This window comes from Pithys albifrons, chromosome 28 (genome assembly GCF_047495875.1).
Source record: "Pithys albifrons albifrons isolate INPA30051 chromosome 28, PitAlb_v1, whole genome shotgun sequence".
NCBI classification, from domain to species: domain Eukaryota; kingdom Metazoa; phylum Chordata; class Aves; order Passeriformes; family Thamnophilidae; genus Pithys; species Pithys albifrons.
The window spans coordinates 3,087,681-3,158,138 of record NC_092485.1 but is presented as its reverse complement, the minus strand read 5'-3'; the positions used below and the strand labels follow the sequence as shown (position 1 = coordinate 3,158,138).

Below are 70,458 nucleotides of genomic sequence, written 5' to 3'. Positions count from 1 at the left end.
AGAGAGCTGTGTCAGGGACATGCTTAACCATGGATGTGACCTTGCTATTGCTTGCCTTTTCCTTTGAGCTCCCCAATAAATCAGACACTTATCTCTGCTTATTGCTTATTTATGAGTTCATTGAGCCTGCAGAGCTGTGGGGATGGGGAGGGGGCCGTGGCTGCCCCTCACATGGGTGGCTCTGGGCTGGGCACACACATGAGCGTGTCTCTGCATCGCCAGGAAAAATAGCAAGTGCAGTAAATGGTAACAGAAAGGCCCTGCTGGGGACCTGCAGGCTCCAGCAGCAAATGTTGCTCAGCCATCTGTTCAGAGCTGCTGAACTTCTGTCCTTTGGTGCATTTGGAGCAGACTTCACACCCTCGTGGCAGTCCATGCCCTGCAGAGCAGGCACGGAGCTCACTCCCAAGGGCATGTTGTCCTCTCTGCTCCCAGGTCCTGGATGCAGCCCCAGCATGGCTGGGCTGGATCTGCAGCCTCCAGCACTGCATCCCATGGGGTTCATGCACAGGGAGGGGTTGCTGCTGCCTGAGGATGCCCATGGTGGCTGTGGGTGTTCCTGCAGCACGTGGTCCCACCACTGTCCTGCAGGACAGCCCCTTGTCACCACCCTGCACAGCCCCTGGGACACTGTTCTAAGCACTGAGTGTCATGCCACAGCTTTTCCTGGGATCAGAGAGCCTGGACTCTGGTGTGACTTGAAGTTGTGGCAGGGCAGGTTTAGGTTTGGTGTTAGACAAAGGTTCTTCCCCCAGAGGGTGGATGGGCACTGAACAGGCTCCCCAGGGCAGTGGTCAGAGCACCAAGGCTGGCAGAGCTCAAGAAGCATTTGGACAACAGTTTCAGGCACAGAGTGTGACTGTGTAGGACTGTGTAGGTCCTGTGGGGATGGTCCTGTGTGGGACTTGATAATCTTTGTGGGTCCCTTCCAACTCAGCATATCCTGTGATTCTGTGGCTCACCCTTGTGAGGCCGTCAGTTGATTCAGGACTGTGTATTCACAGTGTCACAGAATGAACTGGGTTGGAAGAGACCTCTGAGATCATCAAGTCCAACTCTTGATCCAACCCCACTGTGATTACCAGCCCATGGCACTGAGTGCCACATCCAGTCTCATCTTAAACACCTCAAGGGATGGAGAATCCCCCCCCTCTCTGGATGATCTCCTCCCTCAGCAGGCACAGCACAGGCACCTTCTGGATTTGGCCAGTGCACCAGGCTGGCAGTGCCCACCCTGCCCTCAGCATTTACTCTGAACCTGACTCCTCAGAACTCCATTTCTGACAGGACTCTCCCCCTTGCTCAGTGCTCTGGGTCTGTTTGGGGTTTTACCACAGAATTCCAGACTGATTTGCATTGGAAGGGACCTTAAACCTCATCCCATCCCACCCCCTGCCATGGGCAGGGACACCTCCCACCGTCCCAGGTTGCTCAGAGCCCCAATCCTCCAGATCAGAGATTTATCCAAACACCAGAGGGAAAAGGACAAGAAACCAAACTCTCATTTAAACCCTAAATCTTCACTTTTATCATCATCATTATTATAAACTCTCCTACCTGGTCCTTCATTCATTTCCATCCAGGATAATGAAGGTCACATTAACAGAAGGTGGTTTAATTACAGAGACTTTTGCAAAGCAAGGAGTCTTGTTTTCTTTAATCCAGAGAGGTAGCAATTCCCCATGTGCTTATGTTCATTTTAAGAATCAATAAAGCACAAACATGCCTAATTATCCTAAAACATTTTGCAAAATCAGAAGTCAGATTAGATTTTGCTCAAACATCAAATAGAAATTTTAATGTCCACCAGAACTGATATGTTACCCCTGGGTCCCAAGATTTTCACTTACATGCCTGATCATACATCATAGAGAAGGTCTGTTATAACATAAAAATCTTCCTGAGTGCATTTTCTGTATAATTTATTTTTTATCCCCAGTTTCTGTAGCACAGAGATTCAAATATCATTACTCAGAAAAATAATGCACAGCTGCTTTTCTCGTCCTGTTCTCTGCATTTACTTGCTGATGAACATAAACCTGAAATATTTTGATGATTTAATTAAGGTCCCGCTAAAAATACTTTGGCTGCATTGTAATTCTTCCAAAAAGGGGGAGAGCTGCATGGCTGCCCTTTCTGTTCTGCACAGGGAGTAAATCTGGGCAGGAATTATCTCCCTCTGCCCTTGGCAATGCTGTCAGCTGACCTCAGTTTCCAGCAAACACTGCAGTTCTCCAAGACCCTCCTCCCTTCCCAACCACCGGTGTCCCAGTGGGTGATGGGGTGACCATGGGGCACAGCCTGTGTGAGGGGAGGAGTGGGGCTGAGAGACATGATGGTGGCTTTGCCAAGCTGCTTCCCCACCCTCATCAGGCTCGGAAATCAATGCAAATGCTCTTTTTCCACACTTTTCTTTGCACCCAGGATGAACCACATCATGGGTGGACAGGAGAAGCAGCCAAGGATGGACTCTCGACTGAGTGAGCCTCATGTTGCGTGTTTCACCTTTCCCAGGGAGAGTCTCCCCAGCCCTTCTCCATCCCTTTCCCTGGACACCATCAGTGGGAAGGTCACAGAGACTTTCTGAGCCAAGCTGCTGTGCCAGGGGGTTGGCAGCAAACAGCCTCACTGATGTTTGCCAGCACCAGCCATTACCCTGATTACCCCACGTGCCTTGTTGGCCCTGGTGGGATTTCTCACTTTCTGTTTTCCCTACACAGATGAAGAGAGAAATAAAACTTCTTAGTTGGGCTCCTGAAGGTCAGACACTCAACATGGCAAGGGGCTCCTGGAGGCTCCCTGGGAAGCACCAGCACTCACTGTCTGCCCTCCCAGCTCTGGCTGAAGCAAAGCCATGCCCTGTAATTGTGCCAAAGCTGGAAATGAGGAGGAAAAACCCAGTGAAAGATGTAAACAGAGTAGTTGGAGTGCAAGGATCAAACCCACAGGGATCATAGGCTTGGCCAGAGAGTCCCTTCCTGAGAGGTTCCCAAGATGGGGATCTCACCCCACATGAGCAGCTGGGGGGTCCCCCAGACTCTGCCTGGATGCTCAGGTTGATTCACCTCACTAATTAAGGTGCAAGTTTCAAACATTTTGGTTAAATTTCTTTAAGCATCCCTTTGGATGGTGTTGCTTGGAATTAAAGCAAAGCCAACAAAATTGGGTTAGTCCACCCTAACTCTAAACAAAAGTGTTTTAAAAAGTATTTAATGCAATTGGACTAATCCATTTAAAAGTTAATTCAGATTATTTCCTGATCTCCTTGGGCACACAGGCCCTCATCATTAACTTCAGCAGAACTTGGAGAGGGGCCAAGCTCCTCCAGTGAACTCAGTCCAACCCAGGGCTGGTGGGAGGTGTCCCTGCCCTTGGCAGGGGATGGAACAAGATGAGATTTAAGGTCCCTTCCAATCCAAACCATGCTGGGATTTCTAGTCCTGTCCCCTCCACAGGACCAGGGTGTGTGGAGGTGCTGGGTGCTCCCTCACGCTGTGGAAGAGCTGCCCCTGCTCCTGCCATCCCTGGGATAACCAGAGGGATCTGTCGGTGTCAGCTCCTTAAAATAAATCCTGACTGCAATGCAGAATTGCAATTTGCCCCTTCTGTTTGAGTAGGGGAAGGCCTGAGAAGCTGCAGAGACTGGTGTGCCAAGTGTGCAGCAGCAAGCTATTATTCCTCCCAATTAAAAACCATATTAACATTTGTAGAGCACTGTCACTGAGCCTGTAACAATCTCTGCTGGCTCTGCTTTACGTGAGTGAGAACATAACAGTCCTTTGCAGACAGATGGAAAATGACTTTTCTTTCTTAACTACTGGGCTCAGAGATGTGGAAGCATTTAAAGCTTTAAGCCCCTTCTTAGAAACCTCCCTTGGTAAAGCCTCTGCATGCCACTGGTGGGACCAGTGGCATCAACTGCAGCTGTGGAAGAGGGAGGGGACTTTCTCCCAAAGCATAAATTCTCTGCCAAGTGTTCTAGTAAGTGATTTTGAGTCATAGAATCACAGAATGGTTTGGGTTAGAAAGGACCTTAGAGATTATCCACTTCCATCCCCCTGCCATGGGCAGGGACACCTCCCACCAGCCCAGGTTGCTCCAAGCCCTGTCCAACCTGGCCTTGGACACTGCCAGGGATGGAGCAGCCACAGTTTCTCTGGGCAACCTGTGCCAGGGCCTGCCCACCCTCACAGGGAAGGATTTCTTCCTAACATCTAATCCAAATCTACCCTCTTCCACCCTAAAACCGTTCCCCTCGTGCAGACCTTTGTGCTTCTCTGACCCTTGGCAGGAGAGGGTCATTTGGACTGTCCCACACGTGTCATTTGCTTCATCATCATGTCAGAAGCTGAATTGCTGGTGACCTTACTGAGGAACAGAGAGACAGTGGCTGTGTCTGTATGACTCTCCATCCCACCACCCACCTTCAGATCTGACCAAGTTTCAGAGCAGCAGTTCCCAGTCCTGGGAGGGGGGTTCTGACTGTCACCCCCACAGGTCCCCCTGCCCAGCACAATACCCAGCTCTGCTCAACCCACCCTGCTCCCACCTTAGACCTTGGACGAGTGGTGCCTTTGTGCTGAATTCTGGGGTCATGAGTCAGAGGGGATTCACAGCAGCTCCTGTTTGTTTGAGGACCAGGCACCATGTGAGGTCACAGGCTGTCCATGGGGACATTCTGGCTCCCTGGGAGCTCCAGCCATGGCAGCTCCCGGGCCCATCCCACCCCACCATATGTGCCCAGCTCCTTTCCATAGGGATAATGCTGCTTAAGGCATGTCAGAGCTCATTGCCTCTGCAACCTGCATGGTTTTTTTGCCTTGGATGCTCTGCCTGCTTCTGCCTGACATTATTAATCAGAGGACCATATGGCTCTGCCGAGCCCCAGCGATCCCTTCAGTGTCCCTGTGTGCAGCATGTGACATTAAGATGGTAATTATTTGAATTTGATACACTTGTTAATAAAAGGCCACTGAATTGATTTAACTCTTTCTTGGGGATGGTCCTGTCAGGGGCTGAGAATGACTGAGAGGGAGAGGAGCCTTCTGCTCCATCCACTGGTTTCAAGGCCATGGGAAAAGTTAGGGTTGGACAAGAGGCTGGATTTGAAAATATTTTAAATAATTGAACGTGTATTTTGGCTGAGTGGGTGAGGGCTGTCCCAGGCTTGACCAGAATCCCTCTTGGCCAGCTCTACAAAGGGTGTCTGAGATGCCAGATGTCTGTGCTCCACCTGCAAGGACAGTGCTGTGCAGTGCATGGAGGAGCATCCCGGTGCTCCCCACCCCTGTTTGCACTTGCAGGAGCCCAGGAGGAGGAAGTGGATGTGCAGAGAAGCCTTTCCTGCTGTCAGTCCCCCATCTTCCCCCTCAGCTGGGAGGCTCTGGCACTGCCTGCTGCCCTCCTCTGGGCCCATCCATCACTGCCACTGGCTCCGAAGTTTTCCAAGCATTACCGAGAACAAACTCGCAATCTGTTTTCTCCAAACAGCACAAATGAGCCTGACAAATTCCTCTCGTCACACACATCTCAAGGTGCTCTATTAATATTATGGAGTCTATGGGGGTGAGTCAAACCTGTGCAGTCACCTCTGCAACTGGGGAGTGGGAAGGCTGTGATTCAGCTCTCCTGAACTTCTTGTCTCCATAAATTCAGTGCAGCCCAATCATCTCCACACGAGCTGGAACTGGCTATTCCAGTCTAATGCACAAAACCAGGAACTTTCAGGGCTAAAGCTGCACTGACAAGTGATTCTGTCCTCACCCTGAGTATCATCACCAGGAAAATGAAAACAGTCATGTTAAGAGAGCCTTTGCCTTGCTGCCCTTGGATTTTCCAAGCCCTCACAGCTTAAGAGATAACTAAATGTTGGACTGGTTTTCTGTAAAATGCAAGTGACCCTCATTTCCACATCCCTCTTTCCCCTTAATTGCTTCATTCTCTTCCAACCTCTCAGCTTGTTAAACCCAATGGTTTTGCTCTGCACATCACAAGCTCTTCCTGTTCTTGAAAAGATTCAGTTAAACTCCTTTTTGCTGCTTTTGTATTGGAAATTTATGCAAAATTTATAAACAAAAAAGTCCCAGGCAGAAATCTCACTTTTTTTTCTTCTAAAAATATTCAGAATGGGACTTGTGGAACATCAGGAATAATGAGTCAATCCAGCCAGATTTCAGCAGCAAGGAATAAAAAGGAACCTCTTGAGGATGGCAGATTGAGAAATGACTACATTAAATATAAAAAAGAAAAAGAGTGTGTAAAACTTCCTAACTTATTAAAATTCCTTCCACTGATCTATCAAAGGGGATGTAAAGGAGCCACTGAGTCTGAATCAGACCCCTCCTCTCCAGTGAAGCCAATGGGAATGTGGCCATTCTGTCCCATGTCCCTGTGTGCTGGTGGAGGCTGCACAGGGATGGAGGGGACAGGTGGAGGTGACACACCTGCTGACCTGAGACACTCCCAGTTGAGCCCAGGCAAGGCTGAATCGCCCTGGGGTGGGGCATTTGGAACCAGCATTTGGTGTTCATCTCCTTGTTCCAGGCTGTGTGTCAGCAAAAGGACATCTTTGGAAGTGTCCAAGGCCAGGGTGGACAGGGCTTGGAGCAACCTGGGCTGGTGGAAGGTGTCCCTGCCCATGGCAGGGGGTGGGACTGGATGATCTTAAAGGTTCCTTCCAACCCAACCCATTCTGTGCTTCTGTGATTCTCTGATCTTCATCAGGAACCTGAGCAGTGCCATGAACAGATCCCGCCTGGAAAAGAGAAGAGGATTTGGGGGTTGCAGGATTTTTTTTTTTTTCCTTTATGGCAAAGTTTTATTTGGGGCCAGTTTTTCAGCATCAGGAGACTCAGACAGGCAGCTAATGGAGTTTTCACAAGTGCCTGGCTGCATTGATTTCATGCCTATCTGCACCTCTCAGGGCTTTAACACATCCCAGAATCTGGCCAGAGGATCTCTGTTGTCTCTGTTGCAGCCAATTCTGGCAGAGCTTTCACTCGAGACGTGGGGCCAAATCCTCAGCTCACATAAATCACTGACACAAGTGGCACTATGCTGATTTGCACCAGTCACAGAGTTCAAATTAAAAATTAATTGAAAACTTAAGCTGTCATTAATTTTCAATGAATGGCTTTTGCAAGAATGCAGCCAGATCTCCCCCAGTTCAGCCTCCTGCCTGGCCACCTCCAACAAAGGAACAAAGCAGTGCTGATTACCCCAGCCATGTCTGATGTATTCTGATGCTCTGCCTTTACCTTTCCTTCAGCTCTGTCTGCCAGCACAGCCTGTGTGATCCTTTGTATCAGGAGATAAGTTATTTCCATGCAAATCTCATTAGTTATCGTCACCCTCTCCTCCAGAGTAATTGGCTTTTGGGGTCTGGGCTCTATGGTGGCTTCCTCAGCTGAGGCTTCTATTATGTTGCAACTTCTATTAAGTGTTGCCCTAGAAATGAGAGCAAAAAGCAGGAATTTACAAGATAAGGTGTGTGTACGTGTGTGTGCATGTTGATGCAGGGACATCCACACACAAATAATGATGTACCCACCAGGATATTGGTTTTAATGGTGTAATTAATTGATTTTGACCTTGGACAAGGGATTCTCACATACTGCTTACAGTATTTCACTTGGATTTGGTTTGGAAGTAGGCTGCAATCCAAAAGAATTCCTGTGGAAAAGTCACAAAGAATCAAGGAGGATTGGGATTGTTCAGCCAGGAAAAGAGAAGCTTCAGGGTGATGTAATTGCAGCCTTTCAGTGGCTGGAGGGAACCTGCAAGAAAGATGGGGAGAAACATTTTACAAGGGCCTGGAGTGATTGGACCAGGGGAAATGGCTTCAAACTGACAGAGAATAGGTTTAGATTAGATTTTAGGATTAAATTCTTCCCTGTGAGGGTGGGCAGGCCCTGGCACAGGTGCCCAGAGAAGCTGTGACTGCTCCATCCCTGGAACAGTCCAAGGCCAGGTTGGACAGGGCTTGGAGCAACCTGGGCTGGTGGAAGGTGTCCCTGCCCATGGCAGGGGGATGGAACAGGATAATCTTTAAGGCTACACCTACTTGCCAGGCTGATCCACTGTAAAACCAGGTTACGTTGTGGGACTCTCTGGGTAAATACAGGATTCTTTCCTTCCAGAGACAGGGAATTTCCTGCTTTTTAAACTCTATCCCTGAGTGCTGTCCAAGCACTCCTTGAGCTCTGGCAGCCTTGGGGCTGTGCCCACTGCCCTGGAGAGCCTGTGCCCACTGCCCTGCTGCAGCCAAGCCTTCCAGAGCACGAGGTAACAGGGAGAGCAGATGACTGATGTAAGGAGTGATCTAATTTCCCGATCGGTTAATCCCAAATTAAAATCCTTGTGGAAAGATTTAGGTCTCTGTAGTGTGGAGTGGTTTGAAGCTCATAATGAAGTGCCTCCCATTAGCAGGGGCCCTCGTTAAGCAGCACCACTGCTCCTGAAAATGAAGAAAAATGCTTTAGACGGGACATAATCGGGCATGGAGAGGCACGGCCAAGGCGCCAAAGTTGAGAGGACTTCCAGGGCTGAGATTTCATGCAGCCTGCAGGAACTCTGCTGATGAGGCTTCAAAATAACAGAGGGAGAGATTTGTGCTGAAGCTCTCAGAGATGGGAAGTGTTTCTCACCCCTGAAGTCAGTGCAGGACTGAGCCCATGTTGGTATAAGCTTTAGAGAAAGTTGCTGAGAGGGAGAAGCGGTGGGGAAGAGCTTGGGAATAGGAGCTGAGAGGATGATTGAAGGAGGAGCAGGAGCTGCCAGCTGGCTGGGATGGGATGCTGTGGGCACAGGAGGGGTTTGCTTTGGCATTGCTGAGGGAAGCAGGAAGGAGAGGAGGCAGCCAGGATGTGCCCAGCCCACAAACAGGAGGGGCCTGGGATTAGAGGGAAATATGGAGATGAGGCTTCCCTATTTCGTGTGCTGAATGATTTAATAATTCATAATACAGCTGCATTCACAAACAGCAGGCTCAGCCTCTGTCCTAGAGTTTTGTCAGATGTGGTTTTAGCCCAGGGAGGCAGAATTTAAAGATGTCCTGGAACAATGTGGTGATGGGAGCTGGGGTGGAGGGGCTGTGGTTTGTAGGTAACCACCCTCCTGAGAGGCTCAGTGTCTACTGAGCTCCCACTCCAAACCTGCCCTGTGTGCTGCTTCAGGGAGGTTTTCCAATGTGCCATGCATGGAAGTGGACCCTCTGTATCAGCAGCTCACCCTGGGTTGTTCCAACAGTGTGGAGGCTTTTCCAGTGGGTTTGTTTTCAATTCCACGCCTGACTCTTTAAATCCATGGAGCAAACAAACTAGTAAGAGCAGCCAAGTATTAATTCTGCAGCTTGGCTGTGAACTTCAGCTCCTTGTCTTGTGACTTCCACCAGGAAAATGCCAAAGGGAGGGTAACCTTTTGCAAGCATTGGTTGTCTCAAAACACGACTCTGCTCCCCTTTTAGGAGAGCAAATGGCAACATGATGAGGGCAGGTGAAAGAGCAAACCTCTCATGCTTGTCCTGCTGAGTGGTGCCCTCCTGCCTGACCCTCCAGCACCAGGGGTTGGGCATCCCCAGGCCAGGAGCTGCTCAGCTTACCTTGGCAGTGGGGCCTGACACTGGCCTTGGATGTAATTAAATTAATTAAATTAAAAGGAGGAGGGTTTGACAGCAATGTGAGCAATGCAGTTTGGGGTGTGAGGGTGCAGTTTGGGCAGCCACTGGTCTTGTCACAGTCCCAGACATCACCAGGGGAGATGATCTGTGCCCTAAATAGTAAAAAAAAAGTCTACGTTAAAATTACACCAGGGCACCCTCTCTTCTTGTTCTCTTCTTTAGTACTAGATTTTTTTTCAAAAATAATCACTTCTAATGAGGCTTCTTCTGTTGCCAAATTTAGGTATCATTGGCCAGACTTGCTGTAGACTGTGCCTGGGCTGCTGTAATTGTGTGTTGATTTCCATCAGGAAAGGTTTGGCTAATTGTATTGTGATCTAAATCTTGCCCTTCCTCCCACTCTTTGCTTTCATTCCTGTCCCCATTGCCCTTCCCTGGGCAATCACTCCTCCCTCCACTGCACATCAGAAATGCCTGTGTGGGTTGTTCTGCTCTCCAGCACATCAGAGATTTTCTAGAGGCTTTGGTGTATGATTTTTCCTGTTCCTGGTGCAGAGAAACCATCAGCACCCAGTCAATGGGTGTCAGGACTCAGGTCCAGGTGGTGAAGTTCTGTTCTTGGCCTTTCAGAGTAGGTTTATTGCAAACAAGATCTGTAGCAAAGCTCAAACTCCCTCTGACTGTCTCCATACCCAGAAAATGTGGAAATGCAGAACAACAGCCCATCCTGCAGAGCTCTTTGTTTGCTGATGATGGGAGGTGTCTGCAGGCACCAATGTCAGATGGGCTGAGCCACCAGGGACTGTGTCACCCTGATTCATATCAAACACACCCTAATCCCACCCGAGCACAGCCTCAGACTCTGCTGTGTCACAAATGCTTTCAGACACATTTCCCTTGGATTCATTTTCACACACTGACAAGATCAGGCCGTTGGTGTGACAGCAGCAGTTGGAAGGCAGAAGGTGACATGCTGTGGCTGAGCAGCTCTTTCCAGAGGTTCTGCCTCTCCTGTGGCTGCAGCACCAACCCCAGAACCTCAACCACCATCCCCAGGCACATGAAGCTTTAGTCATGCTCTCCAGTGACTGCTTCTGTCTCCCCACTCATGGGGTTTTTTCCACTGGTTCCCACTCTGAGATCTCCATCATCAGAGACAAACTCTGTGCTGAAGTATTTACCCAAGAGGGTGAAAATTGCCTCTCCGATCATCATAAAAGAACTGAGCTCTGTTTCTAAACTGTCACTCCCTTCCCTGTGTTGCTTGAGAAATTCCCCTGGAATGCCTGGAGATGGGATCATGGATGTGGAAAGCCAGTGGCTTGGCTGCTTTGGATGCAGTAGTGGATTAGGACCCAGTAAATGAATGGCTATTTCTAAAACAACAGAAAAAGAGGGGAAATAGGGAATGAGGAAACATCTGTGTTCTCTGCAGATGCCAGGAGCATTGGCACTGGTGCTTGGCACAGTGGGAAGCTTGGTCTGGAGCAGCATGTGTTGAGTGCAAGGGATCTCTTCACCCTGTAAGAGCTCCAGGGCAAGGCCAGGCTCTGAGAAATCCCACTGCACAGAGGGAAAGTGGGAATCCCAGCTGACAACCTCCCAAAAGCACAGAGGGAAATGGGGAATGTGGAGCAGAGGCAGGAACAGTTCTCAGCATTTTGGGATCTGTGCAGCTTCCCAAGGCACCCCTGTTCTCCCTCTGCAAAACTCTGTGCACAGCCTCAGAGCTTCTAAACCCTCTGCACCACAACATTCAGGCTTCCTTCTCCTTCCTTTAATCCATGGAGGCGTTTCAGCTGGATTTGTAGTGATTTGACTGTCAGTTTTAATAAACAGCTTAAACAAACAGCACGTGCCAACCACTCCTGCAGCCTCTCTCTGGCTCCAACAGTTGGCAGATTTGAATGTTGGGCGATGGATTTAAGGGAGGTGTTTGTGCTGCAGTTGCTGCAGGAACAGCTCAGCTGGAGCAGCAGCCAGAGGGGATCCAGGGCTGCTGCAGCCTGGCTGGTGCTCTTGGGTGCTTTGTCCTTTCCCCTGTGCAGCTCAGGGTCTCCATCCCCTCACAGGACTGCTGAGGTTAGAAAAGACCTTTAAGTTGATCAAGTCAACCGTTCATCCAGCACTGGCAGGGCCACCACTGAACTGTACCCCTTCCTTTCAGTCTTCCAATTTAATTTTGGGTGGTCAGTTGCTGTCAGCAATGCAAACTTTTAGGGACCCTTGGTGATGGCTCCCTCATCCTCCACACAGACTGGGACTGGTTTTACTGGTTTGTGGGAAGCACTGTGCCCTCTGCTACAGCCCCACTGCAAACCTCCCCAAGGTCAGGGTTGCTGTTTGGGGAAGGGGGAATGCAGGGGAAGGGATCTGAGGTCACAGAGCCCACAGGGAGGTGGTATTTTGGCATTATGTGCAAATAGCTCAGGGATTTCATAGCTAGAATTATTAATGTTGGAAAAGACCTCCACAATCATCAAGACTTTGACTGAATCCCTCCATGCCCCCTAAACCATAGTGCAAACTGCCACATCTACTCACTCTTTAGACATTTCCAGGGATGGTGAATCCAGCACCTCCCTGGGCAGCCTGTTCAGTGCTTGGCCATCCTTTCAGTGAAGAAATTTTTTCCTAATATCCAACCTGAAAGTCCTCTGGTGCAAGTCGAGGTTCTTTCCCCTTGTTCTGTTTCACCTGAAGTGATGGAGCCTGAATTGCTCAATCTGTATCACCTGAGGTATTAAAAAGGCAGCAAACAGGAGTCCTGTGAGTCTGAGCTCCTTGCTCAAGCCTTTCCATGAGAGAGGTGACTGGGGGAACCGATCAGGATGGATCAGATGACAGCTGGATGTTGATGGGATAACACAGAACTGGGGCCACCTCCTCAGGACACTGGCAGCTTGTTTGCTTTGCAGTCAAAACAGGCCTTACAGTTCATCTTTGCCTTTGGCAGTATATTCATAAGTTGTAATCTGAGATTTCTTTTGAATAATTTATAGGGAACATAAACCACATTACACAGTGATCACCTGTGTGTTAGGAAATGGCAGAAGGAATGGGGGATACTGAGTTAACCAAGGCCATGGTTACAGCAGCTGCATTTTGGAGCCTGGGGGAGCCTTCCTGGGTGCTGTAAATGTGGAATTCTGGCCAAAGGCTCATTATCACTCCAGACACACCAGCCAAAACCTGCTGGAATTCCTTCAAATGGCCTGGAGAGCTCATTTAATAAATCAAGTGTCTAAAAACATAAGTTACATGTTCTTGGAGCACAGTGTGCTTGGGAGCTTCCCCTTAGCTGAGAGCAGACAAGTCTGCAATAACCTCCCAGCAATGTGAACAGTAACAGCTCTCCTGGGAAGGATTTTTTTTATGGCTTCTAAACTCTTGGTCCTTATATCCTTCTCCTGCTGCTGAGTAAGTGGGCTGATGCTGAAGGGTGCCCCAGAACCCCTCTGTTTCACAGCCAGTCAGGTGTTGTACACAGGTTATCTCTGAACTGGAGAGTTATAGAAGACTAGAATGCTTTGATTGGAAGGGACATTAAAGCTCATCTCGTTCCATCCCTGCCATGGGCAGGGACACCTTCCACCAGCCCAGGTTGCTCCAAGCCCTGTCCAACCTGACCTTGGACACTTCCAGGGATGGGGCAGCCACAGCTTATTTGGACAACCTGTGCCAGGGCCTGCCCCCCCTCACAGGGAGGAGTTTCTTCCTAATATCTCATCTAGATCTCCTCTCTGTCAGTTTAAAGCCATTTCTCATGTGCTGTCACTCCATGCTCTGCCTTTTCCCCCAGGTGTTTCTGCCCTGCTGGGACAGGAACTGCTCCTGTGCTGGGATGGGGATTTATTGCCATTTATTCCCAGCTTCCACACACATCCTGACCTGTTCAAGGCAGGATGGAGCCTCAGCCTGTTCAACATGCTTGTCTTGTGGGAACCCATTTAGAGCCAAAATTACACCCTCCCAGAGCGCAGCTGAAACAGCTTCTCCAGCATTTCCTTGGGTGCCACATTTATTTAGCAAGCTCAGAAAACACCCTGTCAGGCTGAGCCAGAAGTGCAGCTTTTCCTTCATGCTGGAGCTTTCAGGGAGCAGCACAAACAGGAAGAAACCCAAATCCCATGGCTTTCAGGGTAGAGTTTATTCTGTATTTCTCGTGGCCTCAGCACAGTCTGGTTATTCCCTGCAGCTTGTTAGGAGCAGCAGTGGTGGGGATGGATTGTTCTGTAAAGTCAAAGGCATTGATTTATAGCTTAAAATCAGTGTTAGCTTTGAAAACACTTTCCTAATTTGGTAATTTTGGGGCAGAAATGGATTAAACAGTTGGGAGAGACAAAGAAAAGCAGCAAATAAAATAGACAAGGATTAGAGTGGACCATTTAACTTTCCCTCCTGCTCCAAGAGCTGCTTTTAAGCAGGATCTTAAAGGCACATCCAGCTAATTCCTGCACTGGCAGGGATCCCACTGCTCCCCAACACCAGTTATTTGTGTTTAGTGGAGGAACAAGATCTGTGAGGTTGGCAAAGGTGACCCCAAAGGGTCCCACAGGTGAGACCACCCAGCACAGGGTGCTGCTGCCAATGCTCATTAGCAGGGAGGTCATGATTGCCCTCTCCTCAGTCACCAAATTCTTGCACAAACAACCTGATTGTATTTAAATTGCTCTAAAACCATTAGAGATGATCAATTTGCAATAAAGTGCTGCCATTCTGCAATCAATTTTCTCCTCTGTCTGCAGAGTTTTCCTGGTTTGAGGAAGTTCCCTGGAGCTGGAGGGTGGTTTTCAGGGTGGAAGAGATTGGTGGTGTTGGCCTCAGTTTCCCAGTAAGGATGAGCCCCAGGCAGCTGCCAGAGGATGGGTGAGGTGTGATGGAAATGATCACTGTTTGTCCAAAAGGAAACAAGGAAAAAAGGGTGAAATCAGCAGAGGATGGAAGTGGAAGGAGAAGCTGTTGTTCTCTCTATGTTTGCAAGAAGAAAAGAGAAAAGAACTAGTTTATCCAAGAGGGAGGTAGGGGTAGGAGGGGAAAAAAATCAAATTGATCAAAAAATTAAATATTCATAGGACATTATTCATCAAGATTCATCTTGCCAAGTGGGTGAAATGAGGCAAGGGAAGAAATTAGCTTGCTTGAGAGTGTCAAAGTGATTATGTGATTAAATTGCAATTTATAATTTCTCCTTCAAAAGTGTTACTCCTTGATTTGTGTTTCTGCCCCCTCTGTGTTTCCCCTGAAGTCTCCCATTAGGAGTGTATGACCAGTGAGTGCTCAGGGCTGCTCTCAGAGCAAAGCCTGCACACCCTTCTGCAGTGCCTGTGCTTGTCCCAAACACACCCTCTGCCAGCTCTGCCCATGGTTTGCTTTCTCTAGAGGCTACTTGCACATCCCATGAACATTCTCCCCCCATTCCAGCAGATCCAGAGCTAAATTTCCCCATTCCACAGGTTCCTCTCTGCTCCCCTCAGCTTCTCAGACTGTTGTACCACATCCTCCAGTTGGATCTGTGAGGTTTGGTGTAGGAAAGTCACGTTTTGGGGCTTGTTTCTGTAATCCCCCAGTGCTGCAGCTTCCACTCACACAACCCTCACTCCAGCACATCCCAGATGTGCTCAGTGCAGGCAGAAAAAACATGGAATAAACTTGTTCTAACATTTTACTCTCATTTAAGAACTCAGCCTCTCTTTGTTGTTGTAGCACCTACCCTAGAAAGCAAAGCTATTTCTGTTTTGCTGCCCAGTAAAGATTTAGTGGCACATGTTGGCTGTTTGAAAAAACACACTATTAATTCCTGGCTTGTTTATGAACAGCACAAGGCTTGCATAGGTTAATTAGTTGAGGAAGGCTTTTCTTCAAGTGAATGAGCAGGCTCAGAGTTTATAGCTCTGTCACTCAGTTTATTTGTTCACTTTCTGGTTTATTTGGAAATACACTTACACAAGAATAAATAAAAGCAGCCATGACAAGGCTTATGTCTGCAGCAAACATTTAAGCCCTGCCAGGGTAGTAATCCACAAAACACTTGGAGTTCTCAGCCTGCAGGAGCTGGGTTTGTCTCTGAAGCAGTGGGAGAGGTTTGTGGGGACAGGGGCTGTGCCAAAAGCAGCCAGGAGGGATTGGGAATGAGGGATTGGGAATGAGGGTATGGGTGGGAGAAATGACTGTGTGCTGTGGGCTGCAGAGACACTCAAAGAAAAGCATCACCTGCTCACCCAACTGCTGTCACTTTGGTTTGGAGGAATGACAACACTGCTTTAAAATGTTCAGGCTGGTCTTCTGCTCCCAGAGTGAGGGTATGGCCAGTGAGCAGAGGGATGGAAAGGAGGAGTAGCTCCTTGGCAGTGAAAAACTAACAAGAATATTTCCTAAAGTGCAAGTTTGGGCTGATAGAAGATTAGAATGACACTGAGCACAAGGAAAACTCCACCCGATTAAACTGCTTTAAATCCATTTACTTGGTTGTTTCTGCTTCACTTGCAAGATGTTGTTATAATTACTTGGCATTGGCAAACCTTTACTGAGAGGTTCTGGGCCAGGGTAGCAGAAGACATGATTGTCTCATAAACCTAATGAGCCATATTGATTACTGGAGGAGAAGGACTGAGGTAGAACCAGCCCATGCTCTTTATTTGTCTAGTTGTTAGATCTGTGTTTGCAGCCTGGACTTGACAGTGACTTATGGGAGGTGCCACATGTTGTTGTGTTACTTCTCTCATAACACAGCTCAGCATTTGCATCCTCTCCCCTGGTCACCAAAATTAATAATGGATGGAAAGGGAATTTGAATCAGCCTTCCCTGAAGAAGATGCTGGTGGGAACAGGCTGTCCATGAGCTGGTGGCAGTGCAGTCTGGGGAGCTGCAGAACAGTGTGGCCACATTGGTTTGGCACTTCTGAATGCAACAGAACTCTGTTTTTCATTTTCCTTAGTCTGATGATACATCAGGCCTTATGAATACCTGAGTATTTAAAAGGGGCTCATGGAAATGAGAGAGAGTGACTTTTTACAGAGGTAGAAAGTGATAGGACAAGGGGGAGTGATTTTGAACTAAAAGAGGAGAGATTGGATTACATGTTAGGAGGAAATTCCTCCTTGTGAGGGTGGGCAGGCCCTGGCACAGGTTGCCCAGAGAAGCTGTGGCTGCCCCACCCCTGGAAGTGTCCCAGGCCAGGCTGGACAGGGCTTGGACCACCCTGGGCTGGTGGAAGGTGTCCCTGCCCATGGCAGGGGGTGGAACAAGATGAGTTTTAAGGCCCCTTCCAACCCAAACCATTTCATGATTTTATGATATCACTCCCTCAGCATTTAGGGTTTGATCAGGACTTTTTCCCCTCTTCATTTGTCAGAAACTTTTTCTGTAGATGTTTTGCCAACCATCTACTCCAAAGACTTTTTTTTTTGCATTTTTTTCTCTCCCTGAAATCAATGAAAACAAGAGACTTTTGGCAGTCTACTTTGGAAGTACTTTCTGTCTGTGCTACACTGACTGTCCATCTTGAACTCTAAAGGGCCCTTGGTGTGACTTTCTCTGCCTTGTGTGCTCCAGGACTGGTGCTGGTGAACAGCAAAGCAGGAGCCAATTCCCATCAGGGCAGCACTGGCTCCACTCGCCACACAATGTTTCCAACTGGGAAATGGCTCCACCATTCCTGCTCTTATTGCAGCTTTTTTTTAATTGATAATGACTCCTAATGCCTTACTCTGCATTTTATACCTTCAGATGAGCGACCTTTGATGTTCTGTTGATTAATTATTTCTGTAATGGGAGCGCTTTGCTGCCTCAGATAACGGATGTACTGAGGGGTGTGGGATCCCGGCCCAGAGGACCCCCCAGTTCCTGATGCAGGTGGGATCCTCAGGATTACATCTGGGGCAGCCCCAGCACATTGTTCTCTACTGAAGCTCAGGGATTGGTGGTGCTGAGGGGAACAGCATCAGTTTGGACACTTGAGGGACGAGGACAAGGCAGGAGCTGATCCTCACCTGCTCCCCAGGGGTGTGCTCAGAAATGCTGGTTGCACAAAACAGTAGAAACGTGGCAGGAGGAAATTAAATATGCTTATTAGAGCTAAAAATAGCAGCTCTGTTCTTTGGTGATGCATGAAAAAAGCCCCTTGTACCAGAAAAATACTTTGGGCCTCTGCCAGGCAACAGATGCGAGGAACCTCTCGCCGCCTCGCTGGCGGAGCTGGTGCTGCTGCTTCCCAACCTCAGGGCTCCTATTTTTAGCAGCAGATCAATGGAGGCTTTTCTGCCCGTGCAGGAAAAGGCAGGCTGGGCTGTCCAGCCAGCACAGCAGGTGTGAGGAAGGCTCTGTTAAATATGACTCCTGTTAGACAGAGTCCTTTTGTCTCCGTCACTCGGGGGATGTGGATGGAGAATCCACACGGGCTCTGGAGGGTGGTGAGGATGAGCTTGGTGCAACAAGGCACCTCACTGACCTGGCAGCACTAAGGCACTGCCATCCTTGAGGAGTTCCCTCTCTTTGAGCAAGCAATAAGTGAGATGCTTCATTGAGTCACGCTGCTGATGGGTCCACCCATCCATCCGTAGGTGGAGGTGGCACATCCTCTGGCAGGGCAATGGATGTGAATCCACTGTCTGAGAGCTCAGTCCAAAGCATTTTGCAAGGTGATATTAATTAATCTTGGCATTGCCCTCATTCCTGCACTGTCAGCCTGTAGTGCCACCCTGGTACTTGCTGTGGGGGAACTGAGGCAGGCAGGGATGGCACACCTTTTCTGTGCCCTCCAAAGAGCCACAGATCCCATGTTCCCAATCCAATCATTTAGTGTGCATTGTCCTACAGACTCGTGTCATTCAGATATGCTACAAAGCTGCTCTTTTCCCAACAGCTGCTTCCCTTCGGATGCAGCTTTGAATCCATTTCTGCCCATGCAAGAGGGAGCTGAAACCCCGGCAGCAACAACTCAGCTCCATTCCCCAGGCAGAAAGAGCAATGCTGCACCCCTGTGGGAGCTGAGAGCCTTGGACAGCAAACCTGGGATCTCTGAGTGGACACACCATGAGCTTCCTGTGATCTACGTGTGGCCCACGTTCTAAAAGAGGGGGAGAAAAGGGGGTCCTGAGCATATGACTTCTTTCTCAAACCCCTGGAAGTGGCAGAGCTGCAATTACCTGAGGGATGGAGGCAGCTGAGATTTCTCCAGCTTGCAGGGATCCTGGAGTTGTATTTTGGGAGTAACAAGCAGTCAGCATTGTCCCTTCTTGCAGGCATGTTTACCCTCTAAACTGGGAATATGTTTCATCTGGAAGAAGGTGTATTTGATCATACAAGGGGAGGGGAAATCAAACAGGAGCCCTATGCAAATAGGAGGTTATGGAAATCACCTTATAAATTAGACTGATGAAGTTTGTGGTTGCTGTTTCAACTCACATTGCCTGAATGCAAATTTTAAAGTAATCTGCTAAATGTCAGCAATCCTGCCATGCATGATGACATCAGGCCAGTTCCCCTGGTCCTCTGTTCTGCTGCTAGTTCAGCTCCCTCCAATATTATACATATTATAACAATATTATACATCCTTTCAGACCTTTTCCTTATCTGTCCCCTGCTCCTGAGGGGTGAGTTGTTCAGCATGGATGGGGGCGAGTTTGTTCTGGTGCACAGGAACCATCCTCTGCTTTAATTCCAGCCCATCATGGAATAACCTGAGCTGGAAGGGACTCACAGGGATCATTGACCCCAACTCCTGGCTTTTCATAGGACATCCCAAAATCCCTCCCTGTGCCTTAAAGCATTTTCCAAATGCTCCTTGATTTCTGGCAGCCTTTGGGCTGTGCTCACTGCCCTGGGCAGCCTGTTCAGTGCCACCACCCTCTGGAGGAAGACCCTTAAAGTTACCTTAGAATTCTTAAATTTATGTGGCTTGGCTTGATGGAAACTTGTCCTCTGAGCTGCCTCTTGCACTGGTAGTTTTTCAAGAGGATCTTTCCCAGACCTGCTGCCAAGCTGCCAGCAGAATTCTGCATGAGGCCACCAAGCCAGGGACTTTCAGCATGGAATTAGCACAGACTCCAAGCTGCTGCCAGGCTGGCCTGGGATTAATCGGTGTGGCCACACAAGTGTCCTCTTATTATTAAACTGAATGAGTCATTTTTTCAATAAACTATTATATGTGCTACAGAAAGACTTTCCTGGGTAATAAAAACTCAGCTGTATTTTCTCAGCAGACGTAATAAAATGAGAACTTGGCTGAGTTCTGGACCAGCATCCAAGACATGATCCATTCCCCATGAAGAGCCCGGAGCTCCCTGTGGCACAACAACATTGGATGCTGTAGCTGCTTCCCCATGAACCAGCGATTTCCTGAACTGTGAAAGAGAACTCGAGCCTGACTTCTCTCATGTTGATTTAATGCCACAGAGACTTTGCTGAAGTGCAGGGTAATTTATGCTTTCTGGGGAAATAATATGGATTTAATGAGAGAGTTTTAAACCTTACAGCTACCAGATTGAAACAGTCACCACATGTCTTGCTCAGGTACCTGTAATGTACCTGTAATGTATTGCCTGTTTCCTGTGGTGTTCATATTTAAACAAGGACTTGCCCTTGTGTTCCATCTCCTGCACTGACATCGTGCTTAAGCCATCCTACTTCACCTCTGCTCCTCCCTCTGGAGAGGGGAAATAATCTTCAACAGTCACTGCATGAATATTTTAAGATCTGTCATGGTTTAACCCCACTAGACCTAAACCTGAAGAATAAGAAATATTCTTGAATGTCTGGCCCTGCTGCTTCCTTCTGCAGCAATATTAAATATTAAGCTTCCTTCTTTGTAATATTAAACTTGTTAGAGAGGGAATATCAGCCGTAGGTTTTGCTGCTTCCCAGACCTTGTTTGGGTGGGTTTGTTCACAGGAATAGGTGAGGGGGTTTGGGTGTCAGCTGTCCTGAGTGACTCATCCTCACTGTAATTGTGTTATTTTGTGGTAGTGCTCAGGTCTGAGGCTGGACTGGCCAGGGGAGCAGGTTTCTGGCCCAGCTTGGTGATATTCCCTCTGCAGAGCAGGGAGGCTCTAAGGGACAGAGCCAGAGGCTGGGTGGTCCTCTGCACATCACTCCCATCAGCAGGTGCTGGGAATGGGGGGTTGCTGCCCATAAAAACATAGATTTTTGAGTGCAAACTGAGCCTTGAAAGGGCAAGAGAAACACCACCAGTGATGGTGCTTTACCTGCTCTCACCTTCACTCATCCTGCACCGCGTGGGTGCTGGGGGCAATGCCCAGTCCATCCTGTACCAGATGGGATGCTGGCACAGTGTGATCTGGGTGATCTCTGGGCACTCCTGAGCCCCTCCCTTGCTGCCCACTGCTCACACCTGAGCCCAGTTATGCTGAGAAAGCACTTGAACAGAGTAAACACATAATTAGTAAGTGTGATGGGAGCGTCACATCTGTGAGCAGCACAGAGCAGAACTCAGGTTTATAAGCTGCCTCCAGGACTCTGCACACCACAGTTTAATCGGGTATGAAATCACAGTGATCTCAGAGCTGCCTTCCAGAAGTTATTTGTAAGTGAAGTCCTAATGCAGGCGGAGCTCTTATTATTCCTCCTGACTTGCCTCATTGCCCGTGGCTTTTAAAATGCTGCTTTCGCATCTCCTTCCTTCTCATGTTCCCTCTGCCAGCTCAGAAATAAAGCAGGACCCATGCTCTGGGTGACTTCTCCTCTTTCAGAGCTGCCTTAGTGCTGGCTGATGTCTGTCATGTTCCTTGGGACAGCAGGAACCTCTCTCAGGCTCCTGGAATAGATTTTCCAGGGGGAAGGGAGGGTAGGGAGCCTTGTGCAATAAATGGCTCGGAAATGCCCTGTGCTTGTGTTTGCTTTCACTTCTCCAGATGGAGCCTTTGGGAGATGTTTCCTCAGCCCCACAGCTTTTCCCCCTCCACCTCTTCCCTGTAAGGATGCTGGTGAGAAACAGTCAAAATCCTTCCAGGCAGAAGTAAAGTTTGTTTATATTCTTTCATACTCTCTCCATTTCAGAAGACTTGGCATGGTGTGGCTGAAGTTGCTGTGGGGTTGTGTCCTGCACTCCAAAGGACACAAGGAGCTCCCTGACACAAAGGTCTGCTCTGTTGCAGGGTGTATTTCTTGTGTACATATCCTGATGTTACTTGTCAATCAGTATATAAGTAGGATCAGTAGTGATCTATCACTTGTGGCTGCATCATCCACCCCCATCCTGGTCCAGGACCCTCTTGTGAGTGATCCCACCAGCAAAGTGTGGGCAAAGGCAAGTGTGGGGCAGAGAATGTGTGAGCAGCCAGAAGACATTCCAAAAGGTTATTTATACTCATGGGTTTTGCAAGTTTTGTGTTTGAGGGGACAGTTTGAACTTTTGAGGTCATTCCCTGCCTTCTTGGCTGTGGGTCTGTTGCATCTCCTCTGCCTCTCATGCCTGATTCCCAGCAACTCTCATTTCAACAGCACTTCAGAGTTGAGAGAAAACCACGTCGTGGCACACTCATCCTTGGTTTAAGCAGCCACTTATGGATTCACTCAGAATTTCTGGCCATAGTATGATTACCCCACCTTGGGGAAGGGAGGATGGGTTCAGCAGGTCCCAAGAGGCTGCTGGGGGGTGGATCTGCAGAGCCCTCACACCAGTTTCTTTCTGGCCCATTGATCCCCATTAGGAAAGCCCTCAGTGCCACTGTGCCTGCTGAGAGAAACCCTCCTCAGCACATTAACGTAACAGCAGAGCTGGCACACAAATAACCAGCAGAAGCCAAGGAATGAGGAGTCAGAGGGAGATACTGGAGGATTTTGCTGTTACTGGCAGACTCAGTGTGGAGAGCTCAGGAACTCGGAGTCTGGGGATGCAGCAAGAGCCAAATTTCTGTGGGCAGAGGACACATCATAAACCTGTAGGTTGGATAATGTGAATAATGTGACATTGAGATCTTCTCATGATCAAGAAGAGAAGGCTCTGGGGAGACTTCACTGCAGCCCTCCAATACATAAAGGGGGTTTATGAAAAGGAGAGTGCCTTTCTGCATGGGCAGACAGTGATAGGAAAGCGGGCACTGTTTTAAACTAAAAGAGGAGTGATTTGGATCAGAGGTTAGGAAGAAATTATTTACTCAGAGGATGGAGAGGCACTGGCAGTTTTTCAAGAGAAGCTGTGGCTGCCTGGAAGTGTCCAAGGCCAGACTGGACAGGGCTTGGAGCAACCTGGGATAGGGGAAGGTGTCCCTGCCCAGGGCAGGGGGGTGGAATGAGATGATCTTACAGGTCCCTTCCAAACCAAACCATTCTGGAATTATGTGATTCTATGATCTGAGAGTCACACATTGGAGCAGCTTTGGAAAACCTGGTCTCCCATCCATCCCTGGGCTGCAGCAGGAATTTAGAGCTGAGCAAATCCCTACTCTGCCTCTTGCAGATGGCTCTGCACAGCAGCAGCCATGGGAGAAGGACCAGGAAAATCCCAGGCTCTTGTGCTCCTTCAAAGCTGGATCCAACCTTTTCCCATCACTGTTCCCTCTCCTTGAGAGTGCTTTTCCAGGGACTTGTGTAGGAGAGGATTGGAGAAACTAATTTCTGGAAGGGGCTGGAGGAGGGTTTAGATGTTTTCAGAAGACTCCAAGGGCATGTCTGCAATTACAGTGCTCCTGCTGCTGAGAGGGGAGCTTTGAATCCTGAATTTATTTCTTGTAGAAATACAGTGAGGTGGTTTTAAAAGACAAATTTAAAGTCAGGCCACCTATATCATTAAGGACCTGGGACTTAAGGAGGCTTTGTTATTAATTAACATTTATATTTCGGTAATGCCTAAGGAACCCTAAATGAAATCAGCATCCCATTATGTGAGGGCTGTACAAACAGACTGTGCAGTGCTGTCCCTGCTCCAAAGAACACACAAACCACATGGAATGAATGGGAAAAGGAGACAAACCAAGTGAGAGGGGAGCAAGTTTGGGGCATCCTCAGGTGTGGGTGGGCACTCTTGGCCCCACGGTGCCAGAGCTGCCTGTTGTGGGGAGAATGAAGCAGTCAGGGAAATATAAGGCTTAAAGAGTATGTGGGTGACGAGGGGCTTAGTGGCAGATGGGGCTTTTTGGAGGGGGACATGAAACACTGGAAGAGAGTAACAGTCCTTTCCCTCAGGAAGGGAAATCTGTAGCCTGGGCTCTCAGGTGCAGATGATGGGCCTTCCATGGCACTCCAAAAGCAGCAAGACCTTTCTGTCCTGGCACCTTTTGCTTGGAAGGAATCTTCATTAGCCAGCCAGCTCGGTGCTTGCTCAGTTCATGGAGAAATTATCCTTTCCAGTTCTTGTCCTGGTTTTCACACTTCTCTCCTCTGTGCTTTCCCAACTGCAGGGGCACAGAAATCAATCAGGGTCCTAGAGCTTTTGAAAGAAATTGTTCCTCAGGGAAAGCAATTTCCCAACACACAGAGTGCAAGGTAATTCAAAGAAAGCAAGACCATGGGCTAAGGTGAGGGTCATTCCCAAGTATATTTCTGTTTTCTATTTCTTTTACACCCTGGTGTGGCCAGAAAAGTATTATGAGCTTTGGAGAAAGAGCCCAACATGGTAAATGAGGTGGCAACAAACTCCCACTCCTTATCAAGGCATTCAATCACTGTCGAGAAAGTCATCACTAAGCCAGCAGCTCCCGGAGTGCTTTTCCCTGGGAAATTGCTAAAGCAGGAGAGGAAGCAAAATTTCCTCTCTCTGCCTGTAATTAATACAAGAAGCTCCCTGCCCAGGGAGGTCAGTGCCACCTGCTGGGAAGCAAAGGCTGTGGGATGCCTGGAGTGGTCCCATGTCCCCCCACTGCTCTCAGCAAAGGGACATTTTGTCCACATGAAAGACCAGTGGATGAATCAATGGATGAATAAATGCTCATGGAGAGAATGAGAAATCATCTGAAGGGTTTAGAAAGCCTGGAGAGGTTCCTGGGCTGGGTCTGTGACAGGACTAGGGAGGAATTCTATGTCAGCTTCCTCTTGGAGCAAAGCTGGGATGAACAAGACGTTACTGGAGACTTAATGACCAGTTTGCTCAGCTCCAGAATGGCATGAAAGAGGCTGGACCAGGTGACCCCACTGTGGTCCTTTTCCCCCAAAGTCTCCTCCAACCTCATCCATTCTGTGCTTCTGTGAAGGCAGGCAGTGTCCTGAGGAGTCTTTTTATCTAAATATGACACATAAATACATATGACAAGCATGTATAAAGATAAAAAAAGCAAATTTAATTTCCTCTCAGCAGGTCCTTCCATTTATCAGATATATCAACAAAATTTCATTTTTTTCATAAAGTTGCATGAAGGATGCACCAAAGCAGTCATTTGATAACAGCAAAGAAATAGTTTCCCAAATGAGAAATCACCCTCTTGTATCACAAAAAAGACTTTTCTGTGTTACCTTTGGAGAAGTTATAGTTGTTAAATCTTACATCATGTAACACAAGCATTCCTGAAACGTTGAGAAAGCCAATTCAGATGGAGCTGGAGTGCCAAGGAATGAAAGGGAAACATTTAGCAATTGAAATTACAAATTGCCTGATTGGAAAAAGGGCTTTCCCAACATCCTTTGAACTGGAGCCGATTCTTGGCTGCTCCAACGCGCTCATTCCACCACTTCACAAAGTAATTGAGGGAGATTTGAGGAGTGATAGTCTGGCTGCGAGGCGAGGAATCCTCGGCCAGGAGCGGCTCCCTACTGAGCCGAGTGTCTTTTCCCACAAGGTGGGAACAGAGGGTGGGAGCAGCTCCAAGAGCTCCTGTGTGACATCCATAATGACATCTGTGCTGCCAACAGGTCCCTCCGCTGCAGCCCCTCTGGCCCAGGCAAGGGCTGGGAATCAGCAGCCAAACTCTGGCCAGAGCCAGTCACAACCAGGACCTCAGGCTGGATCCAGGATTCCCATGGCCCATCTCTCCTTCCTGAGCAACCAATACCACTCTAAGGACTTTTTGGTGCTGAGGAAGGGCTCACACTCATAATTTAGGCACCACCATGCTCCCAAAGAGAGGGTATTTACTCAAGGAATAATGCTGAAAGGATTTTCCCTTCTTTTTTTGAACACTTATTTTGGAAGACCGAGGCTTTGGGGTTTTTTGCTTATCTACCATATATTTTTATAAAATGCTTTATTCCTGTTTCCCTGAGGTATAATTGGATTTTTCTCAATAAGTAACAAAATAAAAAAGGAATTTAGAGATTTAGAGCATCTCTTCAGCATTGACTTGTTTAAAAGCAAACAATATCTCAGCACTTAAAACCAAGGGTGCATTTTTAAAAGCAAGGCAAGGCAGTAACTTCTGCTTTAAAAAGCTTTACAAGTTTTATGAACCTATTTTACACAACTCTGGAGTTTCAGGAGGGAAGAAAAAACCACTCAGTCAAACCCAGAATATATTTTTATAGCCACAAAATTTCTAGAATGAGGCTATAGATCTTGTGTTAATACTGGGAGCCTTCAGAAACACACACCCACATTGCCAGCACAAACAACAGGCAGCTCTAGAGATGGATGTCATAGGAGATTTAAAAAGCAAAAATACATAACTCCCTGGGAGGCAGCACTGGCTCTTGTCCCAGCTGGATTCTCATACCGACAGCATCAAGAACATGAGAGATGTGCTTCTTTCTAATTGTTTGTGTTTGTGGTTTATCTCTGTTGCCTGTGATACTTCAGGAGAAATGTCTCTCCTATCACTGTGTTCTCTCCTAGAATCATAGAATCATAGAATTGATTGGGTTGGAAAAGACCTCTGAGATCATCAAATCCAACCCTTGGGCCAACTCCAGTCCCTTTACCAGATCATGGCACTCAGTGCCACGGCCAAGCTCAGTTGAAAAATCTCCAGGGATGGGGAATCCACCCCCTCTCTGGGCAGCCCATTCCAATGCCTGAGCACTCTCTCTGCAAAGAATTTTTTTCTGATATTCAACTTCAATTTCCCCTGGCAGAGCTTGAGCCCATCGTGCCCCCTTGTCCTATTGCTGAGTGCCTGGGAGAAGAGACCAACCCCCACCTGGCCAGAACTTCCCTTCAGGGAGTTCCAGACAGTGCTGAGGTCACCTCTGAGCCTCCTCTTCTCCAGGCTAAACACCCCCAGCTTCCTCAGCCTCTCCCCACAGCACTTGTGCTCCAGTCCCTTCTCCAGCCTCGTTGCTCTTCTCTTCTCAGTTGGGTTGAAAGAGACCTCTGAGATCATCAACCCTTGATCCAACCCCACTGTGATCACCAGCCCAGGGCACTCAGTGCCCTGGGCTGGTGATCACAGTGGGGTTGGATCAAGACATGGTGGATTCTCTGTCCCTGGAGGTGTTTAAGAGGACACTCAGTGCCACATCCAGTCCCTTCTCCAGCCTCGTTGCTCTTCTCTGGCCCCGCTCCAGCCCCTCAATCTCTTTCCTCAACTCAGGGGCCCAGAACTGAACACAACACTCAAGGTGTGGCCTCCCCAAGGCAGAGTCCAGGGGAAGGGTCACTGCCCTGGGCCTGCTGGCCACGCTAGTTTGGATCCAGGCCAGGATCCCATTGGCCTTCTTGGCCACCTGGGCGCACTGTTGGCTCCTGTTGAGCTTCCTGTCAATTAGTACCCCAAGGTCCCTCTGCCTGGCTGCTCTCCAGCCACTCTGCCCAGTCTGGAGCTCTGCAGGGGGTTGAAGCTTTTTTGGTGGTTAATGCTCTCCAGAGGGTTGTGAGCCTTCCTGGTGCTGCTGAGAGGGGCTGTACCCTGTTCTGGTTCTGACTTTGGGCTCCCAAAGAGCTGAGATCTCCCATTCTCACCCTGCAGGACCTGCAGCCCCCCGAGAGCCACTCGCTCTTCTCTGTGATTTGTGTCACACGCAATAACCAGACAGAGGGAACCAGGACCACCTGCACATACCTGTGCTTATCCTCATGTGCAGGTACTGGAGCCACCCGGACCTGCCCTCACCTTGGCACGCCTCTGTCACATCAGAGATCCACCCTGCACACAATCACAGGCAGGCATCTCATTTTTCTGCCTGTACCTGACACACCTGGTAATCACAGAAAACATAGAACAGCCTGGATTGGAAGAGACCTTAAAGAACATCTTGTTCCATCCTCTCCCATGGGCAGGGACACCTCTCACCAGCCCAGGTTGCTCCAAGCCTTGTCCATCCTGGCCTTGGACACTTCCAGGGATGGGGCAGCCACAGCTTCTCTGGGCAACCTGTGCCAGGGCCTGCCTTGTGAGTTAAAAAAAATATGTATGAATACAAAGTGTCCAAAGAGCCTGGAAAGAAATGTCTTCCAGACCTGGAAAGTCTCCTCCTTCTCCTGTACAGCTAATTTATTGCCCCCAAATGCAGACCAGTGGACAACTGAATATATTCTTTATTTTTTAATATATTTTTTCTGTATGGGTGTATGGGCTCAGCTATGAAATGTTTTCTTCTCTCATCTGCACTAATTTTCTGGATGTCAAGGCTGCAGTTGTTTATTTGCCATCCCTGAGACCACCTAGGACGTTTAGGACTCTCAGTCCCTTCAGATGTTTGCTCTTCAGCTGCTCTGGGTTCCCTGAGTGTCTCCCCAAGCCCCAGAACAGAGAAGCTTTTGGTGCCAGATGTTCCCTGATGTAACTCATGTATCCATGACCTTTCCAGGCTCAATTCATCGCCAGTTCATCAGCCTCATGCAAAGCTTTCTCCACACAAAGGTCTCCTTTCTCCTGTGTTTCCAGGAGTGGGGCTGGGCAGCGTCAGGAATGTTTGCAGCAAGCAGACAATCCCACCGACGGTCCGTGCCAACCTGGAAATACAGCCCCTCCCTCTCTTGCTATCTGGGAATGTCAGTAATGCTTCAGTTAAGTTTCGTGGGACTTGGAAAAACAGTCCCAGCGCAGCAATTCTTGGAAAAGCCGAGCTCCCGTTGAGCAGCGAGTGCTGCGGACACGCGGGGGAGCTGCAGCCACGCGAACGAGGGAGCGGATCCCACCCACCTGTGTTCCACATGAGGAATTCCTGGGGCTGGGAGCGGTTTGGGCTGCAAACCTGGGCTTTGGATTTCAAACTGAGACTGACCCCTTAAGGTCAACGCAGAAGTTCAGGTGGTGGGGACGGTCCGTGTGTTCTGGGAATGTTCTTTTCTGGGAATGGATGTTCAGTCATTGCAGGGATATGCGAGCCTCAATCCCCTCACTGACCATCACCACTCGATGTGGATCTCTGTCCCTACCCACTTTTTCTCCTAAGGCCTCTTTTTCCAGGAAGATGAGATGCTGTGCCAGCTTACAGACCTCTCTGGCAGGCTGCACGTCCTGCACTCACAGGATGTGGTGAGCTAAGTCAGCTTTTGTTTTGTCCAACTTCCTTAATTTGTGGCATTCCATGAGCCCCCTTCCCCTTTTCTGCAGCTGCAGGCAGTGAGCAGCCCTCCTGCAGACAGCCCTTCTCTTCTCCCTCTGCCAGCAGCCATCTCCTCCCTGGAATCTCCCTGGACTTCCCAGAGCATCCCCTTCCTCTTACACCCTCTCCAGCTCATCTTCCTCGTCCAAGGGCTTCACCCAGAACCCTCCTGTCCTAGTGGGGGTGAAAATGGTGCGGAGGAAGCAAACAGAGGCCTGTGATATGAGCTATTACCATTTTTCATGTATATGATTAAAGGATGTCTGCCCTAAAACCACATTCCAAGGATAAAAGAAAAGACTACAGGTGAAAAGCAGAGAGACAGGAGAAGCACAGGATGAGAGAAAGTCTTAACATACCAGCTGCTTGTGGCAGTGCCACAAGGGCACTTCCAGCCTGGCACAGCTTAGGAGAGGTAACCCATGTGCTTTTTTCTCCCCCTGGGCTCTCAGACTGCAAGACCAGAGGCACTGCAGTTTTTATCAAGGCTGAGAAATAACCCTCAGACTACCTGTCTAGACAAAACCATCCTCTGAACATACTAGACATGAGACTGCAGTGGTTGGAGGTGGCATTGTCTCTGTGTGAAGTCCTGTCACCATGTGACACCTTTTTGCAGTGGATTTGGACACTGCTGGTGTCATGGCACATGTCACAGGCCTTGTGGGAAGCTCCATGTGATCCCAGAGCTGCCCCACAGTCACACTCACAGAATCACAGATCAATCAGGTTGGACAAGACCTTTAAGATCATTGAATCCAACCTATGACCAAACACCACCTTGTCAACCAGACATAGAGTGCCACATCCAGTCTTTCCCTAAACACTTCCAGGGACAGTGACTCCACCACCTCCCTGGGCAACCCCTTCCAGTGAAGAAATTCTTCCTTAAGTCCAACCTAAACGTCCCCTGGCACAGCTTCAGACACTCCCAGCAATGGGAAAAGCCATTAAAAACTGTTTTCAGCTCCACAGAACCGAACACATCAGTGATGCCGAGTGAGCACAGCCCGTGGAAGGTCAGAAGCACAACGATTTGCCACAGAAAGGGTTAGTTCTCATTCTGGCTCAGCAGAGTGCTGGGTAAGCAGCTCCAACAGCAAAAAACCTGCTGCCCTCAACAGTGTCGCTGACCCTGCTCCGGCTGAGGCACCCACGGGCAACATTCCTTCCAGCAACCATTCCAAACGTTTCCAGGGCTCTTCCCTCGGCTGGCAGCAGGTAAATCAGGCTAAATGCTGGTTTTTCCACAGCTCCTTCATGCGGAGGAGTCGCTCAGCGCTTGCAAAAGCTCATCGGAGGGAAGTTGTGACAGGCGATAAGGGACGTGCCCAGGTGAGTCACGCTGGTCCTTCCAAGGGAAAACAGAGGAGTTATAAACACCCTCGGGCAAACCATCAGTCCCGAGTCAGGCCAAACTCAGGCGGGGTGCCATGAGAGGCAGGACTGGGAGGGCTGAGGGGAGGAGGGCTCTGAGCTGCTGTGGGGGGAATGGGTCTGTCCCGGGAACAGAGAGGAGAGCGGAGCCCAGAGACACTGTGGGGGGAATGGGTCTGTCCCGGGAACAGAGAGGAGAGCGGAGCCCAGAGACACTGTGGGGGGAATGGGTCTGTCCCGGGAACAGAGAGGAGAGCAGAGCCCAGAGACACTGTGGGGGGAATGGGTCTGTCCCGGGAACAGAGAGGAGAGCAGAGCCCAGAGACACTGTGGGGGGAATGGGTCTGTCCCGGGAACAGAGAGGAGAGCAGAGCCCAGAGACACTGTGGGGGGAATGGGTCTGTCCCGGGAACAGAGAGGAGAGCAGAGCCCAGAGACACTGTGGGGGGAATGGGTCTGTCCCGGGAACAGAGAGGAGAGCAGAGCCCAGAGACACTGTGGGGGGAATTGGACCGTGCCGGAAAACGAGAGAAGGGCCCAGAAACACTGTAGGGGAAACGGGATCGGGATGTGTGTGTGGAATGGGACGGTCCCGGGAACCGTGAGGGGAGCAGGGCCCAGACATACCATGAGGGGAGCGGGACTGGGAAGCACGAGGGGCTCTGAGGGGCATTGCTCTACCATGGGCACCATTAGGGGCATACTCCTGCCCCGACCCTCTGCAGCCCGGCCTGAGGCGCTGGGAGGCACCGCCGTTCACCTCCCGGGGGCTCGGCGGGTCTCCCTCGCTGTTTCTCCGCTCGTGGCGGGCCCCGGACCCGCCTCTCGGGGGGCCGCGGCCCGGGCGGGGCCCCCGACGGAAGTGACGCTCCAATCACGGCCGCGCTCTCGCTCCGCCGCGAACAAAAGGGCTCCTCTCCCTCCGCCCCGCCCTCCCTCCGTCTGATTGGCTGTCTCCGCGTCGCCCCGCCCTCTCCCCACCTCCCCCGCAGTGGATTGGCCCGCGGGTGCGGCGGCGGCGGCGCTGATTGGCGGGCGCGCTGTCGCTCAGCGCGGAGGGGCGGGGCGGGCGGCGGGTGGCGGAGCGGCGGGGGCAGGTCGGTGACGGCGGGGCGGGCGCGGGTCCCGCTCCGCGCTCCGGCCGCTCCCGCTCGGTCCGCTCGGTCCGTCCCGCTCGGTCCATCCCGCTCGTCCCGGCGCGGCGCTGCCCCTGGGGGCGGCCAGCGGCAGGTGCGGGGCGGGGGCGGCGCCGCGATTTGGGCGGGTGGTACCGGGGGGCGCGGAGGCCGCAGGGGTGGGGGGCGTCACCGGGAGTGGGGCGGGCCCGGCCCGGCGCGGTGGGTTGTGCCCCCCTCACCCTCCCCAGGACCCGCCGTCTCGCCCCGCAGCGGCCCCGGTGCTGGCGGAGGTCGCGGGGGGCTCCGCGGCGGCGATTGCCTTTGTTCGCCGCGGCTGTGCCGGCTCGGGGGGCACCGAGCCCGGGCCCTGCCGCCCCTTCCCCTTCCCGGGGTGCTGTGCCCGGGAGGAGCCGCTGGAGCAGCTCCCGGTGCCGGTGCCGGTGCCAGGGGGGGCTCGACGAGGCTCCCCCCATGCTGGGCGGGCTGAAGGTCAGAGCAGCCAGCGATGGTTCTGGTTCTCTTTCTTTCACAGAGCTTGCACAGAACACACGCGCTCGAAATCGGGCTGGTTTGCTTCGTTCCGGGTGGTACTTCACAAAAATCACGGCGTGGGGGTGTGTGGGTGTTTTGCAGGGTGAGTGTCCTCTCTGCCTTAGGGCTGAGATGCGGAGTGCGGGAGGTGTGAACACCCCTCCTTTAACCTGGTTCTCCCCAGCTCTGATGCAACGCCGGGTGCCACTGGGGATGCACAATTATAAGGTGCATCTTGGGGTTTTTTTCCTATTACGTAAACATATCGTGCAATTATTGTAACGACTCGAACATCACGCTGTACACGCAGCAGCAGTTTGGGGAACTCGTCTGTCAGGAGTTCCCAGACTATTCATTTGGGTTCTCCTGTGGATGTGATGACACGACTGCCCGTGCTCGCTCCTGAAAATACCAGCTCCTCTTCGGGGACAGGAGAGAGGAAATGAAGCTGATTCAGGATTAGAGACATAGAGGCATTGTTGCACTGGCATAGCTTTGGAAACCCCCTCTTTCAGAGGAAAAAGGAACTGGCTTTGTTCTTCCTAATATTATTTTTAAAAGTAGAAGGGTTTGGAACCAAGGGCTCGCAGAGGATCTTGAAGCTTCCACCTGACCGAGTCCCCTCTCTGTGCCTCGCGCTGCTCTTTGACTCCTGTCCTCTGACTCCAACCTTTCCTACAGTCGGTGGGTGAAGTTCCCTTGTGCTGGCAACATTCTTTCGCTCGGTTCGTGCTCGTGTGTGTGTGAGACAAGTGAAATGTAACCTGGACTGGTTTCATAATCTCCTCGGCGTGATCCAGGGCGAGGAGGAGCTGCCACGCTCTGCAGGCTTATCTGTTTTGTTCCTCAAGTGGCACATGCCAAAGATAACTCACCCTTTTTTGTTGGCTTGTGTGGTTGTAAACATTTAAACTGCTCTGGGTCGTTATTTGCAGTTAAATACTGGGAAATAACTTTCTTAGAAGAGTTTTATCTCCTCTGAGGGGACTCTAATGGTCTGTAGCTGAAAGCAAAGCTCACCTTTAAGTAAGCAAAGTAATTATCTTTGTTTATGCTCTAAACTCGGGCTTATTGTCCAAAAATGGTGCTATATCTCAGGCTCAGGGAAAATATTTAGACCATCAGACTAAATAACGAGGTCCTTGTGGTTTGCTGTGTGTGATTCCACTCGGCCTGTTCCCCTGGATGGGAAGGGGGAATGTGCCCTGGGAATTGCTAGATCTTGTTTCTGATCCTGGGAAACTCAATCTCTTGGTTAAAGGTTTGGAAACGGGTCAGGTTTCCCAGCTGAGGCATCCAGGTCCCTTTGGCAGAACAGGACCATGTGCAAGGGGGAGAACTGGGTGATTGAAGTGGGTTGGTGTGATCTTTTGTTAAAAAGGGGGAAGGCACAGGGATGTGTAGCCTGAAAGCCTTGGAATGGTCAGCTCAGGAGCCTGTGATGCTGAAGGGCTGGGAATGGCTTTGGATTTAGATTTGGATAAGGGAGGAGTAGCTCAAATATGTGCTTATTTAGCTCTTTGATCCAGAGCTGCTTCTTGTTCTTGTAAAATAATGGCATAGAGTGAAAAGAGCTTTGGTTTTCTTTCAGTTTTCAGCTCCCTGGTGTTGAGTGGCCCTAAAAGGGAGTGTTGGGGTTGTGATCCATTCAGCATAACAGGCACCTGCCAGCTGTGCTCTGGAAGCTCCCTGTAGGTCAGTGCAGAATGCAGGTGCATTTTAATGGATTTTAGGGCAGTCACCTTATTTGCAGCATCTGCTCCCAGTCTGTCCCCTCAGCAGTGTGGGGTAACTGATGCAAACAGAGCAGTTAGAGGTTTAATAGCAGCAGGTTGCATGTGAGGAAGCTGAGGCTGTACCACTTACAGACCTTTAATGTTCCCTCTTGTTGTTGCATAAATGATTGCTGTGCAAACTGGCTGCTGCTCTTTATTTCTGTAGGTATTTTTACCTGTATATTTTAGGCCAGGGCTCGTTTATGTTATTAAGCTGATTAAAGACTACAGAGGCATGGGAAGAATAGCGTGGCTTACTCTTGTAACACTGCAAAGCAGAAGTCACAATGGGAGTATTTAGGATATAGATTAGAAATTATTACTGCCCAGACTAATAGTTTTAAAATGCCAAACTGCAGCTGGTGGCTGTCCCTGCTGTAAGAGTGAGCTGGTTGGTAGCTCATGGAGAGATGCAGCTGCACATTTCCATGGCATCTCTTCTTAAAGGAAAAACATGGATACAGTCACGTTGAAAGTCCATGTTCAACACTTACTGTCCTTGGGTAACAAAATTAGATGATGTGCTTTGTTCTGAGATCTCAAGGGAAACTTCTGCTTTTTAGTTCTGGTTTATAATGCCACAAAACTAATATAACTTGGTGAGCATCTGGCAGAAGAAGTTATTTCCCATTGGTACTGATTGAGTCTTAGCACCTGTGAATTTAGTCTGAGCAAGGACTGAGATGGTTTTGAAATCAAGCTGTGCATCACCTGAGCAGATTTTTGGATGTTCCACATTTAAAAGCTGCCCAGTGAGGTGGTGCAGCTCAGACTTAAGCCCCAACACAAGCATGGTAAATTTTGAAGGCTAGAACAGACCCAGTCTCCTCACCCTTTTTGAGATAAACATGTTGTAAATCACACTCCTTCCCTCTGGTCTCACCTAGCCAGGCTCCTCATGGTGACAGAACTATCCAACCATTCCTGAAGCTTTTGGTCAGGTTCCCATCTTGAACCACTCAGGATGGTCAGGTTCCCATCCTGAACCACTCAGGATGGTCAGGCTCCCATCCTGAACCACTCAGGATGGTCAGGCTCCCATCCTGAACCACTCAGGATGGTCAGGCTCCCATCCTGAACCACTCAGGATGGTCAGGCTCCCATCCTGAACCACTCAGGATGGTCAGGCTCCTATCCTGAACCACTCAGGATGGTCAGGCTCCCATCCTGAACCACTCAGGATGGTCAGGCTCCCATCCTGAACCACTCAGGATGGTCAGGCTCCCATCCTGAACCACTCAGGATGGTCAGGTTCCCATCCTGAGCCACTCTGTCAAGGTCTGTTGGCTGATCAGAAGGTGTACCTCTTGCTGAAGAGGTACCAGCACTGCCCTGGCACTCCAAAGTGTGATTTGAGCCAATATAGTGCATTGCCCAAGTTGTGCCTTAGTGTCAAGTCTTGATCAGGCTTTTTTAACTTGCTGACAGATTGAACAGATTTGCCAAACACTCCACTTGTGGATTTTCCTCTTGAATATGTGAATACAATGCTGACAGATCCTGATGTCCAGGTAAACTGGTTTTGGAACAGCCAGTCGTGGTCACTTCCACTGCTCTTTCCTTGAGCAGCCCTTGCCAGTGGGAGGATGGGCCAGAAGAGACTGTAAGAAACATTCCTGCTTTATGGAATTTCACATAAAACACTGCATGAAGAACATGAGTGTGTGATGAGAGACTGCCCTGCTTAGCAGAGGGGCACAGAGCAGATTTCTGATTTCTCTTGCTTTATGAAGCTGCTTAGTCCTTTCTGAGCAGAACTTTCTGTTCCCAGTGACTGGAAAACTGCTCAGGCACAAACAAGACAGAACTTGCTTTTGTGTATAACTCTCCAAGGCACAGTTATGCAAATCAGTTGTAAAGGAGCAGTGACTTCAGACAAATTAGGCTTCAGTTGAATGTTTTAGCTGGATGGGTTTCTCCAGTAAAGGCCAGTTTAACCCTTTATCACTTGCTCCTGGAGTTTGGTATCTCTGAGTAGCTTCTTTGTGCTGTACCATTTTCTCATTGGCACAAAATGTGGTGAAAGGTGGACATGGCTTGGACTCAGTGTATTTGGTGGGTGTGCAAAGCACTAGACTGTATCAATGGGTATATTTGCATTACAGACAAGGATTCAGTCTGACATTACATTCATTTTAAACAAAAATATAATGAAAAGGCTTATTACTGGCCAGCATTAAGTGTCTCAGCAAAGATGCAGGGGAATAAAAAGCTTCTTTATGTGCAATTGAGATGATGGATCTCTGTTCTTATGCAGGCAGTGAAACTGTGTTTAATAAATGATGGTGATACTGAAACAGTTGGAGAGAATTGTAATTAAATGTGTATTTTCTGTGGCATTGATTTTTGTAAAGTGGTTTGGGCCCCTTCCATTAGGAATGGATAATGGCATTCCTAGGAATTGTATCTCAGCACTGCAATGTTCCCTTCACTGGGGAGTTGGTGTGGGTGGCCCAGTTTGGCTCTCATTCCTCACAGCTCCTCAGTGATGTTTGCAGCTGTGTCATCCAGATGTGTCACAACTTTTAAATCTCCGTGGTTTTCCCCTCTCCTGGTAACTTTGGCTCCTTCTTGGTGAATATTCCCCTGCACATTTTGCCCTCACCATCTGGCTGTGCATATGTTTGTGTCCCTTGGGAAAAGGTGACAGTGCATCTTCTACAACTGGTCTTGGAAGTTGGAGAGAAAATGATCCCCTTTTATATTGTTCCCTTGCCCCCTCAGGGCAATTTGCAATCCAGAAGCTGGAGTTAAGTGGAGATTTTCTGTCATAGCTTAGAATACTGATTTTAATGTCCAAAGAAACAGCTACTAAACTCTGTTTCATTTTTTCAGGTTTTCAGGATGAATTTGGAAAAACTCAGCAAACCAGAACTACTGACACTCTTTAGCATTCTAGAGGGAGAATTAGAAGCAAGAGATCTTGTCATAGAGGCCTTGAAGGTATGTTGTAAGTACCAGGATAAGAGACAAAAATGACACCAGTACTACTGTAAGTTCTGCAGAGCACTTGTATCCAAGGTGAAATTCGGAGGCAAAGATTTATTACTGGCTCAGAATTCCATCTTAATGTCATCAGGATTACATAATAAATGCTGCATATCATCTCTTGGAATTCATTATTGAAAGCTGGCTGCAAGAGGCATTTCAGTGCTGAAACACAACATTACCTGTGTGTTTCCATCCTTCCTCATAAAGAACCACGTGTTTCTACTGTGCAAAAGGTCTCTCAGGATCCCTTTGTTGGTTTTGCTCTCCTTTAGCAAGGAGGGCTTCTTAAAGCAGGAGCTGTGCTTGCCAGGAGGGATCACAGATTAGGCTTTTAGTGACAACAACGTCACACTGAGTGAAAAGCCCCCGTGGCTTTGTCTTGACTAAGCCACCATAAGCTGGCACTGCTGAGAGCAGCAGCCTTGTGTGTTCAGCAGCTTATTCCTCCCCTCTGCTGGCACAAGCATTAGTGTAACCTTCCAGTGAGGCAGCTGCCAGCTAAAACTGCTTCAAAAACTCAGTTTAACCCACATCAGGGGCAGGTGATGTGCTGCTGGGGTGAGCACACGTGATGGTACAAGGCAGAGGTGGGGCTGGGGTGAGCACACATTGATGGGACAAGGCAGAGGTGGTGCTGGTGTGAGCACACATTGATGGGACAAGGCAGAGGTGGTGCTGGGGTGAGCACACATTGATGGGACAAGGCAGAGAGGGTGCTGGGGTGAGCACACGTGGTGGGACAAGGCAGAGGTGGTGCTGGGGTGAGCACACATTGATGGGACAAGGCAGAGGTGGTGCTGGGGTGAGCACACATTGATGGGACAAGGCAGAGGTGGTGCTGGGGTGAGCAGACGTGGTGGGACAAGGCAGAGGTGCTGCTGGGGTGAGCACACATGATGGGACAAGGCAGAGGTGGTGCTCGGGTGAGCACACGTGATGGGACAAGGCAGAGGTGGTGCTGGGGTGAGCACACGTGGTGGGACAAGGCAGAGGTGGTGCTGGGGTGAGCACACATTGATGGGACAAGGCAGAGGTGGTGCTGGGGTGAGCACACATTGATGGGACAAGGCAGAGGTGGTGCTGGGGTGAGCACACGTGATGGGACAAGGCAGAGGTGGTGCTGGGGTGAGCACACGTGATGGGACAAGGCAGAGGTGGTGCTGGGGTGAGCACACGTGGTGGGACAAGGCAGAGGTGGTGCTGGGGTGAGCACACATTGATGGGACAAGGCAGAGGTGGTGCTGGGGTGAGCACATGTGATGGGACAAGGCAGAGGTGGTGCTGGGGTGAGCACACGTGATGGGACAAGGCAGAGGTGGTGCTGGGGTGAGCACACGTGGTGGGACAAGGCAGAGGTGGTGCTGGGGTGAGCACACATTGATGGGACAAGGCAGAGGTGGTGCTGGGGTGAGCACACATTGATGGGACAAGGCAGAGGTGGTGCTGGGGTGAGCACACATTGATGGGACAAGGCAGAGGTGGTGCTGGGGTGAGCACACGTGGTGGGACAAGGCAGAGGTGGTGCTGGGGTGAGCACATGTGATGGGACAAGGCAGAGGTGGTGCTGGGGTGAGCACATGTGATGGGACAAGGCAGAGGTGGTGCTGGGGTGAGCACACATTGATGGGACAAGGCAGAGGTGGTGCTGGGGTGAGCACACATTGATGGGACAAGGCAGAGGTGGTGCTGGGGTGAGCACATGTGATGGGACAAGGCAGAGGTGGTGCTGGGGTGAGCACACGTGATGGGACAAGGCAGAGGTGGTGCTGGGGTGAGCACACATTGATGGGACAAGGCAGAGGTGGTGCTGGGGTGAGCACACATTGATGGGACAAGGCAGAGGTGTGCTGGGGTGAGCACACATTGATGGGACAAGGCAGAGGTGGTGCTGGGGTGAGCAGACGTGGTGGGACAAGGCAGAGGTGGTGCTGGGGTGAGCACACATTGATGGGACAAGGCAGAGGTGGTGCTGGGGTGAGCACACATTGATGGGACAAGGCAGAGGTGGTGCTGGGGTGAGCACACGTGATGGGACAAGGCAGAGGTGGTGCTGGGGTGAGCACACATTGATGGGACAAGGCAGAGGTGGTGCTGGGGTGAGCACACGTGATGGGACAAGGCAGAGGTGGTGCTGGGGTGAGCACACATTGATGGGACAAGGCAGAGGTGGTGCTGGGGTGAGCACACGTGATGGGACAAGGCAGAGGTGGTGCTGGGGTGAGCACACATTGATGGGACAAGGCAGAGGTGGTGCTGGAGCCTCTTCTTGCAGGGGTTGCAGGAAAACTGGCTGAAGTGGTGGTACCTCTGTGCTTCTGCTGCCCTCACTCAGGTGTTGTGGGCTCTGGTAGTCTCTGGCCAGTTTGCTGTGTTAATATTAAGCCTGGAAAATACTTTTCAAAATATATATTTAAATATATTTCTTATACTTTATATATGTTACACATATATGTGTAATACTGGTGCTCTTTGAAGGAGGCCTGGTTGGCATTCAGCCCTCAGTAAGGTAATAAAGAACCAGTGGTATAAATGATAGAAGGGGTCAATTTTTGAAGAAATGAGTTGTGGCAGGGTTGAATATTGAAGGCTCTTTCAAGCTGACCTGTCACTGCTCATAATGTATAAAATTCCCAGCTATTTCTGAGGAGGAATGGCAGCTTGCAGGCCTGGGAGCTGCAGGGCTTGGTTTTCCAGCAGAAGCTTCTGTAGCTTAATTCCAAACACCTTCTTCAAAACAGTGGGAATGTTTATATTTATCTAAATGCAAAAACAATTAACAACAGTCTTTTCATTTTGGAGGAATGCTGTTACCCCTTCAAAACCATCAATCAGGTGGAAGGTTTGACTTCTGTTTTAAAGAGACTTAGAAGTTTCTCCTCTGTCCTGGAATCCAGTTCCTCATTCTGTGTGGTCAGAATGTGTTACCCAAACAAGCCTCACTTTAGTATTTCAGTGTGAAATGTGTGTAATGGAGCACAGGGAGACCAGTGGGAGGGAATGCAGCAGCTCCATCCCAGAGGCTTTTTAGTGCCTTCCTTCCCCTCGTGCAAAGCAATTATCTCTTCTGTTGAAATTTAACCTGCAGTTCCCTCTTGTGTGAGATTAATATAGTCAGAATACCCTTTGACATGATTTGTCAAGTACTCATAACTGAGAAGAAATTAAATGAAATTGTAACCTCTGCTTGATAATTATGGAGCATAAAATACCAAGCTAATCAAAGGTTAGTGCTATTTCCCCCTCCTTCTGTAAGGGATTTGCTGTCATGTTTCATGTTGAGATTGGGAGGAAAGCTGAAGGGGGTAGGAAAGGGCAGTGAAAGCATCAAATCAGGAGTGGCTCCAGCTCACAGGAAAATTCCCACCCCTCCAAACTGGGCTGTGCCTGCAGCAGTGGGAGGTGTTGTGAGTCTCCAGCTGTGCTGCTCCTCAGATCCAAACCCTTGTTCCCAGGGATGCTGCAGCCCAAGCCTGGCTTCCTGCTGGCAGGAGCTGCACTGCCCTTTCCATTCGTGGAAGGAAAAGTCCTGTAACTATTTAATCTGGTGGCTGGGCAGAGGTTCAGCAGCAGAGAACTCCCAGCTTTGCTTTGTCCACTTATTTGGAATATCCAGCTCGAGAAATTCTGGTTTTGCTGTGTTGTTCTCATTGTTTTCTGATAGTAACTGTGGTAACAGCTTATTGTGCCTCCCTGGCTGAAGGGTTTGATTGTGTGTGACTAATTAAAGGAAACGTTGCTAATCTGTTTACTCACGTTTTGATACATTTAAGTGCTGCCCTGAAGAAAAAGAAACTTTTAAGAGTGAATTAAAGGTTGAGGCTCAGAGAGTGTTCAGTTTAACTTGCATATATTGGACTAATTGAGTTGTAATTACACTGAGAGAGGTTGGAAGACCCAGGGCTGGGGAAAGGTGGTTGTTCCTGCACAGAGGAGTTGTCTGACTGTGGTCTGCCACCTCTCCCTCTTCCCCAAGTGTTATGGACATTGTATCCTGCCTTAGCTGCCAGATTTCTTTGGAGGAGTTGACAGTTTTATGTTCAAGTCAGGTGTATGTTGGGAAAAGGTGGAGTTCAAACCTCTGAACTTTATTAGAGGATTACATGATCCTAAATCATGGGGGTGATTTTCTCCAACAGTTCCATTAAACACATAAATGTCAGTGGTTAAAAATCAGAATTTTATCTGCCAGTTTACTTCCCACATAGTAGCAAAAATGCATTTCCCTTTATGGCCTAATTTGACTGCTGGTTCATATTTAAATGCTTCTGAACTCGGCATGTTTGAGGCAAATCCTTTTCTACATTGTAGAAAAGGACAAGAACTTGTAGAGAAAAAGTATCTCAATTTGTAAACTTGTAAATTGACTGTGGTACAGTCTGCAATAATTGATATTTCTGCACACTTAGGGACCAACATTTCACATCTGGCATTTAGCAGAGACAATCCATGCACGCAGATGACAAAGCTTAAAATAGTTTTGCTCTCCCTCACCGTGTCAGGCACTTGTTGGTTGGCACTGGCCCTGTTTCAGTGTCCAACAGGAGCTGCTGAGCTGAGTGTTCAGAGAGCACTTGTTTAACCTGCCCATTAGATTTCCTCCCTCTCTTCACTCTCCTCACCAAATCTTTGCCCTTTTTTCCTGGCTGCCTTCTCTCCATGGATGTCTCTTCACACCCCACCTGGAGCCCCTCTCTGTGTGCTGGGGTGACACTTGAACTCCTGGGATGTATTTGCTGCTCCCAGAGCAGGTGTTGGGTCACCTCTAACTGATGCTCCCTTCACTTTCCCTCCCTGACTTCTGTCCCTCACTGCTCTTCTTTTTCCTGTAGTTTACTTTTTTCTTGTGTATTGTCTCTAATGGAGCTCTGGGCATTGTGAGAAGGACAATCACCAGCTGTGAACCTGGTCTTGACTTCTGATGTCCATTTAAAACTGTAATATTATTTCAATTTCACCAATTATACTTGTGTAAAGCAAGTAAGTTAACTGTGTTCAGTTTGCTTCCTCTATTTTGAAATCTTTCTGGAGAGAAAAAAACTTTTTTTGTGTTTGTTTTTTTGGTTTTGCCTGAAAGTAACTTCCTGTCCACCACATAAATCTCAATGTTCTCCTTGGAACAGCCCTTAAGTCTCACTTCTTATTGTGCTCCTTTTCCTGTAGTTATAATTGTGTTTATATCATCCAAAAAAACCCAGATGCTGTCAGAGAGTTGCATAATACTGAGTTAGACTCTCAGTCCTCATTGCTATGTAGAAAGGATTGCATGAACCACAGGTTCATCTTCTGAAATAGCACACCAGGACTGGAAACAATTCAATATTTAAATGGATCTCTATTGCTGTGTTAGAGCACTTTGTTCCCTGCCCCCTGCTCTTTAAAGAGAATTTTCCATACATTAGAACTGAAGTTCTGTTTACTTTTGGAAAACAGGAAACAGCTTTTTGGCTTGTTCTTTTATGTTAATAAGGCCTCAGGCAATTTACACTGGAACAGGAACTATTTAGTGTTAATGACTGGGAGCTGGTGCTCATCTCTTTGCTTCTGAGCTCAGTGATTCACTCCAGAGCAATATTAATGCATTCCAAATTTAAGTGCTCCTAGAAATTAAGTTTACAGTGCACTGTCAAAAAGCTGCAGTCTACCTCTTGTTTAAATAAAAAAGTTCAGTAATATAAAACCTTGCTGCAGATGCTGGTAAATCTTTCACAGATGGGGCAAATTGGGGTTTTGCATCACTTGGAAAGCAGCTTCCATGGAGCAGCATTCCCATGGGTGCTGTGCTGCTGGAACGAGGCATTCCTTACAGCTTTTCTTGCAGCTTTGGGCAGCTTTTGGCTTGTTTCTTGCTTGAAGCAGCACCATTTGCCAGGATCTTTCAAAAACTGCTTCTCTTCACCTTCTCGGTGCCCAGGAAGGTGCTGAACAGGGAGCAGAGAGGTGTGGGAATGGTGCCCACTCTGGAGTGGCTCCTGCTCTGAATTTCAGCCCCCCTGGTGTTGTTGGGCTCCTGGTTTAGAGGTGCCCAAGATGCTGTTCCTGGGCACGGGGCAATCCCTGGCCCATCCCAGCCAGGCTTTATCCTCTGGACCAGAATTTGCCAGGGAAAGGAATTGCAATTTTGTGCTGCTTGACATTTCCTAAGAAAACTTCTTGTCTTGTTCAAAGCTGATAACAGGCCCTACGTGGGCAGCTCTTGTTTATCTGGTTTGTTCACTTGATATAATGATGGCAATTAAGACAGAAGCTGCATTTGAGCAGTTTGTTTTGTGGCTCTGTGTTTGGCATTGCAGCAGAGCTGGAGCTAAAGCAACACTGGAAATCCCACTCCAGCATTTTGACATTTATTTTCTGTGCAAAGCAAGTGGTCCCCACCCCCATTTCCCTTCTCTCTCTCAGTGGCTGCTGTGACCTCAGCCTGTCTTTATTCCCAATATCTGTCTCTGGGGAGAGAAGCTAATAAGGAAGTTCAAGGCAGCAAGAAGCTATTTAAAGATTATTCCACTCTCTGCTACATGAAGGAGGAACTTCTGTGCAAATTATCACTGGAGAGCTGCATACACAGTAGCTACAGTTAATTAACAATGTGTTTGCCTTGTGCTGATGAACTCTGAAATTACAGGCAAGAGGAATGCTCTACATTGTGTCCAAAAAACACTTGAAACAAGTCTTGGAAATTCCCTGTATGATGTTCCAGTAAAACAAGTTGTAAAAGATTATTGAATGGAGAGAGAAAACGCTGTCACATAAACAAGATTTCAGTAAAAGGAAATACTTTATTAAAAAATAATACAGCAATAGATTATGGGAACTATTCATCCCCAAACAGTCTAGAAATCCCAAGAGGAAACAGTAGCTTTTTCCTAAGAAAGCAAAGCCTTTGCTTTGCCTTCACAGGAAATATCTTTTCAGCTGGGTCAGATACTGCTTCTGCTCCATAAAATCAGGATTATCCCTTCCCAAACAGACTAACAGTGGTCCATTACCCAAACTGGAGCTCAGAGCCAGAGAGTTTCACATGGAAGCCTCTCTGCTGCTGCCTAATTCCTCCAATCAGCTGGAGTTTTATTTTTAAGAGCAGTCGATGTGTGTTGCTGCTTCCTTTTTAAAAAGCAGCCCAAGCTTAAATGTTGTCTTCTTTTCCTGTTGGGAGAGGGCAGTTAGATGGTCTTCAAAACTGCTGAATAATCCATTTAGTTCCTTCTGGAGTCTGAGTGTTTTGATAGGAAATTCACAACTGTGCATATTTGAGATGATACAGGTGGAGATGCTAAATCAGGAGATCAACTAATTGCAGAGGATTTAATCTTATTTCAAAGCACAGTTGCTGTTGGAAGTATATATGTCACCTCTGTTCCAGATGAAATTTTTCACTCTTAAGTTAACAATGCATTTTGTAAACTCATTTCCTTGTTACTGAGGCTTGATTTCCTGTGGATTTATGTGTTTTAGTAGGTTGATGCTGGGATCTGACATCTAGGTTGGGTTTTTTTCACTCTGGGCTCACTGGCAGAGTGTTTCTCTTCCATCATCAAGTTCCTTCTCTTTTGAAAGGTGAACAACAACTGTATTTAAGGCTGAATTCCAGTTCAGACAGGACAAAATCACAACTGTTGGAGATGTTTCAGTTCAGACAGGACAAAATCACAACTGTTGGAGATGTTCATATGTGACCCCCACTGATGGAGAAGTTGAGCTGCAGAGTCCTCCCAGTGAGGAGCACAAAGGAGAAGTCACTCTGCCTGTGACACTTCCACACCTGTATGAAACAGCTCTGGATATTCTGGCACTGACACTCCATTTCCAAAGAGCTGCCTCGATGATTTGGGTGACACAGGTGGCTGCACAGAGGTGTCACAGGCTAAAAAACAAATCCCTGTTTGCATTCCCAAGTGCACAGTGGCCCAAATGCCAAAGCACTTGGGTTTGTTTTTGCAAACTAGATGTGGTCGGTGTAGGATGACCTGGGTAAGACTTTCCCTAGTCTAGACAACTTTAATTAAATGTTTATGCTCTGCTGGCTACTAAAGAAGAATAGCTGGACTTGAGAAGGCTCTTAATGTTATGATAGTCTCATCTGTTTGTCAGGCTAGTGCAGGAAAATACTGACTTGCTCAGAGTAGCAAGGAAGAACTCCTTGTTCTCTCCCAGACAGGAAATAAACCACCCCACTAAATTCAACAGAGTTCAGAGTTGTGAGGAGCAGAGGAAAACAGGGCTTTGGTTACACCTTCAGGATTGCAAAAAAATAGAGGGGGACACACCTTAGTGCCAGTTCTTTGAGATCTTCTTAGGAAGGACTTGCCCAGTAAAGGCAAGGTTTGTTTACACTGGTGGACACTGGTGCCCTTTGGGATGGTCTGTCCTGTGTTTCTGTGTGGCTGTAGAGTGACCAGCACTGGGATGAGTTGGGATTAAGCTGTTCTGTCAGAGCAGTTCAACCAGCTGGATGGATATCCCAATTTATATTTACAGGCTTTTTAATGCTTGAGTCATGTAGAAATTTCCTCCACACTGAGGTTTCATTGAGTCATTTTTATAACTTTTTCAGAAAAACTGAAGATTCGCTGTTCCTAAAAAAAAAAAAACAACCCAAAAAACAGTAAGTCTGTAGCTTTTCCTGTGATTCATTAAACCAGGGCTGCCCCATTATCCAGGACTGCCCTCCTCCCATTTCCAGGACTGATCTTTTCCTTCCTCTCCTTTTTTTTTGTGTGTAAAGTTAGAACAATATCTGCAGCTCTGATCAAAGGTATCCACAGTTCCTGATGGATGTTGCTGATAGAGAGGGAAGGGCATCTGTGAGTGTGAGCTGTTCCTCTGTGGTTCTTGACTGCAGGGGTTAAAAAGCCCAGCTCCAAACACCACCATAGGATGAACATCCCTAACTGGCTTTGGTTATGGAGAAGATACGGAAATAAAAGTATTTTGTTTTCATTTTTTTATGCCTCTTGTCAAGGTAATGCAAACACTTCTCCCTTTGAGAGCAGAATTTGACTTTATTGATGTTTTTCATGCTAATCACTTGGTTGCATCTCAAAGTGCAGCAAATAGGAGCACCTTTCTAAGTAAAGCAAAGTCTTATTGTTGAACTCTCAGGGCCCTGCTCTGTACAGCAGTTTGCTCTTCTGTTTCAGTGCAGCTGTACCAGCTGCTGTGTGGGGTGAGGAGCAGAGCACCACCACTCTACTACATCTACTTCTGTGGCAGGAAACTGTTGGGGGAGTTCAGGCTGGATCTCAGGAAAAGGTTCTTCCCCCAAAGGGTGGTGGGCACTGCCCAGGCTCCCCAGGGCAGTGGGCACAGCCCCAAGGCTGCCAGAGCTCCAGGAGTGTTTGGACAATGCTCTCATGGGGGGGATTTTGGGATTTCCTGTGCAGGGCCAGAAGTTGGACTGGATGATCCTTGTGGGTCCCTTCCTGCTCAGGATGTTCCCTGGTCCTGTGGCTACAGCCCTTGTGTGCTCAAGTGAAGTATTTGCAGTTCTTACACTGGGACAGCAGAAAACACCATTCCAAGGAGTCCTGGCTTCTGAGCTGTCCTTTCATTTGAGTCAGGCTCAGTCTTTCCTATCTGAAAGATGCCCTTGTGCAATCCCATAAGAACTGGGTGACAGTTTGCCAGTCGTGTTCCCTGCCAGTCGTGTTCCCTGGCACGGGCTCGCTCTGCATTCAGAGCAGGGAGCTTTTGTGTTCCACCCTGTGCCAGCTCAGTGCCATCCACAGCATCAGCAGAGCCTGGGCTGTGTGGGACTGCTGCTCAGAGCCCTCCAGCAGCTCTGAAAAGCTGCTCTGCTTGATTTGGGATGGCTTTGCTGCTGTTTGTGCTCTGCTGTGAGGAGGAAGGTGAAGGACATGTGAGAAAGTGCAGACAGTGTTTGTTTGGAGGTAAAAACATGTCATTTGTGTGCTGTGGCAGGAAAAGTGCAGTGAGGATCAGAACCCTCCTGCAGGTCAAACCCTCCTGCAGGTCACACAGTGCTTTGCTAGTTGAACGTGCCAAATTATGTTCTAAATTAGACACACTTTGATTAGAGGTACTAGAACACACTCTTGAATTTCAGGGGTGCAGGTAAGTCCTGCAGAGGAAAACCCACATCTGTGGCCTCCCTGAGAATGTGCCACTGCAGAGCACAGCCACTTGCAGGCTCTGGAAAAGTACAGGTATGAGTTGTCATGGTAACCAGCCCTTATGAGACAAGATGAATCAAGAGGAATCAGATTTAAAGCTCAGATTTGAAGGTGTTATTCCCTGGCAGGGGTTGTGCTGTCAGTGATACACATGGGAGTGAAACAGTCACAGGTTTTCACAAATGCTCAGAATTAACCCAGAACCATTTCAGTGGAAATCAGTGACTTGTTTCTTCCAGCCAAGACAGCTCTGAGGCTCTTTTGTATCTAAAACTGTTTTCCCTCCTATGTCTGTTGTTACATAAATATCTGTTTTCATGTGGTTTCTTATCATAGTGGTAAACATGTAGATTATACTTTAATATCTGTGCATTTATGAAATTTTATTTAGTTTTTAGGACTTCACACTAATCATTCAGTAGGATAAGCCTGTTGGTATCCTAACAAACAGATTTCCAGATGGAATGGCTGATTCATAATTATTTGGGTTGGAAAAGACCTCTGAGCTCATCGAGTCCAAGCATTAAATGCTGTAAATGTAGAGCTTAGGACGTGTGAGTTGTCCTAATTCCTACATGTCACCAAAGAAACCTCATCATTCCTGTCTTGCTTCTTGAGAAACTAAACTCTGTTTAGTCTGGTTGAGAACATTAAGGATTTTATTAACAATTCATGGATTTATAGGCTCTTGGAAGAATGAAACTCTTTAATTGCTCAACATGAAATTCTTTGCTGGTGACACAGTCAAGGAAACCACACAACTGCTTCTTTGACTGATGGGACAGTAAATGATTAAATCTTTTGTTGAGCAGGAGTTGGTACTCACCTTCTTTGCTTTCACACAGTTCTGGAACGTAAGTCATGGCCATGGCAGGTAGTTGTGGTATGAGGATGTTTGTAGACTGAGTATATTGTGGAGATCCTGTGATTTTAAACAAGATTTTCCTTTATTTCTAGTTTTTCTGGGGCCACTTGGTTAAAAATCACTGTTCAACAGGGACAGTGAGGAATTAATCAAGCACATGCTTCTTCTAACCTCCCTGGGACTTTTCTCAGGCTGCCTGTGCCCAGTGTGGGTTTGCTTCTGTTCCAGCTGTGGAAATGAAAACATTTACAAAACCCACTTGCAAGACTGAAGTGTCTCACCTGGAGAGCAGGTGTCTCCTCAGAGCGGTTGTGGAGTGGGGAGATGCCCAGCTGTGTGGGGCTGATCTAGCCTGCCAGAGCTGGCTTCACTGCCATATTCTAGATTTTATTGCCTTTATTAGGGGGAAACCATCAGGTTTTCATAGAATCCTTAAGGTTGGAAAAGACCTCCAAGGTCATCGAGTCCAACTGATGACCAAACACCACCTTGTCCCCCAGCCCAGAGCACTGAGAGCCACGTCCAATCCTTCCTTTGACACCTCCGGGGTGGGGACTCCAACCCTCTCTGGGCAGCCCCTTCCAAAGCCTGACCACCCTTTCCATGGAGAAATTCCTACTGATGTCCAGCCTGACCCTCCCTGGCACAGCTTGAAGCCATTTCCTCTTGCCATGTGTCTTGTTCCCTGGGAGCAAAGCCTGACCCCCAGCTGGGTCCCCTCTCCTGGCAGGGATTGCAGAGAGAGAGAAGGTCCCCCCTGAGCCTCCTTTTCTCCAGGCTGAGCCCCCCCAGCTCCCTGGGCCACTCCTGCTGCTCCAGCCCCTTCCCCAGCTCTGTTCCCTTCCCTGGACTTGCTCCAGCCCCCCAATGTCCTTCCTGAATTGAGGGGCCCAGAGCTGGACACAGTACTCGAGGTGTATTGTCCATTTTGTGTATTAATGAGTGGTTTTATTTCCTTGGGCCCAGCTGAAACCCTAAACATCAACAGCTTAAAACCCCCTCTGATGATAGAAGGCTTATTGTCCTCACTCTACACTTAACTTTTCGTGGTATTAATTAGCTCAGAGTGCTTGTCCCTTTGTTATTGGTGTGCTCAGAAGGTCCAGGTGGACTTTGGAGATGACACCATGGCATGGGCTGTGCTGCTGTTCAGGTAGATTCCTTTGTTTTATGAATTACTGTCTGTTAACCTTTAACACGACACACTTGTGTTTTTTCCTGTCTGAGTGCTCCTATTCTTACAGCAGATAACAGGATATGAATCAGGCTGTGCTGAGTTCTCTTTATCTCTAAGTGGAAAACTGGGGCAGAGAAATATTAACCATAAAGTCCTTCCTTCTTTATCTAGTTTTTTGCTTTAAGGATATTAAAATCCAAATTTGTTTTTGTGTCACAGGCCCAGCACAGAGACACGTTCATTGAGGAACGTTATGGGAAGTACAACATCAGTGACCCATTGATGGCTTTGCAGAGAGATTTTGAGACCCTGAAAGAGGGAAATCATGGTGAAAAACAACCAGTATGCTCCAATCCTTTATCCATTTTGAAAGTGGTGATGAAGCATTGCAAGAACATGCAGGAAAGGATGTTATCCCAACTCGCTGCTGCAGAAAGCAGACACAGAAAGGTGGGTTTTGCTTCAAGTGAGATGTGCAGGAGTTCACAGCTGCATTTTCATCATGTGCTAACTTCAGCAAAACACTTAAATCCCTGAGGTTTGGTAACTGAGAGGGCTTTGCACCTTGTTTAAACTTGTCCTTCAAGATGATGCAGCTGGTAAGTTTATTGGTTATAATTCCAAAACTTGTAATACACACAAAGTGCTTCTGTTAGGGCACACCAAGAAGGAACCAGCTTACAGCTGGGAGGGGCAGTGCTTCCCAGAATGTAGGAAAGGATTCCTGGGAGATGGAATTCTCAGCAGACAGATCACTGCTCTGCCTGTGACTTGTTCTCCAGGGCTGTTGAAGAGCTGCTGCCAGGTAGTTATGACAGAGCACCTCCTTGTGCTTCCCTAAGGAAGTATGGAGTGACCAAAAGCATTTTTCATGCTATTTGTCCTCTCTAATGAAGCTCCTGTAATTCTTCAGACATGGTTTTAACGTGTATTGACACCAATAAAGTGCTTGGTCCCTGTGTAAGACTGGACTTTCACAGAAATGGAAGTCACTGGCAGTAACAGCAAGGCTGTGTTTGACTTTGCAGCCAAATATCTAATTTAATCATAGTATTAAACTCAAATATTTTTCCCCTTCTCCTTCTGTTCTTCCTGTCTCCTGTGAAAAGCTTCTTTACATGCTTAACAATATATAAGCATTATTTGGAAGCTTAAATTTCAGGAAGACTGAGGAGCTGCTAAATTTATGGGGAGCATGTGTTGGGAGAGCTTAGAGTTTTGGTGATGAGATACAGCAGATCCTCTTGGGAAGTTTGTGTTCTGTTTGGTTTTTTGTGTTGAGTTAATAGAATTTCAATTATTCATATAATTCAGTGTGAAAGCTGAAGGAGCTCCTTAACTGGGTCCTTATGGGAAGCAGTTTCATTTCAAGAGCTCATCTTATTCTTAAGTGGAAGAACAAATTAATGTTCTTGAAAATAAACTTTGCACTGGAGTCCTCAATCCCCTGTAAGACACTGGGGAGAAGCCTCTGTGGGAATTACTGCTGGAACATTAGTGAGGACTATCTTGTCACTGTTAGTGCCCTGTGTCTCCTCCTGGGGTTTGTATTGACGGTCGTGACTAATTCTGAGTTTCAAGGGACAACAGGCACAAACTGAAATACAGAGAGTTCCTTATGAATATGAGGAAAACCTGATTATTTTTGAGGGTGGCAGTGCACTGGAACAGCTGCCCAGAGTGGCTGTGGAGTCTCCTTCTCTGGAGATACTCAAAACCCTCCTGGATGTGATCTGTGCAGGCTGCTCCAGGTGAACCTGCTTTGGCAAGGAGGTTGGACTGGATGGTCTCCAGAGGGCCCTCCAACCATTCTGGGATGGGGGCACCATTCACAACATGAACCTCTCAAGGTTATTCCACAGAGTGGAGGAAAAGTGTGCAATTTAGGTAATTAATAATAATTGGAGACAGGTGCAGTGTGATGTTTTCCTGACTTCTTTCACAAACTGACTCGATTAGACCAAGTAATAACCTAATATTGAACTTGTCCCAAACCTCCTCCTTTGTGATTTTGAGTTGAATTTGGACATCTGAGGCTGCAGTGGCCACTCTCCTGTGTCATTTGACTTTGGACCTGTGTGAATCTGTGGTGATCTCTTCCTGCTTGTAAACATACCTGGGCACCAGCTGGTGTTTGTTTGGCAGGTGATCCTGGACCTGGAGGAGGAGAGGCAGCGGCACGCCCAGGACACGGCCGAGGGCGATGATGTCACCTACATGCTGGAGAAGGAGCGGGAGAGGCTCACCCAGCAGGTACAATTGGGGAGCTGTAACACCCAGCCCACAGAAACCCTGGGCTCCTGGGTGGTGAACTTCATAGGGATGTGTTGGAAGAGTAGCAGGAACCTCCCTCTGTGAGGCACTCCTGGCTTTTTATCATGTTGATATGAAAAACAGCTTTAATTTCTCAGGGTGTTTTGGTAGCTGAGCAGTGCCATTAATAGGCAATCCAATGCTTAGAAATCTTACTTCAGCCTGAAATCTGAGGAGTTCTCAAAAACAGGGCTGAACTTGCTCAAAATTTAGAGTAAGTCATGAAAGGTCTCCTGGGGGTGTTATTCAGAGATGCTAATAAATATTTAAGCCACTGTTTCAGTTTCTCAAGCACTGCAGCCTTTATTGAGCATACACAACACATCAGCATTTTAAAGCCTAAATGCCTTTAAAAGGCAAACTGACAAAGTAGTAAATGAGGTGGAAGGAAGCTTTGCTGCAGATCAGTGCATGGCAGGCTGGCTGTGTATCTCACTGAAGGTCAATTGACTTTCATACATGATAAAACTACTAGTAAGTAATAATTCTTACTACGTGCAGGCTGAATCATTCCATGTCCTGCAGATTCCTGGGGCAAGAACCTCTTTCTTAGCTCGTGCCATCTTTTACTGTGTAGTTGCTCCAAGATACACAGTAACCCCATTCCTTTTTGGGGTGTTGTCCTTCATTTACTTTCAGGAGGTTTTAAGGTTCCCTTAGAATCTCTTTTGTTGTTAATTTGCAGGTGGAGTTTGAAAAATCCCAAGTGAAGAAGTTTGAAAAAGAACAGAAGAAGCTGTCAAGCCAGTTGGAGGAGGAGAGGGCACGCCACAAGCAACTGTCTTCCATGCTTGTAGTGGAGTGCAAGAAAGCCACTGCCAAAGCAGCTGAGGAGGGGCAGAAGACAGCAGAGTTGAGCTTGAAGCTGGAAAAGGAGAAGAGTAAGGTGAGTAAACTGGAAGAGGAACTGGCAGCCAAGAGGAAGCGAGGTTTGCAGATGGAAGCACAAGTAGAGAAGCAGCTCTCTGAGTTTGACATTGAAAGAGAACAGCTGAAAGCCAAGCTGAACAGAGAAGAAAACCGTACAAAAGCACTCAAAGAAGAGGTGGAATGTCTGAAGAAAGCCCTGAAAGAACTGGAGGCCTCTCACCAGGAGCACAGTCCCTCTGAGCCCTTGCAGCCAAGCCCCTCAGTGATGTCCAGAGGTGTCACAACTGACAGTCCCCCACTGAAGTCTGTGTCCTGCCAGACTGAGTGTGTGCAGGCAGAGAGAGCAAACGCTGCCAGCACAAGCAAAGCTGTTCACACCATGTTTCCCAGCCCCTCCACGCCTGTTCATTCCTATGCAAAATCCAATGGGCATTGTGACACCGATGGGCAGACAAGTGGGGAGCTACTGCAGACAAACCCTGCAGAGAGCCAAGTTCAAAGGGAGAAATCTGCTGCTGCAGCCTCAGAAAATGCAGTGGAGAATGGAAGCTCTCCTGTAAGAACGGAGTCACCAGTGCATCTGATGTCCCACCACCCTTCTGGGGGGGTCTCCCTCTCTCCCAGCAGCACAGCAGGCTCCTCTCTGACACCTTCCCCCTGCTGCTCACCAGTGCTGACTAAACGCTTGGTGGGCACCTCAGCCAGCAGCCCTGGCTACCAGTCATCCTACCAGGTGGGCATCAACCAGCGCTTCCACGCGGCCAGGCACAAGTTCCAGTCCCAGGCCGAGCAGGACCATCAGAGCAGTGGCCTGCAGAGCCCCCCATCCCGGGATCTGTCCCCCACCCTGGCAGACAACTCTGCTGCCAAGCAGCTGGCACGCAACACGGTCACCCAGGTGCTGTCCAGGTTCACCAGCCAGCAGGGCCCCATCAAACCCGTGTCCCCCAACAGCTCTCCCTTCGGCACGGACTACCGGAGCCTGGCCAGCGCCGGCAGCCCCAGGGCAGAGGGTGCCCACTCACCCAGCCCCGCCAAGGTCTCCAGCCCTCTCAGCCCCTTGTCTCCTGGGATTAAGTCACCAACCATTCCTAGAGCAGAAAGAGGGAACCCTCCACCCATTCCTCCAAAGAAGCCTGGCCTGGCTCAGTCACCTGCTGCTGCTGCTCCTGCTGCCCCACTAACCAAAGCCTCGTGCCAGGCGTCCCCCCTGGGTGCCCCCATGGACGTGGCAAGCAGCTGCTCCAACAACGCTGTCGTGTCCAATGGCAAAGACCTTGAGATCCTCCTGCCAACCAGCAGCTAGTCTGCAGAAACTGGGAATGTGACATTCCACAGCTTAGCACCCTGGAGCTAAGACACTGTTTTTCCACTCCATGTTATTTATTTCCGTAGTAGCAGATTCTGTCTGTATAAAGCATTTTAGTATTTTTTTTTCTTTTTTAATAGGTAGGGAAATATTTTTGTTTAACTACAGCTATACAGTAGCCTCCAAATGTCTCATGGCAACAGTCAAATCATTAGAGAGAACCATAATCATGTGGTGGGACCTACCAACCTCTAATGGGACTGAAATGCTACTTTTAAATTATGCAGAAAAATTTTTTGCAGACTTTTTACTCCAGATGAACATTTTACAAAAGTGCCTGAACTAAGCCTGCAATATGAATGTGATTCTTGGGAAAAGGTGAGGAGAGGACCATCTAGCTGCAGAAACAAATCCTTCTGAGTCCTGAATGTTGAAACCAACACTGGTTTTCTTTTTAATTCTTTCCATTTGCTAAAAAAAGTTAGCAAATGTGCTACAAATTCTGTAAGGTGACCATCAGACCAACACAGCCAGCCACACTGTGTCCTTCAGGACACATCTCCCAGCTATTTGAGGAAGCACATGAGTTTCTTGGGGTAAAATTTAGCTGTAATACATCCAGATACTTTTCTCTCAGTATTCCTTGTCCATATAGTTCTTGTTGCTTTCTTATAACACATTCTGCAGAGATACCTGTGTGCTTTAAATGGCTAAACTCTGGTTTCTGGTGTGTCACCTGGAATTTTCAAGCTCCTCAAGCATTCTACTGTTGTGTGTAGAACTTCTGAGAAAAGGATCTTTTCTGTTACTTGACAAAGATCTCACTATTACTTGAAAAAATCACTAACCCATATAAATACAGGTGTTTTGCAACAGTAACATGGGATCTTCGACTATGAACAAGAGCAATAATTTTGTTCCTCATCTCTGTCAGTTGTGTCTGACTGACCTGGATTTTACCCACTAACTGTGGGATCTTCTGGCTTTCCTTGGCTGCAATTATGGAACCAAATCATACCTGCTGTGTGATTGAATATGTATCTATGTGTAGGTGTATCACACACATATGCACTAGGGAAATCTTTATCTACTCTTGATCTTCTGCCTAATATGAAGAAAACATGGCAATTCACTGAGATTTAAAACAATCATGTAGTGTGGAATTGACTGAGTTTGAGGCAAATCGTGTGTGTGAAAAAGCATTTGGGCCCAAGAGGGGAGAAGCAGCTGGTTCCTGCACAGAAACATTTGCTGCAAGAAAATCAGCAGGGTGGTTTTCTGAGTCACTGCTGTGAGAAATACAGGCCAAACAGCACAGCTGAGTGGCAGAGGCTGAGAGCATGACCCTGAGTGAATGATCTCGGGTGCTGGATGGGAACTCACCCTAAATTTAGAAACTGGACTTGCTGCTCGGTGTCGTGCAGCGTTGAGCACTTCCCTTGGTGTTTGCACAGAGCACAGCTTCCCACTGCCAGAGACACCTTCTCCTTTGCCATTTTGCAATATTTCATTAGACAAAATACCTTTGTTGTGGGGGGGATCCCTGTGCCCTGGGAGGATGCACTTATGTCCATGGCAGAGAGGTCCCTTTGGAGCCTCATTCCATAGGACATCAGAGCTCTCTGCTGCTTTGAGTGACCCCCACATGCCATGCCAAGTGTTTAGACTAGAACAGAGGTTTGTACATACCTTTTAGTAGCCTTTTAAATTGTGGTGTTATGGGCTGTTGTTCATATTCCAGTGGAACAGGCTGTGTACAAACAGCAGAGAGACAGAGGCAGCCAGAGCTAAATGGGCAGTGATTCTTCTGGAAGCACATTTAGTACTTTTTTAACTGAGTCCACAGGAGATTTTTTTTCTCTTGCTGAGAGAAATTGTAAAAATGGATTTTGGCCCATGTATCCCTTTGAATTCAAAAGTGAGGCTTTTGTATACACTGCTTGAATGAGTTTCTTTGCTTTTACATTAATCTAACTGGTATTATCCCCTTTATTGATAGCTCGAGAGAGAGAGATACTATGAGGAAGTCTAATAGGAAATGCACTGAGTACTGTTTCTTCTAAAATATAATATGGGAAGGAGGTATGCAAAAGAATGTATTTTTGCTAGTAGCCCAACTTCTGAGAGAGACTAAGCACAAGGGATTAAAATGGATCCAACTAATTCAGTAAGACATTTTAGAGTTAGTATTTAACTGTTGATGTAGATTCTTTGTGGAAGCAACTAAATATTTCTTCTCTAACTCACATCTGTCCTAAACAGACATTGTTGCAGTTGGTCACTGGCTAATGGAGTATAATGAAGTGCAAAATGTATAACACTAGTATTAATTCATTAACATTTGTAAATTTGTAAAGCCAAATGTACCAAGCTGAAGTCTTTAATCATTTTTATAGCTGATGGCATTAAACATGTTAAACATTCATATTATCAATAAAGGATTTTATTTTTAAGATGTGCAAATTGCTTAAGGAAATGTTTGGAGTCAGGACTGCCAGCAGGAAACAGTCCTGGTGATGGAAGTTGGGTGTCTGTGCTCACATGGAACCTGGAGCTTTACTGGATGCTCTGAAATGTCAGAAGAAAGCAAATTCTGGGGAGCACAGCAAGTCCTGAGCAGTTGCTGCTGCAGCCTGGGCTGTGTGGCTGCCCCATCTCCCCCCACCTGCAGCTCCTGGTGCTGCAGTCTGGGAGGTTCCCTGGGGCACCGTGTGCTTCAGGTGACACAACATGCTCTGGATGCTCCAGACAACTCTGGCTTTTAGGTAGTTTTGATTAAAACCAGTTTTCCTGCAGTACCTCTGTGCCACAGGGTTAGGATATTGGATGGATAACACTTTGGGGGTATTAGATGAATAAATACTTGGGGAGGAAAGAAATGGGCCAGTCCCCTGCTGATTTGTTCAAGCAGGATGGTTTCTCGTGGATATTTCCTCTGCCACAGAGGACTGTGGCTCAGTCATGTCACAGGATACAGCTGGGAGTGTCCCAGCTCAGAACAGGCTCTGGCTGTGGAAAAAAACCCTTGCCCAGGATGCAGGGTGTCCATGCACAGAACCATCACCTCTGTGTCCTGCAGAGCTTGGGCTGCTCAAGGTGCCTCCCCTCCCACCCACAGGGAGGAGTCCAGGGCTCCTGTGCCTCCCTAATGTGTACCTCAATAGTGACCTGATTTTCTTATCTTTACATCAGTTGAACAGGTTTTGCAGCAGCCTGGGAAGAAGCCCTTTGTTCATCTCTCTAGGCTTGATGCCCTCCCGGAGTGCTGTGCCCATGGTGGCACCAGCTGAAAGCCACCAAACAAGCACTGCTTCCTGCCCATAACCTGCCCCAGGTGAGGAGCCCTGCCCGGGCAGGAACAGGAGCTGGTGTGGCTCAGCCACAGCCCTCATGGCTTTTTAGAGCAGCAGCTCTGGCAGGTCCTTGCCCAAGCCTGGAATGCTGACAAACCCTTGGGTAAACAGCACCGTGCTGGTTCCTCGTGCCTCCAACACTCCACAGTGGATGTGGTGAACACGGGGTTAGTCCCAGCCCAGCTGGGGGGAGCATGGAGCCTGTTTCTGTGGGATGAGCCACATCTGCTTCTGGTCTTGGTCCCTGCTCACAGCTGGGTTCTGTGCAGGAGAGGGATTCAGTTCCTTGTACACAAGGCATCCCTTCAGCCCCCAAAATGCATCCAAACCAGCTCGGTTTCTGCGTGTGTAGGGTGAGAAGAGGAGCCCCGTGTTTGTGAGGTGAGGAGGGGTCCTGGGCCGTTTGTGGGGTAAGGAGGGCACCCAGGGGTCTGTGAAGGGCAAGGAGGGGGCCTGGGGTTTGCCAACCTCAGCATGCTGGCTGCAGGCACTGCTGAGCGGGGCTGTGGCTTGGGTGCCATGCCCTGAGCCATCCATGCACTCAGTGCCAGGGCTGCAGCCCTTGATTTTCACCCTGCTTCCAACGCTCCTGGGCTGGGCAGGGGAAGCCAGGGCTGTGCGGGGGTTCTCATGGCTGGGCAGGGATGGTCAGGGCAGCCCGGACAGAGCAGGGGAGCACAGTGCCCAGCGACAGAACCCAGGGTCGGGCCGGGATGCTCAGGACAGCCCGGGACAGGGATGCTCGTGCAGGGCTCGTCCGTCCCGGTGCGCGGCGCAGAGCGGGCGCTGGAGGGCGACCTGCGCCCGAGAACGGGAACGGGAATGGGAATGGGAACGGGCCGGGGCCGCTCCCCGCCCGCTCCCCCGACCCGGACCTGCTTCGTGCCGAGAGCGCGCTGGGGAGCGGCAGCGCCGGACCCGGGAGAGGAAACCGACAGCGCCTGTCCCGACCGAGGGCACCCACATCGTAGGGAAACCCCTAAGGAAGGGCATCCCTGTTGCACCACAGGACATTCCTATTGTAGGGAATACCCCACCACAGGGCATCCCCATGGCAGGGCATCCCCATCGCAGGACACCCCTCAGCACGGGACACGCCCTGTCCCAGCCCATCTTACCAGGGCAGCCATGATTTTACTGCACTGTTACGACACAGCAGCTGTTCCCGGTATTCCCAGCTCGCTCCCAGCTCTGCCCCAGCAGGAGCTCAGCCCTGGAGGAAGCCTCCAGCACCCAACAGGCCACATACTGCCAGTCCTGTGAGCCGCTGGCTCCACGTGCCAGCTCCCACCCTCCTGTTTAGAGCCACAAGTTCCTGCAGGTACGAATGAAACATGGGACAAAACCTGAGAGTGGCATCTGTCCTGATGGGGACACAACTGCAGGGCCACCACGGTGCCAATGGCAGGGAAGGCAGAAGTTTTAGGTTGCTAAATTAACTGAAAAAACAAGAGTGGGCTCGTTGGATCCTAGCTCCCAATGCTGGGAGCTGCTGTGTGTCCTCACCCATCCCACGACTGCTGAAGGCTCAGCCAGCACTCTTGATGCACCTTCTGGAGCCACTGCAGGACAAGGAACTGGGGAGAGAAACCAGCCAGGGAGATGCAGTGGGTGTTGGGGACACAGGGTGCTGCCGAGGCTTTGTCAGGCAGCACCCAAAACAGGGCCAGGGTGATCCCACCACGTAACTGCAGCTCCCAGGAGCATCCCTTGGGAAGTGTGGCTGCCTCCCAGACGTTGTGACCTGCAGTTCTGCCAGGAAAAGCACTTTTGCTTTGGTGTGCATTCACCCTGAGCATCCTGCCCGTGGTGCCTGTGGACAGTTTGTTTGCATGATCCAGCCCTGGCTCTCACCCTCCGCCAGGGCACACGTGGCCAAGGAAGGCTTCAAGCGCTGAGTGTTGTTGTGAAAAGTTCTCATGCTGCAGGTTTAGCACAAGCAAACATGCCAAGAAGCTGAGCCCTGCTCACCCCACTTCCCTGCCCTGCTAATTCAGCCTCGGCCACGGCTGCTGATAACCCCTGGGCGCCGGCGCGGCGCCGCACTCACCACCACGGCCCCATCACCAGGCAGCTGCCAACCCGGGCAACAACCCACCACAGCAGCCAGAGCAGCAGGTTAAAGGCTCTGGGAAAATCAGGCTGGGGGGCAATCATCTCTTTTGGGATAAGGACAAGCAAAAGCAGCACACACAAGGCTGGATTCGGAGGTTGAAACACCATTTGCTGGTTTCATTCTCTGCTTCCAGTTTGTACATCTTGCTGGTGTGAGTTTAGTGGTGCTGGTCCATGTGGGACCCCCAGCTCATCCCTGGGTGTCTGTACCTGCTCAGGGGCAGGAAGACTTCTGTAAAATCAGGTGTGTGGCTGCAGTGGTGTTTGTAGGTGTAACTGCAACACAAATCAAACATGGTTCATCTAAAGAGGAGTCAAAGGATGTCCAGCTGGTTCCACCATGGCTGCACAATTTCAGCTCCACTGGGTCACCAATCCCGTGTGCCACGTGCCTCAAGTCTGCCCTCAGCTCTGGCTGTAAGGAGTGACAAGCTCTGCACCCACATGGATCAGGCAGCTGCTGAGCCCCGAGAAGAGCCACACTGGGTGTGTGATCCTTTGGAAACCAAAGCTAGTGCTGTTTGCAGGATGGCTGGTGAAGTCCCAGCTCACTGCTGCCCCAGGCAGGTCCCAGTTTGGGCAGGAGTCTGCAGAGTTCCCCATCACAGGCTCTGTCCCCTGTGCTGCCCTCCCACAGGGTGAGCAGCTCTTGAGTGCTGTGCAGACAAGGGAATCCACCTGAAGAGCTGATTCTGATGGGGTTCATCCTGCCCTGAAAGAAAAAGGTGAGTTTGTTTCGTGTGCAGTCCAAGAGCTGTCTACACATTGATGCCACAGCTCCACATGTGGCTTGTGAAGAGCAGGAGAAGCAGCATGTTCACTGGGCCTGGGCACAAACTCACCTTGTGCCCAACATGCCCTGGGCAGAGACCCTTCCAGAACCCCTGTGCTGCCCAGCTGTGCCCAGTGCTCCCTACCAGCCTCCCATCCCAGGCCAGGGATGGATCTGCTGCTATCAGCATCTACAGCCAGGTGCCAGGAATGGGGACACTGGATTGAGGCTGGTGTTCTGGGGGCACAGCTGCCCATGGCCATATTTGGGGCCAGGCACAGCACTTGGAGCATTTATTGTAAAGACACACAGTGACAAAATAGACCAAGACAGACACACAGCCTGGCCATGAGAAGGAGGAGGCAAGACCAGTCCCACTCTCTCCCCTACACTCTGCAACAACTTCCCAGGTGGGTTCTGGGAAAGTCCAAGGTGTGCCACCTGCCCAGACCCTGCTGAGCTCCTGGAGGCACCACGGCCAGGGCAGCCCACCCTTCCAGGGCACAGCAAAGGGGTGCCGGCTCAGCCGGTGCAGGAGTCCCACCCACTCTGCCACAGCTGCCTCTCGTCTGCAGAAGCCTCACGGGCAGCGCGGCCTCGGCCGGGTGATTAATCTTTTGTCACGGAGGAATAGGGAGAACCAGCAATTAATAAACCCGTGGCTTAGGCTGGAACACGGCTCTGCCGTCCCCGCCGTAAACAGCGCCCTGTGCGACTCGGGCTGTGCCGGCGGCCGCGCACGGGCGCGGAGCAGATGTCCCCGAGGGGACCAGGGTCAGCACTGTTTGACGAGAAGGAATCACCAGCGGGAGGATGTTTGTTTTTGTAGCAGCTGGATGTGTCTCGGGGAGGGATGGGAACGTCTCCTGTCACTCGTGGGCCGAGAGGAGGCTGGCAGGGCAGGGATAAAGCTCCTGACAAGTTTGGACTAGCAGGCGAGTTGATTAGCTGAGAGATGAAAATTCACAGCTCGGCTCTCGCAGGGGCCGTGAGCTGCTGGAGAGGTGTTTATGCGAGGGGAGGGCACCCCCGTGCACGCTGCCCCACTGCCCAGCCCCGGAAGGTGCTGAGTCCATGGTCCTGGTGAGCCACGACAGCACCAGGCTGGGCAGAGCCACTGGGATCAGCACCAGGTGCCCATGGCAGGGACATTCATGGATCTGCAGATTCACAACCCCCTGCCTGAAGCTGGGGCTGTTCAGGTGAAGGTGGGGACAAGGGGACTCAGGGGCATCGTTGTGGGGAGGTGGGTACCCCACATTCTCCATGGCTTTGGCACATGCCATAGGAGCAGGTCATTGCAGCCACCTGAACACCACCACAGCAGCCCAGCCGTGCCCCATATCCCCCCGTGCCCATGGGCTTTGTGGTCTGGACACCAGGCAGTGCCTCAAATGTTAATTTGAGGTGAGGGCAACAAAGAAACCCAGCCCAGCAAGCGCAGGCACTGTCAGCTGAGAGCTGGGCTGTGTCTGATGGTACCGATTACCTGATGATGGACAGAGATAAATGTGTACAGCTGGAGGCAGAATAAATCGATGCTATATGTTGTATAATTGTCTTGAAAATAAGGTAATGCCTGGCTCTTGGAATGCTTTGATCTTATCAGAAAGACAAGGAATACACTAATGGCTTTAATTAGACTTTGGGGATGAAATGAATTCAGCCTCCTGGGTGAGCTGGTTTCTGGAATTGACCACTGGTGGGGATAGAAAGGCTTTAATCAGATTTAGGCTCTTTAATACCCACAATAGTGTGTGTCTGCATGTGTGATATAGACCTACTGTTCTGGGTATTTAGGTGGGGGCTCTGCAGGCTGCAGGTACCTGGGCTGCCTCCTGCCACTGAGAGCCTTTTTTCAATGTACTTTCACATTTGTGTTTAAGCTGAGCAATATCTACTATTTCTATTTATTGACTTCTAAAGGAGAGTTGAAACCAACTTGTCAGAAGCAGCAGAAACTTGGGAATTGTTTGATTTCCCAGCAGCAGGGTCATGGCAGTTGCTCCTGCAGTAAGGCAACAAGCTGGCTATACTTCGAGTAAAAAATTGTCAATTATTGCATGTAGTGGCTACAGTTGAAGAAAGAGAAAAGCTTCTTGTCTCTCTAGGAAAAGATCTTCATGTTGTCCCCCAGAACACACGGAGTAAGAGGCATTTAGTGCACAGAGGATGAGCAAGGTCTGACTCAGCCGTGACTCACCGGGTGAAGCTGTTGCTCATCCACCGGCAGATGCAAACAGGGGTGGGGATGTCCCGGCTCTCAGGAGCTTCTCCTCTGCTCCTGCCACGCCTGTGGCAAGGCCATGTCCTGGGGTGTCCCCTGAGTGGCCTCACACCAGCAGCCCTGAGCACCAGAGGGCTTGGCAGGGGCTGGAATTTTTCACAGGCTGCACCTGACCTTCCCCTGGTTATTTCCCAGCAGAACTGGAGTGCTTGCTGAGCAGCAGCAGCCCAGATGCTGATGCTAAACACGCAGCAGTTATCCCTCCTGGGCTGTGTTTATGCCTTCCCTGTTGTAACTACAGATTTGGGTTATTTTCGTAGGTTGACATTAAGTGTTGTGCTTCCCTTATGTTAATTTGTTGGGCTTAGATGAGCTCCCGAAAAGGATTTAATAACAAGAGCAGCTGCCAATGAAAGCACAACCTTGTTTAACACTCACTGTGCAGCCAAGCCCTCGGAACACGGAGCCTCCAGGCGTGGTATCAGCTCCCTGTGAGAGACTGAGGGTTCCTGTAAGCACAGGCAAGAGCACAGCGAGGTCAGTGCTTGCCCCAAAGGCACGGGAGGGGGGTCTCACGTCTGCCAGGGCATGAGCCCCCCAGGACCATCGTGACAGCACAGGGGACAGGGAAAGGCACAGAGCCACAGCAATGCAGCCTCAGGCAGAGAGCACCTGGTGTTTGGTGATTCTGCCTCAAACAGCCAGGCCGTGGCAGAGAACCCCAAAACAGTGAACAAGGATGAGTCCCCTCCTTTCCCACATCCCCCATGATGCCAACTCTGTGTTCCCCATTCCAGAGGGGTTACCCCACACCACATTACCCTGGTCCACAGAGGGGTCTTTGTGGAGCCATAGACACCCTTATGGGAGTCCCGTCACCAGGAGCACTCTGAGGGGTGAAGAGGATGCAGGGATGCAAGAGGAGGAAGGCCATGAGTAGCCAGGGCTGGACAGCACCTGGGGACCTGTCCCCCCACAGCACCCCACTCACCCCAGGATGTGACAGATCACCCGTGTGTGTGGGAAAGCTCCTCACCTTGGCACAAACACACACATGCTTAGTAACATAATCTCTTAAAAGCAAAATCCCAGAAATTCCTTTTTCTTCGTGGAAAATGTTGCCTGGGGGAGAAGCTCATAATGAAGGATGAAAGCTTAATCCTTGAGGTAGAGCAGGACTAGGGGGGGAAGAGTATAAACATGACAGTTGTTGCTCAGTGAGTCGGAAAAAAGAGGTGAAGGGATGAGAGTTGTGGTGGGGCGGGAGGGTCCGGCAGTGCTTCCTCCCCGACCAGTTCACATCCATCATCCCAGTGCCAAAGGCACAGCTCAGCCTGGCAATTTCAGGCACAGGAAAGTGCTCTCATGCTCTGGTGGGTGAAGGTGGGAGAGTAAATGATGCTCCATACCTGTGGAATTCACGGCCAGGGAAGCAGCTTCTTGTCACTTCTCTGCCATCCCCTGGTAACCACCCCTCTAATTCATCCTCTTCAATGCCACAGAAAACCAGTTTACATCAAAGTTAAACCTCCTGCAGCACTGCTTAGGTCAAGCTGAACCTCCCTTCCAGCAGGCAGCAGGAGAGACAGGGCAGTGACAGCCCAGTGACAGTGGCAGAGCAGGTGGCAGGAGGAGAACTTGGCTCACAGCTGGGGACAAGGACATGGGGACATGCACTGGTGGCCACACTCAGGGCAGGGGAAGGAGTTGTGCTGATGGTTTGAGGCAGAAATGGGTGTTTTTTGTGGCTCCTCACTGAAGGAGGAGCCCTGTGTCCCACCCTGAGGCTGTGCAGTGAGCTGGTGGAGCTCAGCCACCCACAGGGCAGACACCAGTGATGGCAGAGCCCATCCAGGGCACGTGTTGACCTTTTGAACAGCTGGGAGGGTGATTTCCCATCTCCTGCCTGTGGGTTTACTCTTCCCAGCTGGTTCTGTGCCATGAAGTGCTATTCCTGTGCTGTGGGGGCCAGGGAGGGTGCAGTGAAGGGCACTGAGAGGTTCCTCTGGACTGGTGGCTCCTGGAAGGTCCTGGCCAGCCAGGTCAGAGCTGTTGTGTGCCCCGGGGGGTTCCCAAGACAAAACCTCTCCAAACAGTCTGCGAAAGGGGCTTTCCTTGCACGGCATCCCCAGTTCAAGAGGGAAAAACAAACAAGCTGCACTTCTCCTCTTTATTTTTAATTGGCAGTGGAGCAGCAGAGGTGGAGTTACACTCTCCAGAGCCCAACCTGCTCTGCCTTTGCTCACTGAGCAGCAACGCTGTTTATGGACTCGGATTCCAACCTTCTCCTCTCTCTAGGCTGTGAAGATGTATTTCCTCTTGTGCCATTTCTCCTTCTGGCAAGCAGGCTCCCAGGTGGGTCTGGAAAATGTCAAAGTGGGAAATAAAGTTGTTCACTGAGAAAAAAAAAAGGAGAGAGGGGGGAAAAGGAAAAGACAAAAAGGAACAAGCCCCAGAGGTGCAGTGTGAGGGGCTGCTGGGTGGGAGTGTGAGCACTCAGACGTGGGGCATCATGAGATTTCCAGCTCTGTAGTGCCACTGCCACGTGCCCAGTGTTGGGCATCACAGCTCCATCTGAAGGCTGTGGATTTTCCATGCCTGGAGCAGGCTAAAAGCACGGGGCAATGGTCCTTCAATCTCCTACCTTACATCCAGTCCAGATTCCTGCAGCTTTCCCACTGGGAGCTCATGTGCTGCCCTACAGGGCTTGGCTCAGAAAGCCTGAAAGTGCTGAAAGTGATGATTCTATTTATCTGAGATGACTGAAAGGTGAGGGCATCCCTGGCCCTGCCATCATCTGGTTCTCATAACGTCAGTCGTGGTCAGCACTGGCGAACACACACCGGTGGTTTTGGTGGCATTGGGCAGCAGCAAGATGGGATTTGTGGGGGGTTTCTTCTCACTCATGAGAATTTTTAATACCTTGCTGTTCATTTTGCTTAATTCAAACACCCCCCCAGCTGGTGCCACCACAGACTGGCAGAGCTGCCACCACAGTGGCACAGGTGTCACAGCCCCATCCAGCACTGGGGCAGGAAGAGCAGCAAAGGTGACACACAATGCAGAGAAGCTTTGCCTGTGCAGCCCAGGAGGGACTGGGAGCACTGGCCAGACCCTTCTGCCCAGAAAACTTGTTTCCCAGAGAAAATCAAATGTTGACAAAACAGTGTTTATTTCACCCAAAATATCTTCATAGGAAATATTTGGCACTTCACACAAAGATCAGGAAGGAACAGGCTGGTGTGGGACTGCCCCAGTTGAAGCTGGTGACACTGGCATGCCCTGGGCATGGGGGCACTGAGCCTTCCATGGATGAAAACCAAACCCTCCAGTTTCCTGGTGGAAATGTTTCCATCTGGCAAATTGAAGAGGAGAAACGACCACTGATCAGCAGGGCTGTTGGATCTCAATGAGTTGGTGGCCCCAGTGCATGGACACTCCAAGTGCCACAGGGACCTGCACCCATCATGTGCCTTGGGCTTGCTGCCACCTGTGCCCTTCCCATGGGGAAACTGGGTGCAGGAATCAGGCCCTGGAATCAGCTTCTGCTCCCTGCTGCCTGCCATGGCCTGGAGTTCCCACCCCACAGGGAGCTGAGGGGATGCTGGTGAACGCATCGTGGGCTGTGGCAGCACGTGGGGCTCATCCTGGCTCTGCAAAATCAAAGAAAGTAAAGATAACCCAAAGCTGATCTTCGGGGCAGGTGAGGGGCACCAAACAGTGGGCAGGTGCCTGGGTTGTGATGGAGTGCCCTGCAGCACTTCAGCCTGAGGGACCATCACCTGGCCCAGGTGGTGGGAGTCCCATGCACAGAGGTGACAGGTGGCACCATTGCATCGTGGCAAGGCCAGTGGTGCCAATGCCACCTCCACCAGCTGCCCTGCCCAGCGAGAGAGGCCCCACCTGCACGTGCCTGCGAGTGTGAGCCATGGGGAAGGCCAGGCCATGGCCAGGGCTGGGCACAGATGCTGCAGATTAGAGAATGAGAAGCTGGGAGGTTTCTGCTGAAGACATTTTTCCGTTTGTGAGGCCATGGGGTGGAGCAGGAGAGCGGGGGGGCAGCGCCTGCAGCAGCAACAAAAGGCACAGCAAGGGGGAGGGGAGCACGAGGGAGAGATTTTTGATTCATACTCAAAAATTACCCAAACTTTATTGCCAGAATGTCTACATTTTTATGTGCTTAAGCACAGTGAGTTATGGAAATCTTAGAACAATGGAATGATCTCCTTCATTGCCCTCAATGTGTTCAAAGTCACCACCCCTCCTCACCAAGTGGAATCTCTTTTTCCGTTTTATCGACTTGCAAAAATGCCTCTGCTATCAACACCCTCCGTGTGCATCTCATAAATACCAGGGTGGGACACAGGGCTGTTGGTGGGTGTTTTTTATAAACCCATCTCTGCCCCAACCCTTCCTCAAGAAACATTTTTATGGCTTTCGGTTGATTTGGCAAATTTTCTACAAGAACCTGCCTGAGCAAGAGGGGCTGCGAATTCCTTGACTCGGGTCCAAGCATTGAGTTTTTCTGGTTCCCCTGCTCTCATCTTTGCTCTGTGGGAGTCCCTTATCTGTCAGTCACGTACTGATCTTATAAATCCTCTGCTGCTCCATGTGAGACCATTGCAGGGTGTGCCTTACACGTTCCATCTGCCAGGTAAGGGACCGCAGCGCCAGCAATTCAGCTCCAGCACATGTTTTGCAGCCCTGGACATGCAGGATAAAGCAGGTTTGGGGTTTTTTAGAGCAAACCTGGAGCAGACCCATTCATTTCTGAGCTCAATAGGAGTGGAGAGAGGTGGATGCCCTCACAGGCACCTCTGGAAGGACTCACACATCCATCCTCAGGCATTGCAGCCGGGTTCCGAGCCAGTAACACCCAGAACAGGGATGCTCTGCTGCAGGGAAAACTCCTTCCCCCAGCAGCTGTGCCTGTGTAGGGAACTACCAGAGAGTGCAGCAAAGGCCAGCAGAGAACACACGCCGGGGTGGTTTCCTTCGCTGCCGAGATAATTCCTCCCCACCCCTCCACAACAACGTCCTCCTCACTGCACTGGAGGAGCAAAGCCCGGCCACACAGGCCTGGGCTCTGATTTACAGCCTGCCAGCTGACAGGGCTGCAGGCACAGAAAGTGCTGAGCTGGGAGAAAATGAGGACCAGACCGGGGAAAGGAGGGGGGTTTTGCCGGGGAGGTTTCAGGAACCGGAGTCATCCCGCTCTGGCTTCGTGCACTGACCGGGATGAGCGATGCCCATGGCTGAGGAGGGAGACAGGGAGCACCTCAGCCCCTCAGCTGCAAGAAGAGCTCTGGGGGAACTGAGGCATGGATGGGAAGCCCCAATGTCTGCAGAAACACCTCCTCTGATCCCTCATTTCCCTGGCTCAAGCTGGTCATCCCAGCCCGCCAAGGAGAGGGAAGCTGAACAAGCCACGGGAAAACGTCTTCAGCCCTATAAACTGACACAGTTGTTTATAATATTCCTAAGTGCCATTGCGTGATGATAGCAGTGCTCTGACAGGGAGAATTTACTTTTTTCCTTCTTTATTAAATTAAGTTAGAAAGCTGCAAGTCCCACAGAAGATGTTTTGGCCATTATCCTGGGTTTGTTTGTTTTCCTGCTTCCCCTCAGTGACACAGGGAGGGCCATGTGGTGCTGCTGATGTTCTGGTGCTGTCACAGCACCAACAGCTCCGTGCTGTGCTCAGCCTGAGCTGGGCAATCCAAATCCCTGCCAAAGTTCTGGGACAGAGCTTTTGCCAGCATCCATCCATCCATCCATCCATCCATCCATCCATCCATCCATCCATCCATCCATCCATCCATTCTCCAGGCCCAGAGCCAGGGCTGCTCACAGGGAGCAGAAGGATGTGGAGCAATGGAGGATGGAGCATGGAGCTATGGAGAATGAAGCAGGGAGTATGGAGCAATGGCACAGTGGAATGTGGAGTATGGAGTAGCAGGATATGGAGAATGGAGTGATGGAGCAGGAAGCAATGGGGGATGGAGCATGGAGCAATGGAAGAGAAAAACCTGGAGCATTGAACTTTGGAGCATGGAAGAGTGGGACATGGAGCAGTGAGCAACGGAGGCTGGATCAGGGAACATGGAGCAATGAAGGATGGAGCAGGGAGCAGTGGGACATGGAGCAGGAAACATGGAGGAGGGAACTTAGAACAGACCCTTGCAGGTCCTTGTCCAAAGCACCAACAGCTTCCTGAGGCACCCGCAGCTGAACTCCTGGGAAAAAGGCTTGGATTTGAAGGCTGAAAGTTAAAAGCTGTTGATCTTCTGGATAAAACTTATCTGTGCACTTTTCACATCGCGAGGGATGAAACCATTAGTTTGTCATTACTTTTTGTGTGGAGAAACTCCTCCATAAGAGTCCAGCACTTTGCTGAGGACACCGCAATTTCCTGCAATTTCCAGTTTGCTTACATTGTGCTAAAACCAAACAAACAACCCCTGAAAGGCAGTGAAAGCTGCAGGAATCTGGCTAAAAAAGGAGAAGGGATCTATCAAGGCTCCAGTGTGGGACACAGAATGGAGTCTGCGAGGCCACAATGGACACCCCTCAGTGTGCCCGTGCCTTCAGCTGGCAGGAGATGTGGCTGTTTGCCATGGGCAGGGAAGGGGCTGACATTTCACCCACCTGCCCTTCCATCAGCCAAGGCACAAGGAATTGTAGAATCACAGAATTATATGATATCCTGAGCTGGAAGGAACTCACAAGGAGCATTGAGTCCAACTCCTGTTCCTGCACAGGACACCCCAAAATCCCACCCTGTGCCTCAGAGTATTGTCCAAACACTCCCTTATCTCTGGCAGCTTTAGGGCCATGGACACTGCCCTGGGAGCCTCTTCAGTGCCCAAACACCCTCTGGGGAAGAACATTTTCCTAATATAAAGGATAGTTACAGCCCAGAGCAGAGAACACAGTCTCTTCCTCAAGTACTGCAGTTGCTGCCCAGACACCACAATCTCTGAGGGTGTTTGCTGTGGGAGCCAGGAAACAAGAGATGGGAATTCTCTAAACACGTGGCAGATGGTTTGTGGAAAGAGGTTACGAAATGCAATTAAAGGTTTTATAAAGTGTCCTGATCACACTCCTTGGTCACTGTATGGTTTTGATCATAAATCAGAAAACGAGCTGGAGAGCTGAAGGGAAGGGGATGGCCAGGAGGGCAGCAGAGTGGTGTGAGTATCAGTGTGGGTATTGGTGTGGGCACCCATGTGGGTATCAGCTGGTTCTCCTCAGCACTTGATTGTGCCTGAGGCTGTGTAGCTGTGACATTCATGCTTTGGGAAATGTCCCATAGATAATTAGTTCCAAGTCAGAGGGCATTACCCCTTGCAGCTCATCATGCCAGTGCCATCCTGCCTGGAGACGACAGCAGAATTCCCATCCTCTGCACCAGCACCCACCTCAGTGCCTGTTGAGTAATGCCATTTGGATGACTTGCAGATTATACAGAGGGGGCTGAGAGGGAACCAGGTGCTGCCAGGCTGAGGGTACTCCACTAACGCCTCCCAGACCTGTGTGCCCTGCATTTTAGGGGAGACCCTGACATGGATGCACCAAGACCAGTGGCTCCATCACCCATGGTGGATCCACAACACAGCTGCAATGGTTTCTGGGCACACAGGTGTGACAAACTGTCCCACCAGCCCCTGGCACCCAGGTAATGTTGGCCAGAGAAGAAGAGTGAAGATGGAGCTTATCACAGCAACTCAGCTGTGACTGATACACCATCAAGCACCTCAAAACTTGGAAAAACTAATTAACAAACGCCCAAATCCTGAAGCACAGCAGAAGCATCATGAGTCTGACATTTGGCTTCTCATCCCTGAGCTGCTGGTCCAACAGCTCCCAAGCCAGAGGTCAAGCTTCCCAGTTGCTCTTTTTAATCTGCATCATTCACATTTTTCCATGTTGTTGGACACAAGAAGAAAATAAATCCCTTTGAATTAGCAGTCAGGGTGAGTCTCTAATTGCTTTCCCAGCTCCTCCCTGTGTCAGGTCCGGGTGGCTGCCCAGGCACCCGCACACACCCACTCAGCCCAGCAGGAAAACAGGAGAGACAAGAACAAGTGCTGCACTTTGGGGTGGATAAACAGACTCTGGAAAAGCCCTAAATGTGAGTACTGCAGCCAAGAGCTGCCCAAGCTCTGTTGCCATCCCCATGCCCATGGCCAGAGCTCCTGACCCCAAGTGGCTCCGCGTGCATGGGCCGACTTGGCAGACAGCTCTCTATCCATTACCAGTTAATGCAATGGAACTGGCTGACAATGGGCTCAGAGGCTGCCAAAATCCAACATGAGGGCTGCAGATGTCCCTGGGACCGGCAAACCCTGCTGGAAGATCCCTGCGGTATGAAAGGTTACCCTCAATGCGCTTCAGATGCTGCTCGCCCCGTCCACAGCCATCGCCGGAGGAGGGGCCTCCTTCAGAGAGAAAAGAGAAATCCAGCTCTGCCTCCAGACTGTTATTGTCTTCTCTGGTTCAAATTAAGCAACTGGGGTCATTTTTTATATGTTACAATTTGTCTTTTAC

At 49.5% G+C, this 70,458-nt stretch overlaps 1 protein-coding gene and 1 long non-coding RNA gene across 7 annotated transcripts; one reads left to right on the top strand and one right to left on the bottom strand.

Moving 5' to 3' along the window:
• Positions 1–27,967: 27,967 nt before the first annotated feature.
• Positions 27,968–31,257, bottom strand: LOC139683441 (uncharacterized). The gene is made up of 2 exons (XR_011699783.1): positions 30,993–31,257; positions 27,968–30,339 (listed from the first exon to the last, which is right to left on the bottom strand). It is a non-coding gene; the product is annotated as an uncharacterized lncRNA (long non-coding RNA).
• On the top strand, positions 30,086–55,896 carry CTTNBP2NL (CTTNBP2 N-terminal like). Of its 6 annotated transcripts, none has more exons than XM_071578580.1 (5): positions 30,086–30,209; positions 36,625–36,732; positions 49,169–49,399; positions 51,095–51,202; positions 51,948–55,896. In XM_071578580.1, exons 2-5 carry the CDS (start codon positions 36,634–36,636, stop codon positions 53,436–53,438), a joined length of 1,929 nt encoding a protein of 642 aa, XP_071434681.1. In that variant the 5' UTR covers positions 30,086–30,209; positions 36,625–36,633; the 3' UTR covers positions 53,439–55,896. The 6 variants fall into 6 exon arrangements, with proteins under 6 accessions (XP_071434681.1, XP_071434677.1, XP_071434679.1 ...); XM_071578576.1 differs by having other exon boundaries at positions 30,086–30,323; XM_071578578.1 differs by lacking the exon at positions 30,086–30,209 and adding an exon at positions 31,445–31,595.
• The last annotated feature ends 14,562 nt before the right edge of the window (positions 55,897–70,458 follow it).

Excerpts from the sequence above, each read along its gene's own strand:
- CTTNBP2NL (XM_071578576.1), top strand. The coding sequence starts at position 30,249 with ATGCGGAGGAGTCGCTCAGCGCTTGCAAAAGCTCATCGGAGGGAAGTT. Across the intron at positions 49,400-51,094 it reads CAGAAAGCAGACACAGAAAG|GTGATCCTGGACCTGGAGGA; the intron begins GTGGGTTTTGCT and ends TTTGTTTGGCAG. Across the intron at positions 51,203-51,947 it reads GGGAGAGGCTCACCCAGCAG|GTGGAGTTTGAAAAATCCCA; the intron begins GTACAATTGGGG and ends GTTAATTTGCAG.